Source organism: Conger conger, chromosome 15 (assembly GCF_963514075.1).
Source record: "Conger conger chromosome 15, fConCon1.1, whole genome shotgun sequence".
Classification (NCBI taxonomy): domain Eukaryota; kingdom Metazoa; phylum Chordata; class Actinopteri; order Anguilliformes; family Congridae; genus Conger; species Conger conger.
Window position 1 is genome coordinate 10,616,299 of NC_083774.1, and position 72,089 is coordinate 10,688,387.

At 40.8% G+C, this 72,089-nt stretch overlaps 3 protein-coding genes and 1 long non-coding RNA gene across 5 annotated transcripts in view; 3 read left to right on the forward strand and 1 right to left on the reverse strand.

Moving 5' to 3' along the window:
* The first annotated feature begins 1,159 nt into the window (after window positions 1-1,159).
* On the forward strand, window positions 1,160-15,741 carry LOC133111685 (72 kDa type IV collagenase-like). Its single transcript, XM_061222219.1, has 13 exons — window positions 1,160-1,470; window positions 2,006-2,232; window positions 3,031-3,179; window positions 4,368-4,496; window positions 5,314-5,487; window positions 7,368-7,541; window positions 8,345-8,518; window positions 8,794-8,949; window positions 9,384-9,513; window positions 12,782-12,918; window positions 13,206-13,365; window positions 13,794-13,903; window positions 14,872-15,741. Exons 1-13 carry the CDS (start codon window positions 1,318-1,320, stop codon window positions 14,973-14,975), a joined length of 1,977 nt encoding a protein of 658 aa, XP_061078203.1. The 5' UTR covers window positions 1,160-1,317; the 3' UTR covers window positions 14,976-15,741.
* Window positions 15,742-24,592: 8,851 nt separating this feature from the next.
* Window positions 24,593-47,414, forward strand: LOC133111944 (sodium-dependent noradrenaline transporter-like). Its single transcript, XM_061222588.1, has 15 exons — window positions 24,593-24,715; window positions 25,397-25,845; window positions 26,982-27,113; window positions 28,712-28,949; window positions 35,117-35,255; window positions 35,812-35,946; window positions 36,676-36,779; window positions 37,957-38,081; window positions 38,831-38,943; window positions 39,720-39,848; window positions 40,865-40,964; window positions 41,686-41,786; window positions 43,106-43,273; window positions 43,847-43,918; window positions 44,693-47,414. The coding sequence occupies exons 2-15, from the start codon at window positions 25,545-25,547 to the stop codon at window positions 44,714-44,716; spliced, it is 1,881 nt and encodes a 626-aa protein (XP_061078572.1). The 5' UTR covers window positions 24,593-24,715; window positions 25,397-25,544; the 3' UTR covers window positions 44,717-47,414.
* Window positions 47,415-68,118: 20,704 nt separating this feature from the next.
* The window catches only part of LOC133111317 (uncharacterized), a 4,870-nt gene continuing 899 nt past the window's right edge, over window positions 68,119-72,089 (reverse strand). The window contains exons 1-3 of one of the 2 annotated variants that reach the window (XR_009704982.1): window positions 70,507-72,089; window positions 68,969-69,126; window positions 68,119-68,471 (exon numbers count right to left, since the gene is read on the reverse strand). The exon at window positions 70,507-72,089 is cut by the window's right edge and continues 899 nt beyond it. This is a non-coding gene — a long non-coding RNA (uncharacterized LOC133111317). Of the gene's footprint in view, window positions 68,472-68,968; window positions 69,185-70,506 lie in introns of both variants that reach the window. The other variant, XR_009704981.1, reaches the window with a different exon arrangement.
* The window catches only part of slc12a4 (solute carrier family 12 member 4), a 31,638-nt gene continuing 28,154 nt past the window's right edge, over window positions 68,606-72,089 (forward strand). The window contains exon 1 of the mRNA XM_061221520.1: window positions 68,606-68,803. Coding sequence (XP_061077504.1) covers window positions 68,677-68,803 — 127 coding nt within the window. The 5' untranslated portion in view covers window positions 68,606-68,676. The remainder of the gene's footprint in view (window positions 68,804-72,089) is intronic.

A 72,089-nucleotide genomic window follows, 5' to 3' on the forward strand; every position in this document is an offset into this window, starting at 1 on the left:
GGCCATTTAATTTTAGATTAATGTAAACGAAATTCCTTCAGAAACAGACATGAACGCTTGATGAAGTCTGATTTTGCATTCTACAAGTCTACATTAAACTGTGGTTACTCAAGGCCTTGGACTGAGAAAACACTTGGCCTATGCTTACGGGCAAAAACAAACATTTTAATTAAAAATGTTGTGTCGCTTTAAAACGAGTACTGCTTACAAACACTAGCTAGTCCTCTTACATACATGGATTTAAAATGTGCTCCATACACCCATGACAACATAAACGGGGGCGGCCTGTAGCAATGTAGGTAAATGACTGGGACACGCAAGGTCGGTGGTTCTAATCCCTGGTGTAGCCAGCATAAGATCCACACAGCCGTTGGGCCCTTGAGCAAGGCCCTTAACCCTGCATTGCTCCAGGGGAGGATTGTCTCCTGCTTAGTCTAATCAACTGTATGTCGCTCTGGATAGGAGCGTCTGCTAAATGCCAATAATGTAATGTAATAAACAACAGGCCTAAATATTATTCTACTTGGGAGTATAGAGTAGCCGACGGCCTTTGTGGTCAACAAGCGGACTAAGAACAATCCTGCGCACTTTATGGTCTTACCATATTTATTTTTAACCTAAAAACAGGGTATTTTTTTTAATCGACAAAACGAAAAAACAAATTATGAAGAAATGATACAGTCCAGTTTCTACAGTGAGGTCTGAGCTGAGCCCCACCTGCTGCTGCAGTTTCTGGAATCACAGAATCTGAGTCTCAGTAGGCCTATGCCATGCGCAGTATATCCTTTTTTTTTTTAAAAATTTAGAACGTAGTTGAATAGAATGAAAGCAATTTTATACACTTCTAAGATGTACTATTGACGTAATTTAGCTTAGTCTCCCAAAAGCTAAATTTGCACAATAGCAATAAGCACCAATAAAATGTATTCAATGATATGTATCGAAAAGATGTGTTATTTATTATGTTTTCATCTTTATTTACAAAATAGAATCCTCTTCTGAAACAGCACCCTGTTTAGAATGTGCGTGCTTCCTGCAATTCGTAATGAGCAGTTAATTGGTTCGCAGCAAGTTTTTTTTTTTTTTTGTCTGCTGAGATTTATTTATTTATTTATCTGGAGGCTACGCAGTCTGTGTTTTGTGCACATTCTCTGAAAGCAACGTCGACGAACTGCAAGAGCAAGCAGATTCTGGTCCATCTCGCACGGAGGCATGATGTGTAGATAAGAAACGAGGAACGGCAGCAAACAGGCTGCCTAGGAACTACACTCCGCGCAGCGACCGCTTATCGTCACTGTCACATTTAGCTGGGCAACAATGAAGTCCTATTCATTGTTCTGCGCTCGACAGTTTCTACTGAAAGTATTTTTGCTACAGTTTATGCTTTCTCAGCGAACTCTAGCTGCACCTTCGCCAATAATCAAGTTTCCAGGGGACGATACCCCCCAAACGGACAAAGAAATAGCGCTGGTAGGTTATTTCTCCTAACATGTGTGCTGTAGCAATGGCTAGAGGTTGTTAATACTAGAAGTGTAAAGTAGATTGAGATCTGTAAAGCTGTGAATTGTAGTTCTTCTGTATTATTCCCGTTCCAGTTCCCTATGATTGTTAAGTACTTACTGCATTGTATTTAAGGTATAGTAATGTGAGTTTGCAATCTCAGAAGCTGCCACTATACATTTCTATAGGAAATTCAAAATAACTGTACATGGTGATCTTACCGATTAGAACCGCTTCAGCACAAAGTAAAAACGCCACTGAAACGCGCGAAAGGTTTTCGAATTATTACAAAACAAAAAAAACCGAATTTGTTGTACAGTTAATGATAGCAGACAAAAAGACGAATTCGGCGAGTGTTTGTACTTTTTTGGGGCGAATTGAAAAGGGGGAGTTCTGTTTACGGTGTGTGCCTGTTGGGGGGGTGGGGGTCGTCTAAGTTGGATCTGCACTCCATCTTGTTGGTTTCTTCATACATAAACTCTACAATGTTTTTCTCTCTTAAAAGCATTATCTGAACAAATTCTATGGATGTCCACAAGAGAGTTGCAACCTCATGGTACTTAAAGACACCCTGAAGAAGATGCAGAAGTTTTTTTCACTGCAAGAAACTGGAGAGGTTGATAAGCAAACAGTGGAACTTATGAAGAAATCCCGTTGTGGGGTTCCAGACATGGCTAATTATAGCTTTTTCCCAAAGAAACCAAAGTGGGAGAAAAATGAAATAACATACAGGTAGGCACCGTTTGAGAGGACATATTTTGTCAAGTGTTGATTTTAATTCTGAAACACATAGATACTCTTACCTCCAGGGTCCTATGGACCAGCACTTTATTGCAGGACAAATATCCCACTTCTGGCACTCAACACATGGCTATTAAATGTAACTGTAACCAATGGCAGACCAGGAAATCACAGTACCAATTACAGTTCTTTGTATTTAGGCCAAAGCCATCACAACCACTGCCACAATTATTTTAAAAGTATTCCCAATAGTATAACAAGAAAAAACTGTTTGAACTGTAAAATAAATATATATTTATGTTTTTTTTTTAAATGCATAGCAAATAAAACACACAAAGGCCAACCAAAACATCAGCCTGGTGATGTTTTGGTTGGCCTTTGTGGAGAATGGCATGACAGGGCAGTGACCCGTGCCCAAACATTTCAAGGGAACGACTCACAGAAACAAACCCACTTCCTGAGATTTCCATTAGTCTGGCCTCCAGCTATTTCCTCGACTCTTTGCCAGCGGGTTACCCAAAAGTGCATGCTATGCAGACATGAGTTGGCTTGTATAAATATGTCTTGGATTCTTGTATGAAATGTTTTCAGTTCTATTACTACTGTACCAATTGCTGTTTATGTAGGATAAACACTGAAATAACTTTGGTATACTGTACGTGACACACCTTGGATTCAAAGTTCTTGTCAATATACACCATTAATTGAAGATACAGGCTGACATACATCATAGTCATGAAATGCATAATACACATGATCTTTTTGAAACTGCGCCATTCTACTCTGCAGGATTTTGGGGTATTCTCCTGATCTAGACGAGGGAACCATAGACGATGCTTTTTTCCGGGCCTTCAAAGTGTGGAGCGAGGTCACCCCGCTCACCTTCTCCCGCGTCATGGATGGAGAGGCGGATATCATGATTAACTTTGGCCGCAACGGTATTGAATTCCACACCTTCTTCCTTCTCCCATATCACAAACCCGTTTGTTGAACCCCAGTGTCGGTTCGATCAGAAACGTAAAAACAGCAGGAGTGCTGGAGGAGACCTGGACCACCATTCCTCATGCCTGCTGATTCATTATTCTGTTTCTGCTGTGTCAGACACCCAGAAACACTCTGCTCACAGAAAATCTTAAGAAAGAATCTGCTGGACTCATGGTTGATTGCCAAGAATAATATGATTTTTATAAACAACATAATTTCTTACAGCTGAGGTGTAGCGTACTGTAGATTGTTGGGGTGAAGAAATACTGTAACCCAGACATTTTATAATTTTGTTTGAGAATTTCTGTGGTAGTTCAGACCTCAGTTGACCATGCTCAAGGAAAGCATTTGACCTGTCCCTAGACATGAAAGGAAGAACTATAAAACTGCAATGAAGAACAAGGGCTGGGAGCTCTGTAATGTGATAAATATAAATTGCAGTGATGTGCTGGTGATTTGATAAAGATCTGTTCATTGTTATTTTACTATGTGTAACCCAATGCCTTGAGTGAAGTACGCTCATGGATGTATTTATTACAGGTTGGCTTTACTGGCTTTAGTCCCATGAATTCCTTCCATTCCAGCAACGTGGATCGTAAAGGATTTCAAGGTCATGCCAAGGTGCATTCTGGCAGATTCACCTCCAGTGCTAGTCTCTGGAGCATTAGTGAACCCCATGGTTCTGAATCAAAAAAGACTGAGAGTTGATCGGCCGTAGTATAACCCAAGGAGGTAAAGTTTCAGTTGGCTTGTCCACCCTCTCATCACATGAGACTCCTCTGGTTACAATTGATTAGTATGTGTTTTTACAGCATTCCTGTACGTGTTCAAAACTACCATTTACAATTAGTGTGATTTTAGAGCAATTTACAACCAACATATGATTCTGACCTACTAACTTTTGTCATATTATTGTAGCTGGGTCTGTGCTGAAAACAAAGATATGAAACACTTTGGAACCACTGTATGTAAAGTTGATTAAAACGACAGAAATGTCAGAGCATGGCACAGTCACCAGTTTTCCTAATTTTTGCCTCAGACCCCAGCGGTTAGTCAGAGCCCTGTAGTCTGCAGGGGCACTGAGCTGTGATAAGAGGCAATGCATGTGGCAGGTGTGAATGCCGCTGTGACTTTGCCCTCAGAGCACGGCGATGGATACCCCTTCGATGGAAAAGACGGTCTCCTGGCCCACGCTTTCGCCCCTGGCCCAGGGATCGGGGGTGACTCTCACTTTGATGATGATGAGCAGTGGACACTCGGAGAGGGACAAGGTAGGGAAACTATTTGTTTTATTATCGTTGTAAAAAAAATATGCATGATTGTTTTTCTACAGTATATGGAGCATTTGGCAAGTGCTATTTGGACATACTTTAATTTGTGCATGCTTATTGCTGTCTTTTTGGAATGAGACATATGCACTATGCATAAAAACTTAAAAGATTTTATTGGGTGGAGGGGTAGTTGTTCCTTTTTATCAAGCAGAAATATGACAGCGGGCTCTCGATGTCCATGGTGGTGATGGTAGGATACTTTGTTTTAGTGATTATCCTAGCTGTGCCAAGCATATAATGTAGTGCTATTCCACATAATATGTAGTTTACATTCTCACTGACTTATTTGTGTGAAACAATTCTATAATGTGCTGGAATGATTTAGTCTGGTTATGCCTAGCAGTCAAGCAAACATAAATGTTATGAAGAGCTGCCTAGCTTTGCTCACATGGATTTTGTCAACATCAGATTAGTCAACATCCTGCATTCAGGAGATACACATCCGCATTTTTCCACATACTTCAAACAGTTTTAACAAAGGCTACATTACCTGAAAAAAGGTGATTTGTGGTAATTAAAGTAAAATACATATTAATCATTGTTTAAATTAATATAAGCTTTTTAAAATTAATACAGTATATCAATGAAAAGGTTAGTCTGAGGTCAGAAGATTGGAGCGTATTAAATGTTGATTGAACAGGATGAGTAACCTTTGCTCCATCCCTCTCTGTCAGTGGTGAAGGTAAAGTTTGGGAATGCAGACGGGGAGTTCTGTAAATTCCCCAAATGGGTAACCTTCATTCCGTCTCTCTGTCAGTGGTGAAGGTAAAGTTTGGGAATGCAGACGGGGAGTTCTGTAAATTCCCCTTCCTTTTCTTGGGGACGGAATACAAGAGCTGCACAGCCCAGGGTCGGGACGATGGCTTCCTGTGGTGCTCCACCACCTACAACTTCGACGAGGACAGGAAGTACGGCTTCTGCCCGCATGAATGTGAGTTATCCCGTGGTTGTAAAGAAGTCCAGGCCCGAGGCTTGGGTATGTGCCACTGGATGAGATCAGATAGCACCTTTCCCAGTTATGGGTTAAGGCTTTTAAAGTGCAATTAAAAATAAGCAAGGTCTAGGTACATGACTGGGACCCGCAAGGTTGGTGGTTTGATCCCCGGTGTGGCCACAATATGCACAGCCGTGGGGCCCTTGAGCAAGGCCCTTGCATTGCTCCAGGGGAGGATTGTCTCCGGCTTAGTCTAATCGACTGTACGTCACTCTGGATAAGAGCATGTGCCAAATGCCATTAATATAATGTAATGTAAAAGGTGTCTTTGAGTTTCATCTGCCCCAGCCACCCTGGTTTTTCCTGCTTACTTTCAAAGCCCCTTACCTGAAGTGAAGAAAAACATTTAAAAAAATAAAACCAAAACAATCTTTCATGAAATTAGATTAACATCAACCCAGTATTTGCCCAATGCTGGTATCCATATGAATGCCCCCTATTATGGAGAATGACTCAGAGCTGTTTACCCTCTACAGGGCAATCAAAGGCATTCATTTACTTCTGAGGCTGAAAACAAAGTGAGTGGACATTTTGTGATTCTTGCGATATTTCATTGAGGGGGTGCAGCCAGCAACCGCAGGCATTTCCTGAAAGAATCCGATCACAAAAAGGCCTCAGTTTGCTGGAGAAATGGGAAACATTTTTATCCCCGATGCACAGCTGAACCAGCCATTTGAACAAGGGTGACCAGATTCCCCGGAGGGCTGTGTACTGTACATAGTGCAAGGAGAACCTAAAATAATGGCAATTACAGTCAGAAAGCCCGTTGAAATATGATACGACTGCAACATGGAACATATCAAGATTTTCTCAAAATGTGTGGAGATGTGAATGGGGGCTGCAGTACAGGAAAAGGGGGCATCTGGTCTGCCTGTCTCAAAATGAACTCACAAGTATTCTCAATCCTGATTGACCTAAGAAAGCCTGTATTCTCGGCAGATATAGATAACATTGGCACATAAAGGAAACCAATATACTGTGCCATTAATAGAGACCCCTGCAGATTAAAGAGGCAAGGTACCATGTGACCGCTGACAGCTTGAGTTTTTCCTGAATTCTTTTTTACTGACTTTGTCCTGAAGATTTGAATGAAAATAAATCCTTTTTCTTGAAGCTGCTGGAGAGTTACGATATACAGTAAATGCATTCTGTAGTGAAATGATCGCTCACAAATCAAGACAGATGTCAGATAAGGATAAGTACGTAATCAGTGTTACATGGGAAAACACGAGTTCAAGGTTTCATCTTTGAAATAATCAGCTTGAAATAAAAGGGAAATATGTAAATACCAAAAACATAACGGCTTCTAAAATTTGCTCTTCAAAGTCAAACGACCCATGAGAAGGACAGATTTCTACCCTCAAGTTCCTGGAATCTAAATTAATTCCCAAAATGTAGGGTTCTTGTTTCGGGAGTATAATAATGAATAATTTGTGACAATAAGCAATGCTGTGTGTGACAAAATGAACAGCAACTGTGGGAACTGTTCAGTGACAGTAACAGAGTGGCCTGTAGTGTAGTGGTTAAGGTGCATGACTCAGACCCGCAAGGTCGCTAGTTCGATCCCCGGTGTAGCCACATTAAGATCCGCACAGCCGTTGGGTCCTTGAGCAAGGCCCTTAACCCTGCATTGCTCCAGGGGAGGATTGTCGCCTGCTTAGTCTAAAATCAACTGTAAGTGATTGGATAAGAGCGTCTGCCAAAGTGGCAATAATGCAATGTAATGTCAATGTAATATTATATCTGAATATTCAGTCGTTTTCTTAGCAGATGCACTCGATGCAAACTGAGGTACGGCGCGTTGTTTTGTGTCGCAGTGCTGTTTACCTTTGGAGGCAATGCAGACGGTGCTGCCTGCAAGTTTCCCTTCAACTTCCAAGGCGATTCGTACGACGGCTGCACCACCACAGGCCGCGATGATGGCTACCGCTGGTGCGCCACCACCGACGACTACGACCGCGACAAGACCTACGGCTTCTGCCCTGAGACCGGTAGGCTTTCAGGCAGCTGCCGATGGCTTCCTGCCATTGCTCATCTTGATCTGATTTCCTCCAGACCCTTCCAGTATAGAGCCTATGCTTACTGTCAGCAGTTTACTTAGTATCGAGTAGCCTATATAGTTAATGATAATATATGACGGTATTGCTGGAAATCATGAAGTCGTCTGGAAAAAAACTTGATAATGTTGAAAAATGCATGCTTTGGTTAATGTCTGTGTTCTGTGTCTGTTTTTCCAGCTAAATGTCCCAAGCGCACCACCAAGTTATTGACCCTAATAAGATGTCTGACTTAAACCTTTCCCTGAGGTCTATTTACTGGCAGAATAATCTCCTTAAATATAAATTAAAACTGAAGAGAGCAATATAGAAAGAACATAAACAGCTTAACTGAAATTGGGTCATTCTTATTGAAAATACCAAAGTGAAGACATCACTCTGTGCTCTCATTCTGAAGATCTGGATAACGCAATCCCCCAATGCATGATACTTGAATAAATTCTGAGAAAGAGGGCTCAATTCTTTCTTTTTTCTTTTTTTGTGGAAAAACTGTGAAAGAAATTATACCGTGTGTTTGGCCAGTGTTATTTTCCGTTATATAAGTGTCCGGGTAACAGGATGTGGAGCTTTCATCTGTTTCAAATAGGCTGAGAATCCAGTACGTTAACTAAGTGTGGTCCTAAAGTGATAAATGCTTATTTTATGGGACCAATACAATGCAGGAAGATTCCCTGGTCTGGTTATCTTGTGAAAAACAAAGTGGTATCTGTAAAAAATATGTATATTCTTCTGTGCAGCAATGTCGACGATCGGGGGAAATTCTGAAGGAGCGCCTTGCTCTTTCCCCTACACCTTCCTGGGTGATGTTTATGATGCCTGCACTACTTCTGGCCGCAGTGACGGGAAGATGTGGTGTGCCACCACAAAAAGCTACGACGATGACCGCAAATGGGGCTTCTGTCCAGCTGAAGGTCTGCCTGCACACTCACTAAGCCATGAACTCAGTTGACAGTATTTCTATTAAATGTAAAGATGACCACCTGTGTACATTCGTTATGTTCAACATAGTGCCAGCACCCAGTCCATTATGTTGTTTATTAAAGTGTAATTTGGTTTGTGAAGCCTTTTTGAGGTTGGGTTCGCATAGCAGTTGTGTGTTTATATGTGTGTGTGTGTGTGTGTGTGTGTGTGTGTGTGTGTGTGTGTTGATGCATGCACATGCATGTGTTCTTATTCTGGATTCCAGGCTACAGTCTGTTTCTGGTGGCTGCACATGAGTTTGGTCATGCTTTGGGGTTGGAACATTCCCAAGATACAAGTGCTTTGATGGCTCCAATCTATACCTTCACCAAGGAGCTCAGGCTCTCCAATGATGACATCACAGGCATTCAGGAGCTCTATGGTACAGCAAGGGTATATCTTTCACCATATACCGTACAATAGTAGAACACTGTATCACTGTATTAAGGAAAAATAGCATTGAGCTAGTAGTATTGTGCTGAATAAACAGTTTTTCTATCAGCATCTGACCTATTTAATCCTAGTTGGGGCTTAGCTTTTGTGTCTTTGTGCAAGATGACTTGCTTCCATTAACATCCAACAGGTACAGTATAACTAGATAATATGCTATGTACAGTATAATACATAGGCTTTGTAAGTTCATTTTTAAGTATCTCCATGCAAATAAGCAGATTACAGGATCTTACAGATGAGCTCACCTCACCACATCACTGTGAGAACTCCCAAAAAATGTTTTATCCAAGTCATGTATTTGTATGAAAGTGTCTGATGGTCTGCTTAAGCATACCAAGACAAAAGGCTTTCGCTGCGTTTCAGGTGGCCGAACAGACAGACCCCGGCCACCCCCGACCCAGGACCCAGTCACTCCCATGGATATCTGCAGTGAGAATATTGTCTTCGATGCTGTGGCCCAAATCAGAGGAGATACGTTCTTCTTCAAGGACAGGTAATGCAAGTAAAGCTTTTGGATTGCGTATACCAGGGATGAAAGGATGATCATGACGACAATTCATTGGTAGAATTCAGGGCCACTGTGTCTATGCAGCAGTGCTGCAGATGTGAGACAGACATTTCCATAGTCTCTGATTTTGGAAGAGCATAAAGTGTGCAGGACAGTGTAAATGTATTAACGTGTTTGTTCAAAATCGATTGAACTGATACAGTAATAATGTCTACATGCCACTACTGTGGGTTGCGTTGATGCACGGGAATGGTGCGCAACTAAACGTGTGTTTGCTGCAACTAAAGAATACACTGAGCGGGAAAAGTAAAAACTGATCTTGAATGTGCATGATGGCATTGTAAACCCGAAGTAATAATATTCAAGTTACAGAACTTACTTTTTCAGAATCATTGTAGAAATTATTTATGTGGAATTTGTACACATCTGAGTCACCACTGCTGTAAGGCCATATGAAATAACCTAAACCCTATTAACCTTTCTGAAGACGTTCTTATGTCATGTCTAAATATGACTGTGATTAGTAAGCCAAGATAAGGTGTTCACTGAAAAGAGTGGTCAAGCAATAGGGACAATTGTACAAATTATTTGTAGATTTACTTATGGTGAACACCTTCATTCAACACACATATTATGAGTTTGGTCATGGGAGATTGTTGTATCGGTCCTCTGGTTAAAGAAGAGCTCAGTGTTATTTTTATTTAATTTTCAGTGTTGCCTCCGCCTTCATTTCTCACACAGGCTAGCTCTGTGGTTGCAAATTTTATCTGACATCCAAATAAAACACCTTACTAAGCAGGCTAATGAAAGGGGCCCTCACACTATGTTCTGCCCCGCTTTGAAATTGGGGTTTGAGAAATTAGAAGCTGAAGGTAGCACCCAGAAACTGTTGAACTAAGGTTTGTTTGCACTTAGCTATGGACTGAAACCTATTTTTATCTCTTGTATATCTAATGTACCAGGCAACAGTGTTACAAAAGTTATATATCAATGGTTTTATTATGCATCAGACTGCAGACATCCCTACAGTCTGTTAAAAGCAACAGATACACTTTCTCCATTCATTCTCCATAGCATACATATCAAATGGATTCACATTTTGCTTGTGCATTCTGTGTGTCATGTTTACTCTATCAATTTACTTTAATAAGTTATAAATATATGTGTCCTGCTCTATCGAAATCAGTCATATTGACCCCTGATTTAGAGTTTTAAGAGAATGTAACCTTTCTAACGATACCAAAGGTATCTCTCTACTTCAGATATCAAGGGAGTCGAGTCCCGTTTCAAGTTTTGTTGGGAGGCTGGGAGACTACCAACACTGGGCTAAAAAAACTCCAGGGAGATAACTTATAAATCCTTTTTACTCTGAAAGCAAATACATTAACATTTAGCCACAAATGGAACTGATGTGGGTGTTTGTGACTGGTGAACAGTGACAAGCTGGCTAGCCTCCAGCTCCGGTGTTACTTTCACTTTGACATCTTAAAAACTATAGTTTTACTCTGAATTTGGCATTAAAACATGCAGATTATGAAAGCCAAGATATTGTTCTACAAAATGGAGATGAAAGCCTAAAAATATACTTTTTTACATAAACATCGATAATGTGAAATTGGCCATCGCCACTTACGACTGATTATGATAGAACAGGTCACATATTTCAGCACACTTGGCATACTATGTCTGAAATTAAGTCATACACTGAACACACTAAAAGCACCATAAGGTTTGGTCATGACCCTCTTACTTCAATGTCCCTCCTCTTTACAGGTTTCCGGCCTAAAAACTGCGGGCGTGTTAGCCCGATGCAATAATAATAATAATAATACTATCAATAATTAAGCAAACGGTTGTACCATATGATTGTTTTACTATAAATTGTATAATATAATGAGGCACATTATATTTTACCTTGAGTGACCACAAAAATGATAGTAATAAATGCCTTGATGGAGCAAAATCCCTTTCCCCATTTACCCGTACATTGAGTTTCAGATGCCGGATAATGTTTGTGGTTATCCAGCTGGTCCTGGACTCGCTGCTGATTAACACAGATGTTCTCGCAGTGGAGAAGGGCAGCTCTACGGGCTACCCCTGTTAATACACAAGACAAGACATAGGTTTAATCTCTTCCGGTTTGGTCAAAAGACAGTGACACACCCTCCTGTCTGTCTGGTGCCGGAGAAGAAAAGGTCTGTAGCATCAGAATCTCGAAAAGAGGCTCCATACCCCTGATGAAGGCCATGCGGATGAAAGTGTTTGGTATGAATGAAAAGAATTGGAGCATTTTTCTGTGTGATTTTAATCACATTTCAGAACAAAGGCCCTTCTGAGTGAAGTTTTCAGTGTACAGTGAGGCAGGATTCCTCTCAAATTCCTCTCCTGTTAGCCAACAGTGTTCTTTATTGCTTTATTGTATAAGGCTTGTGATGTCCATATCAGCTTTAATAGTGTTCAAGAGCAAAAAATAATTATATTTCCAGAAAAGAATTTTAGTGTTAGTGTGGTAAAGATGTAATTAGATGGGTCATTAGAATGAGGGCACAAATCCCAGACAGGGCACCTCTGTTGTACCCTTGAGCAAATTGCTGAAGTTAAAACACTTTGGTTAGTACTCAGCTATGTGAATTCAGAATGTGTAAAAGGGCAAGTCGTTTCTGTCTCCCTGGGCCTTGAGGCTAGGCGTGTGAGTAATGCGCTGTAACATTTAACTTACTCTCCTTTCACCCTCTCCTCCCCTGGCCTCTAGCTGATCAAAAGAACATCATGAAATGAACAGGTCTTTCCAGAGGCTAGAGTGCAGCCTTCAAATTCTGGGTGGAGTGTCTGAGATATTATACCAGTCTCTTAATATATAAATGATGCTGCTTTCTGTGTGAGAGATTGCAATATTGTTCTTCATGGTTCTCAAGTTTCATTAGTGAACTACTTGTCACATTATTTGTGTAACATTCATAATTTATGCATTTGTACTTGGATGGTCCTTTCATGTGAAAGAGCTTCCTCATTGTATTCCTCAGTACCGGCTTAAAACTGTGTTTTTAATTTTCCTCTCCTTAAAAGATTATGGCCTTCAAAAAATAGGTCAGTGGAAATCAGCAGAGAAATGTGTATTGTTTCACCAGGCGAGCGCAAGCCTGCGTTGCTGGCATACGCCACCATTCCCGCCTCAACAAGAAACAGATGTTTCTCCAAAGGAGGTCATCTCAGTCCTGCTGAGCGCTTTCTTCCTTCCCTCCCCTGTTTACAGATTCGTGTTTAGGTCATCCAACTTCAGGCCCAAGCCCACCGGACCCATGTTAGTAGCCACCTACTGGCGTGAGCTGCCAGGGAAGGTTGATGCCGCCTATGAGAGCCCGTTGGAGGAGAAGACTGTGTTCTTTGCAGGTAGAGTATCTAAGGGCAGTGAGTACTCACACATGAGTACTGTAAATAGCAAGCATAGTTAAATAAACAACCTTAGAACAGTACCACAAACCTATAATTATATCTACGTGAAGATCTTAGTTTTCAGAAAGTGCACAGTCTCATAGCGCACAGTAATTAAGCAGGGTATTGGCAATAAATGAGTTAAGGCCTGCCAGAGTAATCTATAGCAAACACAGTGTAAATAACATACGACTTGCAGAAATGTTGGATTCCTACTTTTTATTACAAAATGGTGTCCTCACCAGGGAAGGAGATGTGGATTTATTCCGCCAGCACGCTGGAGAGTGGCTATCCCCAGAGGATTTCCTCCATGGGCCTGCCTGATGATCTGGATCACATCGATGCTGCCTTATCATTTAGCAAGAGCCAGAAGACCTACTTGTTCTCTGGAGACAACTTCTGGAGGTGAATGTTCAGTATTTCAAAACTGCTACATGTTGGATGTTCTCAAAACGGATGTTCTCAAAATGAATGTTGAATTGCAGGCAGGTTCTAAGAACAGCTCAGCTTCTTCTAGTGTTTTTCAGTAATGTCTGTAAGAGGAAAACCCTCTCTGTTCTAAGTTGTTTATTTCTCTAAGGATGAAAGTGTAACCAGAGTTTAATAAAGCAGCCAGCTGGCGGGGGGAGGCATCTTGAACTGTGTAGACTGTCAAGCACAGGACACGGGCAGCGCGAGATATGACTGTACAGCTGGTTTCTCCGGGACTCTCGATGATTTATGCCAGAAGTGTATCTATATGCAAGTGACTTATAATCATTATGGCTGTGTATAAAGTAAATGTATTGCTGAGTTGTTTATTTTTTGATTCCATGTGTATCATACTCATTCAGGTATAATGAAGTTAAGAGGAAGATGGACCCTGGCTATCCCAAACTGATTGCAGATGCCTGGAACGGTGTCCCAGACGACTTAGATGCTTCTTTCAGTGTGAATGGAGATGGTAAGCTCCAGGCTGGGTGACTAATATGGTCTGTATATGCGAGTTTGCTGCTGTCTGCTGACTGGAGCACTGACTGGAGACATTCCTGGTGGTTATGGAGAAAGCAGACAACCCTTCATTATGTCTGGCACCTTTCCTCTAACAATAACAAAATACATCATTGCCCTGCAGCTGAGGGGTAGACTCAACTCAACCCCCCAACCCCCATTCGGTTTGTCTTCAGCAAAGTAAAACAGAAAAAAATACTTTGGAGATTCTTGGATAATTCATTTTGGGCACCATCGCAACTGCCAAAAGATTTAAATAACTTATTTTTCTACCTTATTTGTGCCACACACACACACACACACGCAGCAGGTACAGCACAGCACAGCTCTTTGACATACTATGAAAACCTCATTTAATAGAGCGTGTCTGTCTGTGCTCCTGTACAAAGATATCTCTGTCTGCTTCATAAGGAACTTGCTTGAAGCAGGCTGAGTCAGGGCTGCTTCACTGGCACTGTATGACTGAGTCTCTTTGCTGAAGAAGCAAATGGGCATCACAGCCCCCTCCAGACTCGACTACTTCACTGGTCCTGATAATGATGCCTTACTGGATCCTTAAGTCAGAGCTGGGAAGCATATGGTACTCAAAAATGGAAAGTATTATAGGCCAATGTGGTGGCAATGTGGAGAATTGAGTGGACAGCATCCATTTTCTTTGAATTCTTATCATATTCATATCATATTGTCAATTCTGACTAAAGATGTTGTGGGATTTATATTTGTTGTTTTGTCTGCATTCATTGATTGTAGCTTGGGATTTGTATTTGGTGTTGTGTCTGCATTCATTGATTGTAGCTTTGGATTTGCATTTGTTGTTTGTGTTGTCTGCATTCATTGATTGTAGCTTTGGATTTGCATTTGTTGTTTGTGTTGTCTGCATTCATTGATTGTAGTTTCTCATGATTTATTTACGTTTTGTAGGTTACAGCTACTTCTTCAAGGGGGACCACTATCTCAAGCTAGATGACAACACCCTGAAATTCATCAAATTTGGTTCTGTGAAAGCGGACTGGCTGGGTTGCTGAGCAACACCATTAAAGAGAAGGCGGTGGCAGCTCCCCCTGTCACCGCCCAGCCAGCCAATCACACGCGTATACTCGCACACCCGAGCGACTCCTCTTTCATTGGGCTGCTGTCTACGGTAAAAATCACCACAACTGTGGATCCAGGCTGGTCATGTCATACGCACTTACTCCCACATACCAGACTGATCACCCTAGCCGATGAGCGAAACCAGCCCTGAGCTGGTTTGCTTAGAGAATATAGTAAACTGGGTGAAATATACATGTTGTTTTTATATGACATAGTTGTGTAATATAGACAGATTAGTTGTAATGCATGTACAGATATACTGTTAGTAGTTACTGCTCACTATGCTGTGTAAGTCTCACACTCCCTGGGCATCAGGAATGTCCACACTGCACACAGACTCAGGTGGAGTTGGAGCACATTCATCAGGACTTTTTAGCACGTTTATTCCTTAATAAATGTGTTCTGAAGAAACATGACCAAGTGACTATTGTAAGCATTGCATTGCATCCGTTTCTCACGTCTTTCCAACAATACAAAATGGTTCATGGCACGGGTTTGCCTGGTTCTAATGTTTGTTGCATGACGAAGTCATGACAAGATGTGTCCAGAAAGTATTGTTTGTAATCGTTCATAATCGTTAATTATTATTTTTGTTTGTTTTTACTTTTGTATTTGATCATGAGTGTTTGTATTTTGTGCACTTTGTCATACATTTTTGAAAATAAAAATAAAAATGATCTGATTTTTTTTATATGAAAATCTTTGTCATTCATTTTTTTCATCTACTGTTTCATCAACTATAGTTTTTATTCCAGCGCTAATAGACATCATCATATTCTGCTGATGGACTTAAAAGACAAGCCCAAGCAAATTTCCACTGAAAAATAATGTTGAAAATTAGGTCAGTTTAGAACACATGACTATGGCAGAAATAAAGCGGCACATTCTGTACTCTGTCTTGACGTTGACGTTTTTGTGAAATAATGTTTCGACACGCACATATTGAGGAATGAAACTCTTTTATACACTTGGCTGTGTATCATTTCTCAGGACAGAGGATGCACACCCAAACCTAACAAGGAAACTACTTGAATAAAGTGCATTGCATAACATTCAATTTGAAGACACTCTCACTCCGAAAAAGTGGTTTTACAAAAAATAAAAACATGAATGTTACTCTCGAGACAAGAATGTGTCACAAATAAGTTTATAAAGTTTGCCCAACAGACCAACAATTAGTGCAATCACAAGAACTATTGTATGCTGTCCAGAATTTTGATTCTACAGCTTGGGATCACTGTAGGCAAAGAATATCCAAATGTACACTCACCAAACACTTTATTAGGAACATTTTTACTTTATCACATCTACTTACTCATGCAATTATCTAATCAGCCAATTGTGTGTCAGCAGTGCAATGCATACAATCATTTAAATATGGGTCAGGAGCTTCAGGTTAATGTTCACATCAACCATCTGAATGGGGGAAAAAAGTGATCTAAGTGACTTTGACCATGGAATGATTGTTGGTGGCAGACATGGTGGTTTGAGTATCTCAGAAACTGCTGATCTCCTGGGACTCCTCCGCACACTAGTCTCTAGTGTTTGCAAAGAATGGAGCAAAAAACAAAACAAAAAATCAAGTGAGCAGCAGTTCCGCAGACAGAAATGTCTTGTTAATGAGAGATGTCAGAGAAGAATTGCCAGACTGGTCAAAGCTGACAGGAAGGTGACAGTAATGCAAATAACCACACAATACAATTGGTATGCAGAAGAGCATCTTTGAACACACAACGCATCATAACTCTAAGTGGATATGCTACAGCAGTAGAAGTCTAAAAAAATAAGTCTAAAAAATACCTAATAAAGTGCTTGGTAAGTGTATATTGTACTCTATATGTATGGTCAATTGTGTCCTTTCTTGAAATACAATCGTATCAATTTCCTACATTACATTAGACCAGGGGTCTCCAATCTTATCCTAAAAGGGCCGGCGTGGGTGCAGGTTTTTGTTTTAACCCAGCAGTAACACACCTGATTATACTAATGAACTAATCGTGGTCTTTAATCAAGACCTAGATGAGTAGAATCAGCTGTCTTAGTCCTGTGCTAAAACAACAACCTGCACACACACCGGCCCTTTCTGGATAAGATTGGAGACCCCTGCATTAGACCATACCGAAATAAAGGCTGACATCTAGTGGTGTACGGTCAGTACTACAGTAACTCAAATTCCCAAACTTTTGGTTGTGAAAACACGAACAGTCATTAACATTTTTAACCCTCTCATTCTTCTCTAAACCAGGTTTTGCTTTAGTACCATGACAAATATGGAGGAATTAAGTAGACATAATGTTTATTTCTGTAAAAAAATGTTCTCATCGTTGACCAGTTAACACGGGCTTGTACTGCTGTTAATATTGAGTTTTAGGAGTATTTTCTGGTTCAGTTTATTGAAAGCAGCTTATAGTAGATATGAATTTCCTGGGCTTTCATGTGCCTTGACTTATGAAGGAGTGCTTATCTATTTTATGGTAAATTGCCTGGCCAAAATGAATAGCCAAAGGGGGGAGAATAAAATGAATTGATCTCCATATACATGTCTTCTTCTTCTTTCTGTAATTTTGAATCCCTTTGAAAGAAGGCTTAGAATTTCCAAAAAGTGCATTGAATGGCAGGCAGTATTCAGCACTAGCCAGAACACAATTCTGAATAATGAAAAATCAATACGAAAAATAGAAAGATAAATTGGTTAAAGACTGTTAAAGGTTAAAGGGTCTATGTGTAATGAGTGTGAAGTGTACTTCTATGCGTAAAGAGATCTTACTCTGAAATCAACCACATCATGAAAGCTGTGAATACACAACATTGTTTCATTTTATAAATAGCCACCAGGTGTCAGTATTTACCCACAAACAGAATGCCATTAATAAGCACATTCTATGAGCCTGTGTGACAGAGGGGGTTCTCATCACAATTCCATCTCTACACCAAGTCTGACTGGGACACACACTAGTAGGGCAACGCTGTACTCCCCCACCTCTTCCCCCATGGAATTGACTGCAGGGCCTCTGTACACATCAGCACACAGGTGTCATCTGGGAACTTAACTCCTGGAAACATCCAGCAAAGTAAGTAAGCTGTCCTCATACCTGAGCAAATAGGACAAAGTCTGCCAAGGACTATCTACGGCATGCTGTAGGTTAACTGTGCTGAATACTGTGATTTACAAAGTGTGTACAGTAATATTGGTCATGCAGGTTTACATTAAACATGTCCCTGCTGCCTGCTTTTAAGATGATTGGCACACATAATGTCTTTCATACCAAATTTTAATATCTAGATACTGTATATCAATACATTGATGCATCTGATAGCAGTGATATCTACAATGTCTGTTCTGCCAGATAGATTTGAGCCTCTTGTACATTTTGTAACATTACATAATTACAAATAAGCATAAAGAAAGTCAACAGTAGGGAAATATGCATGCCACACTGTTCCAAATAGACTGATTGACACAAGACAAATTGGACAATTTTAATCAGGCTCAAGAGGAGAAAGAATTTATTGGGAAACAAATTAAATTATTATAAATAGGATTATGTAAAGACTTCCACCGTAATTTCTTTTTTTACCCCTAAATATACAGTAGTAACCAGTAGCTTTGTTTTTTTACTTCCTGAGACTCAAGGTCTAAGCATCATTCTATACTGTATGTGATCATAATCATATGGTTTTCATAATAACATTAAAACAAATTCAAGCAAATAATATATAAGAAAAAGTGCATAGAAAAGAAGATTGGTCTTAATTTTACTTTGTCATGACATTCAGGCTTTTGCAAAATATCGTATGTACAACAGTATAAGATCATATTGAAAAATTCCTTCAGCATTGAAAAGGAGAGAACAAATGATGGAGTGGAAGGAAGTAGGTTAATTAAAGCCCTGCTGTGAGACAGACTGTGATCCCTACCTTCAGTTTGTTTTAACCTTTTCAAATGAGAAAAGTCCATTTCATTTTAATCAGAATTGATAAGGTTACAGGAAATCAATTAAGTTGGGTTGCTGTTTATTTCAGGGTTTTTTTAGTATTGCAGTATCCATTTCAGGACAGCCTGGAGTAAACCTGTCTGGTTAAATTGCACACAACCAGAGCCAGTAATCTCATTTTATTTCACTGCCAACAATAAGAAGCCAATGGCTCTCTGCCCAACATACCCTCTTAAAACAGATAAGAGGCTTCATCAGCAATTCATATAAAAAGGTCAGCGGCACCTAATTGATGTCCCACAATGCAACAACAATTGCATTGGCTCCACGTCGTGTTTTCCCGCTCAAGGCTGTGAGCAATAACATAATAATGACAATGCATACAATGCTCTTTTTTTTCCGAATACCCCACTAATGGCACGACACACACCCATTCTCACTCAAACAAACGAGAGCGGCCTTGGGGTAGGCCACAGCTCCCAGCCTTTCGGTAAGCGCGCTGGACCGTGTACGGCGTTTTTGTGAATTTCAGGAGCCCCCTATGGCTCCCCCACGGGACAGCTTCAGCAGGCAGTCCGTACCCACGCATGCAGGTGACACGTCCGTGCTGCGCTTCACACTATCATACCACAGACCCAGGGCTATCGCTGCAACAGCACTGCACTCTGTTCTGTGCACACAGCACGTCACCAACAGACCGCTCTGCACCAGTTATCAAACATATTTCTGTCTCTCTTTGCTCATGTTTCACCATTATTCACCTGAAAGCTCTTGATGGCACTGCTGATGACGGTAACAAAAATTATATACATTTTTTCAAAATACATTTATTTGAAGCCTTTCAGTCAGGGAGCCAGGTTTGTTTGCGCAAATTGACTTTGTCCTAACAGGCCTTGAATGGGGCGCCATTTTACATAGTCGTGATGAATATTTCTTGATGCAATGATGCAGTGAGGAGTCCAGGCCTACCAGACGGTCTATTACAGCATGATGTATGGTTGATCAGAAGGGTGAGGCCTGGCTTTTTCCGGGGCTTCCAGTCTGTTTTTGTCAGGAACAGATGCAGAGTTTCAGAGTTCAGAGCGAGCTCACACAGCACAAATACACCAACATCTCACAAAACTTGGGGCTCCTACACGTTGGGGTCCTCCATTGGTCTGAGAAACCAGTGCTGTTCTGCCCAAGGTGACCAGGGCCCAGCAGCAGGACTTCATTGACCTCTAGCGAAGGTAGAGCGGGCTTAAATCAGTAATGAAGGGTTCCTCAGATCGCTGGTCATCCCAGTGGCACCTTCGAGGTCAAAGTGATACCAGTTATTTTCATTGAGCGATACATCATATTGCCTCATTTTCGCCACTGGCTGTCCTGAAGGTCCAGGGACTGGGAGCAAAACCGGGTCACTTTTCGAGTTGACCAAACCAGGCAGACCAGCCCAGTCAGACCAGCCCGACACACAGAGGCTAATATTGACACTACAAGGACCAGAGGCGAATATCGGCACTACAGTAACCAGAGGCTAATATCGGCACTACAGTGAACAGAGGCTAATATCGGCACTACAGTGACCAGAGGCGAATATCGGCACTACAGTGACCAGAGGCTAATATCGACACTACAGTGACCACAGGCTAATATCGGCACTACAGTGACCAGAGGCTAATATCGGCACTACAGTGACCACAGGCTAATATCACCACTACAGTGACCACAGGATAATATCGGCACTACAGTGACCAGAGGATAATATCGGCACTACAGTGACCAGAGGATAATATCGGCACTACAGTGACCAGAGGCTAATATCGGCACTACAGTGACCAGACAATAATATCGGCACTACAGTGACCAGAGGCTAATATCGACACTACAGTGACCAGAGGCTAATATCAGCACTACAGTGACCAGAGGCTAATATCGGCACTAGTGACCAGAGGCTAATATCGACACTACAGTGACCAGAGGCTAATATCGGCACTACAGTGACCAGAGGCTAATATCAGCACTACAGTGACCAGAGGCTAATATCGGCACTACAGTGACCAGAGGCTAATATCGACACTACAGTGACCAGAGGCTAATATCGGCACTACAGTGACCAGAGGATAATATCGGCACTACAGTGACCAGAGGATAATATCGGCACTACAGTGACCACAGGCTAATACCGGCACTACAGTGACCAGAGGCTAATATCGACACTACAGTAACCACAGGCTAATACCGGCACTACAGTAACCACAGGCTAATATCGGCACTACAGTGACCAGAGGCTAATATCGGCACTAGTGACCAGAGGCTAATATCGACACTACAGTGACCAGACAATAATATCGGCACTACAGTGACCAGAGGCTAATATCGACACTACAGTGACCAGAGGCTAATATCAGCACTACAGTGACCAGAGGCTAATATCGGCACTAGTGACCAGAGGCTAATATCGACACTACAGTGACCAGAGGCTAATATCGGCACTACAGTGACCAGAGGCTAATATCAGCACTACAGTGACCAGAGGCTATTATCGGCACTACAGTGACCAGAGGATAATATCGGCACTACAGTGACCAGAGGATAATATCGGCACTACAGTGACCACAGGCTAATACCGGCACTACAGTGACCACAGGCTAATATCGCACTGTAGTGACCAGAGGATAATATCGGCACTACAGTGACCAGCGGATAATATAATATAATAAAAGACAGATAAAGACTCTGATTGTTCATCCTTTGTATGCTACAGCTTGTATTATATACAGTGCAGTCCATAAGTATTTGGACAGTGTTAGGGAAATTGCCCTTTTTACATATCACAGGTGAGCATCATCTGATGAAACAGATCCACAGTTAAATACCAATATACATGAGTTTAACTTTTGTATTTATTTGCAAAGAAATAACTGAAAGTGAGAGAGCTTACCGGCTCTCTGATTTGAATCAGACATAGTAAGACTCTCAAACACACTTTTCCACAAGGGCGGCGACAAAAACAAGGAAGACATGATGGTGACAACCTAGGATTATTATTATTTAAACTCCTTGACCTTGCTGTAAGACCGGAATGTGCTAGCTACCCCCTTCTAGGAGAAGCAAAGACATTAATCGCACAGGCTGTCCATCTGTTTGAGAGAGAAACAGAGGAAAGCACTTAATTCAGCATACATGGTCTAATTAGTAATAAAGATTATAAATCAAAGGTTATTTTCAATCACGTGATTGTCTTTAAGTGAACACACATTGTCAATTAAGAATCAATTATGAAAATTACCCTTAGAACAGAGATACAATTTATTTTTGGTTTTGTACTTCATCACCTTTCAGTTGAAATGATGCAATGACTATGAGGTTAGAGCGCAGATTGTCAGCTCTATTCTGAGGGTATTTACATCCATGTTGAGTGATCTGTAGGAATTACAGCTTTTTTATATGTAACCCCTCAATCTTAGTGGACCATAAGTAATTGGACAAATGAACAATCTTAAATAAAGTCATGACATGTACAGTACTACTTGGTTGCAAATATTTTGTGTGCCATTACAGCCATACACATACACACAGATATATATGTCATACACATCACCAGATGCTGGGCATCTTCCCTGGTGGTGCTCTGCCAGCCACCATCATCATCAGACTGCAGCCATCATCAGATTCTACTTCTTTCAGGGGCCTTTTGCCTTCAGTTCAGCAAGTTAAACCAATGTTCAGCTGGATATAGGTTGGGTGATTGGCTTGGCCACCCAAGAACATTCCAGTATCGGGCCCCTGTTTAGCAGTATGTTTGGGCTCATTGTCCTGCTGCAAGGTGAAGTGGCATCCAATGGGTTTGAAGCATTGGTTGGATCTGAGCAGATAAGATGATTCTGTATACTTCAAAATTCATCCCGCTTCCACTGTCAGCAGTCACCAATAAAGAGAAGAGAGCTAGTCCCAGTAGCCCAAACCCTCAACCCTCTGGGGTTATGCTGGTCTTCTCAGTTGAGCAAGGAATTTTGTCTATGAATATGTATGTCATTCTTCTTAAAAAACAATATTCCATATGTCAAGTCAAAGATTTCTGCATCAAATAATGTTCTTAACCAAGAAACCTTGGCAACAGATGGACACACTCTTATAGGCTAATTCCATTATTAACAGTTGTGTATACTGAGGAGCTACAGAATTACAGTAATATAAACATGCAGAATTACAGTAATATTCCTTTGAGGGCTAGAAAAGAGGACTTCCGAGGAACCATTCGTCAGTGAACTGGATTGTATCTAACAATGCGACACATATGTGGCAGTTTTATAGGTTAAATGGAAATGGTAACCTGTCAAATGGACCGGTGACATAAGACAGAAATCTAATCGGATACAGAAAGGTAGATTTCCTCTTACTCCTAACCATAGTGACCCTTTTAAACTGTTGTGAAACAGTTTTCATGTCTCATTAAACTCATCTCTCAGGATCAACATCTGGTCAAATGTGAAAAGGGCGCTGGGTCAGCAGGAATGCAGTGTTCATTGGATGCCATGGCCCTGCCCATCTCTACCAAAAGGAAGTCTCAGCCAAGTGTATGGGGAAAACGTCCTGATGTACTTAAACATAATGTATATTGGTGAGGGCAATTTATTCGGTTACACTGTTACTCAAGTCGTCTCCTGGGGTCGGAGGTTTGGTATTTTCTGGGGGCAAATAAAATCTTAAAGTAGTAATCTGGGTACGACACCAGTCCATGGGAAGGGGCTTTACCCAAATCTTTTAATCTTGTTAAATGATTCTGAGGGACACAACAATAGATAGAATTTAAAAATCATTTTGCATAATGGGATCGGGGTGAGACCTTTAAGATTAGTTTAACCAGGTCAAGACCCTGAAAATGGTGGTGAATATTGTGCATCAAAAACTTGTTCAGATTTCACGTGACGTCACTTTTATCGCATGTATCAACCAATTCCAAGAACATCCGTATTATGGCTGTCTATAAATAGACAATAGGCCGCTTTAAACCGATATTGGCATTAATGGTATCAACCGATCAAACATATCTAATAGAAATCGTAGCCTGTGGCTAAAGCTGATGGTGGATTCGATTACACGTAGTGAACCGTGCTTTTATTGCCTCTTAGAAAACTGTAACTTAATATATTTAGAACAAGATACACCACATAGATCAAGTATATAATAAACTATTTTCTACTCTCTACGAAATATCTTATGTGACCCAACTGAAAAATCTGCTGAATTTGTTCGCAAGCCTTTTTATTGCACTCTTGTCTTTTATTCCGAAATCGACAAGATTTAATCTCCAATTGCGCATCTCCCACGCGCACAGCGTATTCACACACAGGTTTTATAGGTTACTCACTATGCAACCATAGAAGTCATTAATGTGTTAAGCCAAGTGTGACTGTAAAAATCTATGAATGGGGGTGGTTTTTATATTGGTGACATCTTCGAGGCAGCGACAATATGAGCGAGTGTGTGTGCGCGTGTGTGTGCGAGAGAGAGAGAGAGAGAGAGAGAGAGAGAGAGAGAGAGAGAGAGAGAGAGAGAGAGAGAGAGAGAGATGCGCAACTACACAACATCACGTGTAAATAAAGGAGCTCCATTTAAAAGCTCAAAATTCACATCGCCTTACGCTCCTTAGAAGGCGAGTGATCTTGAAGTTTCTCCAGAATGGACAGTTACTTCTCAGATGCATCAAGACGGCAGAGGCAGAAGGTCATGGAGTCTTACATTCAGCTGTTCTAGTATGGGCTGTTCCTTTCTGTAATCGCCTGCGTCCTGGTAGCGCGCACAAATATCGATGACTAATATTGGCAGTGTGAGCGTATCATCAGACGTTCAATGTATTTTGATAGAAGCTATGATTAAAGACAGCAAATCAAACATCAAGTTGCTCTAGCGCATAGCTACATCAGGCTAACATCTGAATTGATCCGAAAGTTGATCAGGACATTCTAATACTTATACTGTGCTATGTTACGACTTAACGGTTTACATTTAGCCGACACTATTTCATTTATTATATATGCTACTTAGTATCTTTAAAATGTAAATTATTTGTTTGCGATTGGAGATTGTCATTCACTGATTCGGGTTAACCAGTTGTTAACTTTATTATTTAATTAAATGAAGTAGCTAGCCGTGGTGAGATAACAGGTGTTCAGTGTGCCAGTGTGCAAGTGCAAAAGTTTGCACCTAATCTTGTATCATCAGTTTTTTTTTTTTTTTTTGTAATCATTCGCAGAATTGTCATGGATGCGTAAATGTAGCCAGAATATTGCTAAATTTGTTTAAATGCATGGTGCTATTTACATTAGAAAGAAATGCTGGTAAGTGGCTACTTGACATATATCGTTACATTTGAAATTAGATTTATTTGTTTATCTATTTATGTGTTTTTTTTAATTATTATTATTATTACTTAGCTGATGAGAGCGGTGGATACCTCTCCAGCTCGCGAGGAGAAACATTGCTTGGAAAGAGTCGGTGTTTCTTCGGCATTACCGCGAGCATCTTTGCCAAAACCTCGGGCTGTGCAAGCACGAGGCCGGTGGGCTTCAACTTGCCAAAAACATGAACATCCAAGTCTTACCAGATCACAAGCTTTCGTCCGTTGCCCCTCTGAAACCGTACGACAATGCGGAAAAGAACGAAGTGGAATTAGTTCTGGCGAAGGACCGGAACGGGGCCCAGTGTATAAACTCCTCAATCGTCCCGTCCCCAAGCTCCCACGCTTGCCCTCCCGTCTCCAGTGAGGGCGAGGAGAGAGAAACTTGGGGCAAGAAAATAGACTTTCTCCTATCAGTCATTGGATTCGCAGTGGACTTGGCCAACGTTTGGCGGTTCCCTTATCTATGTTACAAAAATGGAGGAGGTAGGTGTATCTTAAAACATGTTCAAAAATAAAAAAAATACTTAATGTGTTGCATAAAAAAGTAACGTCCTACATTTTAGAGAGGACAATATTACTCTTAATTTCTTTTTTCTTTTTTTTCACATTTCCATGAAATGTTTACAGAATGTGCTGTTTAAATATGGTGCACTGTGCCACATTAAATAGTATGCCACGGAGAGAGCCAATGCCAGTAGTGTTGATCAGAAAAAAGATGCCTCATTTCAAAATGAGTATATGGACACCCTCTGTTGATTTTAACCAACTTCTGTTGTAGAACATTGCAGTTTGATATAGACAGTAGCACTTAAGACATTAAAGTCAAGTTTGTCAGTTTGTTCCATGAATTTGAGAAATAAAGTTTTGTAATTTAATAAAATGGAAAGTATTTTGCTCCATCCCTTGAAAGTGGAAGCTCTGTCAAAGTTCACTTAACTACATGTATAGTTAATGAACAGTTTTGATACCTGCTATAGGTCTATTCTGGACATAATGCATATCTCTAATACTGCACAAACAAAACAACTGAACCCTATTTAAACACAAACTGGTCTTTTTCTTTGCTTCAACAATATTGAAAAATAGCCCAAAGCTAAGGCAGAAAACAATATTGTTTATTTGATATAAAGACCATTTCTCCATTAAATAAATACATGAATGCTACATGCCCTCTAATACGTACCTTTTACACGCAAAAAAGGTACATATGAATTTTTAAACCCATGGCTGGGCTAAAGTTTCATGTACTGTACCAATACTGTATGTATTGCACCTATACTGTAGGTTACCACAGGTTACAACTCCTGTACCTTTTTAGGCACTTTTTCATATTTCTTTTTTTGAGGGTGACAGGAGTACAGGATGAATTATGCAGAGCCAAAACTATATCAGAAAAAAATACATATTATCGGCAACTGCAGTAGTGAATGACCCAGTCCAAATAAAAGATGGTCAATGGACCAAGCCTTGAATTTTAAGATCTCCAGCATATGCTACATATGAGTGAGTGTTTTATTTAAGTTATGGTGCTGTTATGAAATATCCCTGCACCTGTGTGAAACTTTGAAAGAGAACAAAGCTGCATTGTGGTGAAAAAAAACATGTTTTTGCCATCGCAGGTGCCTTTTTGATTCCCTACATTCTATTTTTGGTGATCGCTGGGATGCCTCTCTTTTACATGGAGCTGGCCCTGGGTCAGTACAACAGAGAAGGAGCTGCCACTGTGTGGAAGATCTGCCCTGTTTTTAAAGGTAAGGCATCAAACATTCTACCTTCAATGGGGCCAGACATTGGCCAGGCATTGAGGGACATCAAAAGTTATATTTATCAAAATATGTTGACAAAATAAAAGACATACCATATTTATTTCTTAAGTATTTTTCATAAAACCTCTAGCCACTGTGCTATACAGCAGCTTTTAGAGGCTAAGAAACAGTTTGAGGTGAAGATGCACACCTGACACTAACAGGATGTTCAGAACAGGATGTATTACAGAATACAAATAACTAGAGGCAACTAAACCCTGTGGATACTGTGTGTGACTAGTCCAATACACGGGGTCCTAATTTTGCAACAAACGCGCAAATAGTTGCGACCAGCTCACAGGCAGTAAGAGCAGTCATCTGGCAGTCAGAGGGTTGCCGGTTCAATCCCGCCCTAGGTGTGTCGAAGTGTCCCCGAGCAAGACACCTAACCCCCAATTTCTCCTGATGAGCTAGATTACCTTGCATGGCAGCCAATCGCCGTCGGTGTGTGAGGGAACGGGTGAATGTGAAGCATCAATTGTACAGCACTTTGGATAAAGGGTCTATATAAATGCAGGGGCGACATGACTCAGGCAGTAAGAGCAGTCGTCTGGCAGTCGGTGGGTTGCCGGTTCGATCCCCCGCCCGGGCTGTGTCGAAGTGTCCCTGAGCAAGACACCTAACCCCCAAATGCTCCTGATGAGCTCGTTGGCGCCTTGCATGGCAGCCAATCGCCGTTGGTGTGTGAGTGTGTGTATGAATGGGTGAATGAGAAGCATCAATTGTACAGCGCTTTGGATAAAGGCACTATATAAATGCCAACCAAATGCAAACATTTGCCATTTAGTGCAAACTCACAGCAGTGGTGAATAAAGAGATGGTAGCATACCTGCATGACACCTCCCATTTACTGTTTTCAAGCTAATTTAGCTGAGCTGTTTAAATTGCTCTGAAAGGCAAATGCTTGGTAGAATAATATGGTAATAGAAAAAGAACAGCAGGCAGTTTGGGAAGTGAAAATGGATGTGACAGGATGCAGTGTCACCAAGGTTAAAACCATGTCATAGTCTTTTCTCCTTGAAGAACACACTGGATGATACTGTATATTACTTTTCTGCCATGTCTGCAGTAAATGTTTTCCTGTTATTGGGGCTAATGCTGGATAATGGCAATTCTGGAGAATTCTACGTAAGTGATGACATCAACATAATAGAATAAGACAAAAAAAATAACTGTTTCAGTAAGAATCATAATGGGCTTGGATAATTTGAATAAGTTGGCTCTACTACATAAAATCTATGCAAAGCTGAAGCAATTCTTATGAGATGTCTGAGACTGGTGGGTGGTACATTTACACTGACATCACTCATGCCACTCTTATCTTATTTCGGAGCAACCTGTAGCGTAGTGGTTCATGTACATGACTGGGACCCTGGTGTAGCAGCAATAAGATCCGTTGGGCCCTTGAGCAAGGCCCTCAACCCTGCATTGCTCCAGGCGAGGATCATCTCCTGCTTTGTCTAATGAACTGTACGTCGCTCTGGATAAGAGCGTCTGCCAAATGCCATTCATGTAAAAATGTAATTTCTGTTTGTGTTTTACAGGTGTGGGCTACACCGTGATCATCATAGCGTTGTATGTGGGCTTCTACTACAATGTCATCATCGCCTGGTCCCTTTATTACCTGTTCTGCTCATTCACAAGTGAACTGCCCTGGCTCAAATGTGGCAACAGCTGGAACAGCATCAACTGCACTGACCCAAAGCTCCTCAGTGGCTCCTTCCTGGGGAACGGGACGTCATACTCCAAGTACAAGTTCACTCCGGCTGCAGAGTTTTACGAGTGAGTACTGACGGGCCGGTGCACACGTCTTTCTCTGACCTGCTTTACTACGGAGGGTACAAGGTGAACAAAGATATCACTCAGGAAAGATATCATGCAGGAAAGTTACATTATGAAGTATTGGAAATAACTTCAGTCCAATATGTATTCATTTACTTGAACCCTGAATATAAATGAATGCCAGTCCTGTGATTTCCCATGTCCAATCAAAGCCAAAGCCTAATGATAGAGATGCCTCTGCATCTCTAAAGCCATAGTACTGTCATCTAATGCAAGACGGTTGTTTTAAGTTTCTAGAACATTCATAGATTTCCTACAGAAGGAGGTGGTTATGGGAGGATGCAATGCTCATCCTCGTGAGTTCAAGATTTGATAATGGCAGAAACCTGTGCATCCGGTAGAGTCAGAAGTTATCCAGATCTTTATGGCCAAACCAGGGTCAAATGAATATTAATCTGTGATTATGAATGTGTAGGTCAATTCAATTACCTTTATTCCTTTTCCTAATATACATTAATATGACAGGATATCATACGCTTCGTGTTACTCTGACTGAGCATGGAAAGTTGGCTTATCACCTTTGATTTACTCCCAGCTCCCTGGCTTTCTTTGCCTCGAGAGAAAGTCTCACACAGACACTGTACATTCATTTCCACACTGTCTAAATGTTGCATAGACAGGCACGTTGGAGATTAGAAGCAGGAATGGCAGATCTCCCTGATTCACAGCTGTAAAATGTGCATGATAGAAAACAGGGAGTATTTTGGCTCATGGAATTGGGTCGTTGTCATCAAAATTTTGTTCAATGCATCCAAACTCCTATCGCTAGTTATGTGGCATGAGCATTGTTTCCCCGTTTGAAGTTGATAAGAAAACAACCATCTACACTTCAAAGATGGCTCATTTATCCAGCATCCATGCGAAGATCGGTTCTGTACCCTGGAGGAAGCTCGTAAAATGTTTGGGCCAATGAACGCCCTTATCATTCAGCTGATGTGCAAATTGTCTTGCACAAACAAACGTACTGAGGGTACGTCAGAGGGAGCCACTGGGATGATAAAAGCCCTTCTTCTCTGCTTTTTCCCTATGAAGTTGTCTGTGTTTATATTATTAATGTTGGTGCTGTTTCAAGAATTTCCTCTTAACCTTTTTTTCCTGGTAGATTTGAGCTTATTTTAAACTCACACTGTGAAACTAAAGCAAGGAGGCTCGCATTGTACTGTGCCGCTCCTCCCCACCTCTCTGCTGTCACAGTTAATAATGGTCAGAGCCACATTTTCCACACTGGCCTCTTCATCACGGAGAACCTGTTTGACAGAACCGAGCCTCTGATATAGCTATCGGCTCAAAAGGCCCGATGCATATCTCTGTATGGTACAGTAAAAGGCTATTACACATACTCACTTTCATTCACCTTATCGAAAATGCTTAAGCCCCCTTCGTTGCATCATGGCAATCCAGGATGGCTCCATGCACAAGATCATGTACGGTATCTACAGATGATTCTGTCCAGAGGACATTTTTATTTCCATTATAAACTATGGATGGACGTTAGGGCAGGGGAGGACCGTTAACCCCCTTCAGAGAATGATAGTGACAGGCTGCACCAGTAAATATTGTTATTCACTGCTGGGATAAGAAGCATTTGTACGATGGTGGTGCAGAGAGCAGATAGGCTACTCTACGAGTTATTCTCATAAATGAGTTACAGGTTTCTGAAGATCTGGTCTCACTGCGCCTAATTGCTTTTGACCACAGTACTTTCAAACAATAATAGGAACCTTCCCTGCTTCCCTTGTAAGTCCAAAGTACATTGAGCTTCTTCTACATTGAGTGCAAACTTTTAGCCTTGTATGAGAGCTCCATTATTACAAAATGGGTTTATAGCAAGCCGTGCTCTTGTCACTTTTATAAAGTGCAGGGAGGAAAATCCAGACCTCCACTGAGTTAATGGAATTTTTGGGGGGATGAAAGTTCAGAACGCACTGCTCCAGATATCTCCAATTTGACGAGATGAAGTTTACGGCTAAACCTGAGACATTGGTCAAAAAGCAGCATTCATTTCTTATCCACTTTAAACCTTTGTGGCATTCACTTAATGTGAATCCAATAAGAAAGCGTGAAAAAATCAAATTTAAGAAATAAGACCAAATACCACAAAAATGATGGAAGACAGCTTGGAATCACACGCTTCGGTCCTACAGTACCGCACACTGTTAAACTGTAGCCGTCCTTGTTTATTTAGACACAGGAGGTGTTTATAAGTCACTGACTTGGGCAGTCTCCCAGCACCTTTGGCCTTGATTTTGCAATGGACTTTGTTTCTCTCTGGTGGCATCGTGTTCACAAACAATAGCACATGGCCCCTCGTGGCTGTCAACACAGTGCTGGGGGATGTGGTTGTGGCTGTGAGACACACTTCATAACCCTGCCAGAATCACGGCATTCTCACAGAAGTGTCCATTATTGTCCTCACTCATGACTTCTGCCTTGCGACGTTGTTGGTTGAACATAGAAAAAACCGCATGCCAGTGAAGGCTGGAGTGTAATTATGTTATTAGCAAAGATTCTGTACTGTAAGTATTGGATGAGCTGAAGGAGCTTATGAGTTAACGCATGAATCAGATGTGGTCCAATAATAGTGATCCAAATAATATGCTATAATTTGTGGTGTTAGACTATGAATTATCTAACTCTGTGTTCTGATTATGTGAGATCCCTGTTGACTGTAACAAGGCCCAAGTGTCATGTCAATTCATTCAGTTTTACGCATTTTATTTCAGAACAAAGGGTTTAGCATCGTCAGACTCTCTGTTAGCACAGCTGCATAAAACATAATTTTCATTTAACAATCATGAGAGTCCAAAAACTAAATTGAATTAGCTATTGAAAGCCAGACTAAACACTGCAATGCAGGTGTGCACATATGTGTATGTGTGTTATTTGTTCTACTTATGACAATGAATAATCATATTTAACTAGTTACTGTATATACAGTAATTTTAGTATCATATGGTATTATTAATTTGTGCAATACATATAAGTCAACAGAATAAGATAAGATGTATAAATACCTTTAATTAACTTGATACCTTTATTTAGCTCAGTTTTACCCATGGGCTTTCACCATGATACTGACATACATTATGGTATGGGCAATAAAGGAGTCCTCAGGAAAATATTTGCTGAGGAGAAAATATTTTAAAAAATATTTTGTTTGCATTTTAGATTAGAGTATTCTAATATAAATCTGGTTTACTTGAATCAATTGATTGGTCAACACTGAATGAATCATTTTCACTGTATATTTTTATGCATTTACATTGTGCATGTCTAGTGTAGATCCATAGCAGACATCATCCTGTTTTAGACATGCCTTAATGCCTGATTCATAGCTATTTTACTATTTTTGACTATTTTCGGCAGCCTTGAGATTACATTTTCTGGAAATGTCTTGCTCAGAATGTCTGGCTCAAGTACAGGAACTTCTGATGAAATTGACAGCAGGGTTGATAAGAGCATTAGAAGTTGCTATGCAGGGACAAACTTTATTGTAGGGTCAGTAGTGAGGCACCAGACGTCAGATAATCTGGAAAGCACAATGCCATATCATTGGCCTTGTGTATTTACATTGCATGTCTATCAACGCTGCTCCATCTGAAACAACATTCCCTCGATCTATCTTTCCTAACTCTGAATCTATTATCAGCACTGGAATGAATGCATTCTAAATGGTTCCCTGAACAGCCTTAAATTTCCACTGGGATTTTTGATGTTAAAAAGTAATTTATTTATTCAAGTTTATGAGCCAGGAGCATTGTGTAACCTGTTTATCAAGTCCAGATGTAATCTGGCAGTTCGTGATCATCACAAGAGGTCACTAATCATATTATGCTAGTCACTCAAATACAAGCAGAAATTGAGGAAAAATGTTAGAAAGGCAACTTAACAGTTTAACTTTACATTTACATTTTTACATTTTTGTTATTTGGCAGACGCCAAAGCGACTTACAAGTGCATAGGTTCTACCACAAGTCAAAGCATCACATCCAGAACTAGGAATGCTGTTCTAAACATATAGTCGTCATCATAAGTGCAATCTTTAGGAGGGAGGACTAAGGTAGAGTTTGAAAAGGTGTGTTTTGAGTCTGCGTCGAAATAGGAGGAGGGATTCTGCTGCTGGTAGGCAAGTCATTCCACCACTGAGGAACCAAAACGGAAAAGTTGTCTCGTCCAAACTCTCAAATAATGTGAACCATCTGGACAACTGTGTAGTTGTCTTTTTTGACAAAAAGGTCAGGTGCAGGTGATGATCTGAAGAGGGACCGGGATCGCATTAATGGTGCTGGTTCAACATCACTTTGGAGTATTAACATTTCACAGGAACAAATCTGCATTAATTAACAGGAGTCTATCATTAGGCTTTGGCTTTGATTGGACATGGGAAATCACAGGACTGGCATTCATTTATATTCATACACGCTTTCCTTTAGTTAAAGGGACTAAAATCCACACCAATAACCTCAGTTACACTCTTGTTGACAGGATTGGTACTGCATTTACTGTAATAAATTCAATAAACTGATTTGCGGTTACAGAAGATACAACAGTTATTAATTATAATCCTGAGCTGCCTTAATCAGAAGCCACTGTGACCTGGCAGTCGTCTCTGTTTAAGTTCTGTTGGAGTTTTTGTCCATGCAGACTAAAAATAACCATTGGGTCAGAATACTTTTTGCCTCAATTAACATCAACAGCAGTGAGAATACAATGAGCATGAGATCAGAAAAAAGAGCACTTCTATTTGGATTCAAGTATGTTGTCTTATATTTAGATTTGAAATCTTATTTCTTGAACGTTTTTTAAATAAGATGTAATGACTGTCATTGAGTAGAAAGTTTTACTCATTTAATAATTTGCCATTTCATAATGGGATAAGACAATTTAACTTGTCAAGCAAAAAGTAACTTGGAACAAGCTAATGTTTTCTACTTGAAAAGATTATGTGTCATTACACTTGTTAAAGGAAAACACCAACATTTTTGGGAAGGTGTATTTCTTCACTTTGAAGGAGGTAGGCGACTGACTCCGATAGGCTACAAGTCTTTATGCTAAGCTAACAGGTTATGCTATCATGGAAACTGAGCCAGTGAGTGCACAAAAAGGTCTGGGTAAGTCAGAAAAACGGTATATTTCCCAAAATGTAGGTGTTTTTCTTTATGACAGACACTTGTCAATGAACCTTTGAACACACATAAAGCCCCAGAGAACCCTGGTGGGGTCTGTTTTGATCAGTTTCTTCCCAGGGCTGAAGAATTACAGAGAGAGTGAGGGGTCACACACTGTGATAAAGACCTTCCTTCTCTCCTTATTGCCCATTTCCCTGAATTATACACTGCAAGATACAAGCGCATAACATAAGCATATAAACCTTACACAGTTACAGATTTACTCCTAAGGCATTCAAAATATTATTGTGCATTTTCCATTTCATCTCTGGCCAAGAGGACAGATTATTTTGATAAATATTGTGGTGAATATTGACGCAGTGTTGATGCAGGGCTACAGTAATCTGTTGAGTGTTATTTGATGTCTGCACTGTGGGGCCTGCCTGAAGTCCTTCTGCAGCCATTTATAAGACTCTGCTGATGCTTATATGAAATGCCACATGTCAGAGCTATTCCACTTTCCATTGAGTCAAACCAACAACAGGTTATTTTGTATTGGTCAGGTTGGTCAGTGGTCATGTGTGTGTCTAAATAAGGGGTTAATGTATTTCTGTGTCTAATGTACTATATGTACCACATTCCATCGCCCTATGCCTCATATATTTGTATTATCTTGGACAAGCTTCCATTGGAAATGTACTACTATAACACCTAACGCTGCACAGTAAATAATCTATAAATAAACATTATACATGGTACAGTTAAATGGGACCATCAGCCATGTATATTGGTTCCTGAGTACCCCATAAGGGGATTTTCAATAGAATACAGCAGGCAACCCTTCCAAATTATAAAAATATATTTTCAAGCCTGGAATTTAGCAGCCGTCTTCGAGTGAGTTTTATGTCACACTTCTGACCACACTCGGTGGTCAGAAGAGACAACAGCAGAATGATTTAAGATGGCTGACATGCTAACCAGTGTGTCCCCCTGTCCCAGGCGCGGCGTTCTGCACCTCCACGAAAGTAAAGGCATCCAGGACCTGGGCCTGCCCCGCTGGCAGCTGGTTCTCTGCCTGATAGTGGTGGTGTTCATACTCTACTTCAGCCTGTGGAAGGGGGTCAAGTCCTCAGGCAAGGTACGACGAGGAGGCTGGCCTGGGTGGTAGTGCGTCTCGGGAATCACCCGCCACACGCATGCATGCACACGAGGGCTAACGCACGTTCACACCAACATCGCTCACAGGCATGCTGTGTAGCTCGCCCACACACACACACCGCACACCGCACACCACACACGCAAGCAGTCACACAAGCTCTAACACGTTCACACCAACATCACTCACAGGCGTGCGGTGTAGCTCACCTACACACAAACACCACACACCCGCCACATACATGCATGCAGGCACACGAGCGCAAAAACACGTTCACACCAACATCACTCACAGGCATGCTGTGTAGCTTGCCCACACACACGCACCACACACGCATGCAGGCACAGGAGTGCTAACACACATTCACACCAACATCACTCACAGGCATGTTGTGTAGCTCACCCACAAACAAGCACACGCAAGCAGTCACAGGTGTTAGGACTGAGTTAGGCGGAACGGGTGGAAATGGTCAGTGGTGGAAGTAGAGGTCTAACAGTATGTCTCTGTGATTGTGTCCTTCTGATCTCTGTGTGTGTAGGTGGTGTACATCACTGCCACCATGCCCTACGTGGTGCTGTTTGTGCTTCTGATTCGGGGCATCACACTCCCCGGTGCCATGGACGGCATCAGAGCCTACCTCCACATCGACTTCAAGCAGCTCAACAATCCCACGGTGCGACATGTCTGTCAGCAGTTCGTTTAAACATGTTTGACCTAATCTGCTACAATGCAAGTACTACCCTTTCTGATTACACTAAAGATTAGGCTGGGATTCTCATATAATCAGATAATAAGTTTGCTCATGCAGATAATCTTTATTTAATATGAATCATATTATTCCCACAGTCAATGTCAATGAATATACAGGTTTTTGTTATATGCCTATAATTAATCATTACAATTAGATACCATGTTTAGGTAAGGAAAAAATATGCATTGCAAGCAAGAAAGTATACATTGTGAAAATGAAAAATCTGAAGGACAACCTGACCGAACATGGCCGTCGAAATGAAAAGATAAGTCAAAGTGTAACTAACAAGCTGCAGTTGTAGGTCTTGCTCATCAGCAACAGCAGGCAGGAGTCAAATAGCATAATCATCAGAGAATAACCCACTGAAAAGTATCATCTACTGAAGAGAAATGGATCTGATTGTCAGAATTTATCACAAAAATTACACAGCAGCGGTATTATAGAAAAGTCCTGGAGTGGTAAGCCACAAATTGTAATGTACATTTTCAGTAGAGAAGACCAGATCTGCAAGCTCTCAGCTTCAGATCTAGTAATTCAGAATGTAATTTAAAAGAAAAAAGTATACATTCTAAAAATGAAAAATCTGAAGGACAACCTGACCGAACATGGCCATTGAAATGAAAAGTGTAACTAACAACCTGTTTTTTTCAGGTCTGGATTGATGCAGCAACTCAGATATTCTATTCCCTGGGTGCAGGATTTGGAGTTTTGATTGCGTTTGCCAGCTATAATAAATTTGACAATAACTGCTACAGGTAAGACTGAACTGAATTAGCGCATTTTTAACACCATTACTGTGGGCATGACTGCCAATGCACAGGACCCGAGCAATTACAGTGAGTTTTATAAGTTATTTTTTAATATGCACATGGAGTTTAGACGTTAAATGACCTCACTCGTTGAGACAGTGGTAAATGTCTGAACTTTTGGCAGTGTTATTCATGGCAGCTGAAGGTGCTCCAAAAACACAAGTTTTGTTCTCCAAAACTGAAATTACACCTCTTTTTTTTTTTTTCTTTCATGTGTAGACATTTTTCTGACTTTTCCTTTCATGTAGAAAACCTCAGACACTCTTTGCTGGCGACACAACAGTTTATTCCGGATAAAGTGAGACAATGACTTGCGTCTCACTGGCCAGTTAAATCCTCGTGAGGCCTCACGGCTACCATTGTGTTCTAATCCTCACTGCTTATCTGCAAACCAGTCAAAGAGCTGAGAATCAACAGAGCCAATGCTTATTAATGAGTGCTCTTAAAATCCAGTAATTCCTTCAAAAAGGAATATGCATATATTTTTTGTATACAGAATAGATGAATAGATGTAGTGCTGCTTGGCCATTAATGCTTGGCATTACCCAGGATTGCCTGGAGAATACTGCAAGGGCAGGGGGGTCCTGGCCTGTAGCGTAGTGGTTAAGGTAAATGACTGGGACACGCAAGGTCGGTGGTTCGATCCCCGTTGTAGCCGCAATAAGATCCGCACAGCCGTTGGGCCCTTGAGCAAGGTCCTCAACCCTGCATTGCTCCAGGGGAGGATTGTCTCCTGCTTAGTCTAATCAACTGTATGTCGCCCTATAAGAACATCTGCCAAAATGCCTTTAATGTAATGTAATGAGTCCTTCAAACTGAAAGGGTCAATTAAAACATATGCATAGTATAGATGGGCACACGCAGGTTAATGACGAGCGTATTAGGCTGCGTTGTTGCTGTTAGTGTTGCAAGACAAAAACAACATATCAATCAATTCATCTTTTATTTTCCTAAATCTATTTTACAGAACGGAAGTATAAACACAAACCATAATACATCATATAATCGGGCATCTTCCGTGCAAATAATCACTACATCTTGAATGTTTTGCCTTTCATGTTGAATGGCATGGTAGAAGGGCGCATTAGGGAGGACTGAGTCTGAGGTCTGTCTTGTCTTGTAGGGATGCTCTCCTGACTACCACCGTTAACTGTGTGACGAGTTTCTTCTCTGGGTTTGCCATCTTCTCTGTGCTGGGATACATGGCCTTCAAACATGGAGTGAACATTGAGGATGTAGCCACTGAGGGTGGGTTCCAGCAAGCCCTTTGTTATTCAGTGTTTTGTTACACGCCATACTCGGGATATTCCTTTAATGTTGTGATAGAGGTTTGCTCAGAAGAGCAATTCATAATAAAATAACTGGTAACTCTGAAATTTGGAGGGGTAATTTCAAATTGCAACACAATTGCCACGTCCTGCGGGCCACAGTGTCTGCAGGCATTGCTTCAACCGTGCGCTACACCACCTGATCTCACTAATTATTTTACCTGCTTGGTTCATATAATAAGCTAATAAGTTGGGGTGTTTTTTAAAGTGTAGCGCATGGTTGAAGGAAATGTCGACAGACACTATGGCCCGCAGGACGTGGAGTTGAGCAGCGCTGTACTCCAAGGAAGGGTAAAAGAAAGACGTTGCAAAACTGCGGTTTTAAGGAGAATGTCACTTAACCCAAAATGTTGGCCAAAAACACAAGGCCATTTCAGTTCCCAGAAAGGATTTACAGAGACATAAGGAAGTAAATGTCCTTTTTCTTTTTTCTACTCTTTATATTTTCTATATATTATATATGCTCTCACCTGTCTTTCCTTCTCCAGTCCATTCTTCCCTCTCTTCTAATCATTGTCTTCTTCTCCTCTTCTGACTTTAGTGATGCAGAAGAATCAAGGCTCTCCACTTTTTCATTCTGAAAACAGCATTCTTTTCATGTCACTAGGCCTGATAATAAATGCTCTCATATGTCTTTGATCTGGTGTCTTTTAATGCGTGTGGATGTAGGGGCAGGCCTGGTGTTCATCATCTACCCTGAAGCCATCTCCACTCTCCCAGGCTCCACCTTCTGGGCCATTGTCTTCTTCATCATGCTCCTGACTCTGGGCATCGACAGCTCTGTGAGAATTACACTGCTTTTCTCTTCATTTCAGCATCTTAGTTTACAGCTTATGGCTGTTGCCACGTAATGTCTTATCGATTTAAACTTCTCGTAATATTTTATCAATGTATGTTGCTTTGTACCAGTACCTATATGTGTCAAGCGATGAAACCCGAAACAAAAGATTCAAGACAATGGTCATGAAAATGGTGTTAAATATTTATATGTATGGTCATAAAAATAGGCTAGTTATTGAATAAAAAACAGCTCTTACTATAGAACTGTATATAGATACCCATGGTAATTCACAGAGCTCTGGATTTTCTTTTTTTCCTTTTTGAATTTCCCCCAGGACTTTTTGGAATCGCATTTAGGCGAGCAGCTATGGACTGTAGATGAAACGAGAAAAATGAAATTTTCTCAAATGAGGAAAAAGTTTCAAAAGTCTGAACAGGGTTTCTTAATAATACACTACTCTAATTGTATTATTGGATTTTTACCAATAAAAAAATAATATTTTATTCCTATTTTTCTAATATCATTCTTAAAGTGATACTGCAATATCTGACCTGTTCTAAACTAATAGAATTACACTCAGAAGATTATTTTGAAGCATTACATTTAAAGCACAAGGTATCCTTCAGTGGACACCCTCATTTTCCATTCATTGCGCTCAACCGAATATCTCTCCAGCTTGCTCTCTTAGTCCAGTGAGCTCCTTGAGTCTGTCTCCTATCTCCTGTCCTGTCCTGTCCTCTCCTGTGCTTTTCCTGATTTTGCCCCGCCTCGTTTCAGATGGGCGGTATGGAGGCAGTCATCACAGGCCTCACGGATGACTTCAAGATCCTGAAGAGGAACAGAAAGCTGTTCACGTTCGCCACTGCGTTCGGAACATTCCTGATGGCCTTGTTTTGCATCACAAACGTGAGTCACCGGATCGCACGCGTTCAAGACCCCTCTGCGTTCGAGCTAAAAGCGGGCTTAAACTGCCAAACCGCTCGGCTTCTAGAGTGCACAGACAATGTCCAGTGTTAATTCAACTCTAACAGAGTACATATAGTTAAGAGTTGAATGTTTCACTGTGTGCAGATGAGGGAATGGGTGCCTGAATGGCCTCTTCGCAGATTGTAATGAATTGTTGAGGAAGAAAAAGCCCGCAGGCCATTCACATGGTGTAAATCATATGATCAGAGAAAGTGAGTGCTTGCACAGAATAAACAGTGCAGGAACGCAGTAGCTCGAGGTGGTAGGACAACTTGTTGCTAACAGGGACTGGTTTATAACACTAACACTGATTATGTTAGACATGATAAATGAAGGAGAAAGCAGTCTTGCACACGGTGAAGATTAATGTGCCTTCAGATAGAACATCGCTGCAGGGGCTTAGTTTTTACTTGAACTCAAAGTTCAGGGTCATGAAAAGAATATTAGTGACCAATATCAGTGAGCCCCCAATAGATTACAGGTTTGCTTTTCAAGGACTTAATTTAAGTTAAAATTCAGCTCTCACATGTCTGGACTCCCTATCTTTACAAAAAAAGGAAACTGAAAATACTCTGGCCAATACTACTGAGGAGTAATGCCTTCTTATTTTGTTCATATTACCGTTAAGAAAGAGTCAAGTTAAATATGGCAGGTGTCTCGACAGGATGCCTTACAACAAAATAATGTTGACTCATTACAAATAATGAAATTTGTAAATAATGAAATAATAAGCTTTCAATGACAATTTGTCTGGATTAATTATTTATTAACAACTGTTTTACTGGCTCGATGTTAAGAGATACTCTGTCTGTTGAAATGTAAAACATCCGGTCAAGGGTGATGATTAAGCCAACTTGTAGAGTCTCTTTCCAGCAATTATGCCATAACATACAGTACACAGGCTTTGAGATGCCTTTTGTGTTTTAAGCTCTGCTCTATTGGCTTTGGTCCTGTAGGGTGGGATCTATGTTCTGACCCTGCTGGACACCTACGCTGCAGGAACATCCATTCTGTTTGGGGTTTTGGTCGAGGCCATAGGAGTGTCCTGGTTTTATGGTAAGTTCTTGTCATCCATTTTGGCACGCTCGCTAACTGAAGAAGACAGGAATTCTGCGGCTTTTGACCCCTTTTAGAGCGTTAGTGCTTAATCCTTTCACGTTTAACCTGGTTACTTTCCTGTCAGTGCATTGAAGTTGCACAGTAATCTCCCCAGTGCATACATTGCCCTGGGCCTCTTCCCAGCTCAGTCCATGTTGTGGGTCCTGAGTGAACACAATGGGAGGACGGACCTTGTGGCTAATGTGAACGACCGCAGGCTACGAGCTCGTAAGCCCCGGCTTCCCCTCTGCCCTCGGCTGGGGCTTCGGCAGGCACACAGCCCTGGTTCCCCTCCCGCAGAGCCCCGCAGCGCCGGCTGACATTTCTGCTGCAGCCCTCCCCTCCGCCCGTGCCTCGGCAAGCCCCTGTTACCCTCTCCTCTCTACGTTTATACTCTCTGACAGAAAGAGGTTCTCTCGCAGAGGGGGAAAAAGCACACACATTTCTGCCTCAATCACAAGCTCTGCCAGTTGATGTACTGTAATACACCTCGGAACGGAAAAAGCAGCGATTTGAAACCGCATCAACGTACCCAGGTTACTTGTTTAAATGAACGTCTGGATTGGGTTTATCGTGTTGTTCTTTGGATATTCTGGGATCGTGTGTGTGTTTACCAGGGGACATCACTCTGTTGTATCTGCACGTTGGGGCTCGTACTAGCTGTGTGTCTGCCCTCCAGGTGTGGACCGATTCAGTGAGGATATCGAGCGAATGATGGGCTTTAAGCCCGGTCTCTACTGGAGGCTGTGCTGGAAGTTTGTCAGCCCCGCCTTTCTGCTGGTAAGATTTTTGAGTGGGGGTATTATTTTTACAGCTGTCCTCACCGGCTTCCTGTGTGAACCAGTGGCAGCTTATGTATACTGTGTTGCCCATGTAGCCCTCACTACAGCCTAGCCACTGCCTGACTAAACACTAAACGGGGCCCAGTTCCTGAAATAAGGAGGGCCAGGACCCTGTTCCACAAATCACAAGTCTTTGAGAGTTGAGATCTGCTAGTTTTGCACCATATGTGGACAGTCTGGACAATCAGCAGCAATTGATCAGTTAATTGTTCAGTTAATTAGGAAAAAAAAAAACGGACTGGATGTGGATTCAAGGGCCAGATTTGAGTATCCCTGACATAGAATATCACATGCTCTTAAACACCAAAACATGTTAGCCTTTGACCTTACAAATGATGTAAGGTGGGTGGGTTTGATTTTATGCTAGTGTTAGTGGAAGTAAGGAGATGGTAGCAGTCTGGGTTTAATTCATGTTAAAGCAGCAGGTGTTAATACTACACTGTCAGTGTATTTTCAGATGATTCCAAAGGTTGTCTGTGAGCAGTACTGTAGTCAACCAGTGCTTCAACTCTGAAAGTAAATACTGTACAGAACACCTTTAAATAGGCCACCTTTGAAAAAGAGATCTCACTGAGCTCTGACCTGGATAAATAAAAGACAAATAAATAAAAATAAGAATGTTGGGAGAGTGTATTAATACCTTTTCTTAACCAATTTTATTCTGCTATAGCAATGGGCGTCATTCAAGAACATTTTCATGTTCTTATCATAAATAACTGTACTGTCCTCTCAGGTCCTCTTTGCACTTGTTCTTGTGTTTAATTTGCACTTTGTTGTACGTCGCTCTGGATAAGAATGTCTGCTAAATGCCATGTAATGTAATGTAATGTAATGTAATGTAATAAATGTCTCTTAATACAAGAAATACTAGGGAATCGAGAGTATTTCACATGATTTCCAGGTACAATGCCGATTCACGTCAGAAAGGTATTATGAAGCAAACACACGTGTTTGTTTTTCTTTTTTTTTGATTCTGCTTTATCAATATTTGTGGCAGTGTAATGATGTTGTAAAACCTCTGACATTTACTTTGAAGTTAACAAACGTCATCCACATACAGTACATTCTGTTCTGCGAGGTCAAGTGGAGGCAGAATTGGAGGCCAGCTAAAATAAGCAGTGTGTAAATCAATGTATAAATATTTTGAGAGTCATTGTTCAGGTTCAGAGTAAAACAATGGTGCTGTATTTTTGCACTGTGATGAAACGCACATATTCTTAAGTATTTTGATGAAATAATCTGTTTCTGTCCTTTCAGTTTGTGGTAATCGCCAGCATTGTGACATCCACTGGGGCCAGGTATGATGACTACGTCTTTCCTCGATGGTCCAATGTGGTTGGCTGGGGAATAGCACTGTCTTCTATGCTTTTTGTACCATTCTATGCCATCTACAAGTTCACCAGTGCCCCAGGAACACTGAAAGAGGTCAGTAAACATGCTTTTGCATTGTCATGGGCATTACAGGGTTGTTGGTGTAAAATAAAGGGAAAAAATTATATATTAGCGGTCATAATGAACCATGTCCATGATGCTTTGAGTTCAGGTAGAAAGTCTTACTCTCCAGTGTCAAAACCCAAGATGGGCTTGCATCATGCTGCACAGAAGAATTTTGGTGTGGCATATTCAAACATTTTTACTAGTCTTCCCTTGTCTCCAGTGACATGTATTGTACAGTAAACAGGTCTGTACAAATATAGGTTGGGGGCTACATTAAACTTTTTTAATGTAAGGCCAAAAATGAAAGAACGTTGTCAAACCATTTAACCTTTTCACTCTGGACTGATACAGTCATTTTGTGAGTGCAGAGTGAAAAAGTTAAATGGTTTGATAATACTTGCCTGTAGGACTGAATGCTAGCCATGAAAGAAACTTAGAGCAATATATTGCAAGAGCTATTTACGGTAACAGTGTGCCTCACAAGGTGTGCATACATATCCTCCAGGATATGATTGGTACTGTGGAGAAAAATAATGGCCGTTGTGATGCTCTACATTTCAGAAGATAGCTTACTGCATCACCCCTGAGCACGAACATCACCTTGTGGCTGAAGGCAATGTCCGGCAGTTCAAGGTAAGTCCAGGTATCCCATTTATAGCAATATTACATGACATTACAGGCATTTAGCAGACACTCTTACCCAGAGGAATGTACAGTGAAGTGCAAATCAAACCCAGGGACAAGTGCCATGAGGACCCTAGAGGAAAGTACAGTTCCGAGTCCTGGCATAATCACACAGATACAACTTGAAGCCTTGAAGAGTACATCAACTAGCATACCACAGTTGGCAGCTAGAATACCCCAAGTACAAGAATAACTATACATAAGTGCTATTATAATCTATGGCATACACAAGGCGAATCATGGTAGTGAGGTAGGGAGGGAAAGGTGCAGCCTGAAGAGATGAGTCTGTCTGACAAACATTAGTTAAAGGTACAATAGGTAATTTCGGACTTCTAACGGTCAAGAGCTGAATTGCAGCAACAAACACGCTCAAACCACAACACTGTTTATCCCACCCCTTCTCTATGTTGAAACGCCATTGGCTGTGGCAATTAGAACCAATTTTCAACCGATGAGGTTGAATTATTGTACAGCTATACAATGTTTTGGTACAGAGTGCCGGCCCGTCAACTGCATATTTTGAAACCTGAATTTAAGGACTATAAACAAAACTATAGGCAGAGGGTGATTCAACATGTCAGTGAGCCTTTTTCAATGATAGGAAGGGATTTACAATGGTCTTTTTTTTTACAATGTTTTAACACAAAATCTTACCTAATGTACCTTTAAACTAAATGTGCTATATAGCTGTGGCCTGTAATTGTAATTGTAATGTTATTGCAGCTGAAGCACTGGCTGGCCATCTGAAGCAGAGAGACCTCCCTGTTACAGGAGAAAGTCAGCTACAGCACACACCAGCCTGACTCTTAGTACCCAGGGCCAGTGGTATTCCCCGGAGAGATCGGACAGGGTGATGCCTGATCTCTGCATTTTGAATGATGTGCTATCTGTGCTGTCTATTTGTCTGTTTGGACATTTTTTCTTGCTTATTTTTTTGTAAACATTCTAAAATATTTTGTTTTGTCCTTTTTACTTTTTTTAAAAATGCATTTCTCAAACCTTGTTATTTTAAACGGAGATACAGCTAGCTAAACATATTATATTTATATATTGCAGCTATATATTTACAGCTAGCTAGCTAGCAAGGAAGCTTCACCATTTCAGGTCAAGAGAGTGAGAATATGTAACTCCTGTCCCCAAACTTTTTTTTGTCATTCAACTTTATTGAAGTAGAGGTTAGCGTTGTCCTCCAAAATATAATTGACAAGGGCAAATCACCATCTGAATTTCAGGAAGTTTAGAGAGAAAGAAGCCCGAAAAGTGTCCGATGAGTATGATCCAAGTACCATCACATTGCCAGCATGGTATAGTCACAGACCCTTCTCTCCTGGCATGAGTACAAATTCAACTTAATTTTGTGCTATTGGTCTTAATTCAGAAGGGAAGTAGCATATGTGTATACACACACAGACAGGTGTATAATATGCATAAATGCTCAAAGACAACCCGGAGTCCCAGTGGGTAAGACCTCAGGGTGGATGTTGGTATTTACAGTAGTATGGGGGAAGTATTTGGGTGGCCCTGTACAGTGACAGGCAGACAGGATACCTCACTCTCACTTCCCTGCCCGAAATCTCCCTCCCAGGGATCCCAGCATTTACTGTCTACTTGTATATCCCAGTAATCATGGTGGTTGCTGTCTGGCAGGGAGCGGCACCCAGCAGCTAATCAGCTCATATGGCTTCTAAACATTGGCACAGTCATATCTGTCAATACATTGTCAATATGCCTTCCTGTTGAACACTGATGTGCATATGTACATCACTGCCCCCGTGCCCCCTTTTGAAATAGCTTCTTTTTTTCTTTTTTCTTTTTTTGAAAGGAGAACAAGTCAAGTGTGTCAGTGCCTTATCAAACGGAACACTAAAACCCATCCCAACTGTTCATAGCTTTGCTGTCTCTTTTTATTGAGCAATTCGGAAAGATTGCTTTTGTGGTGGTTCAGGCATTATTTGTTGCAGACTGTTTGGAAGTCTCTCCTGAGGCAGCTGGAGGTTCATTTCTTTTGGGCTGAACTTCTCGTCTTCTTGTTTAAAGTGACAGGTCTGATCTGCAACCCAACAGCTGCTCTTATTAGCAAATGCAAATCAGCGGCTATATTCAGGCGCGTTCTCTTTCATTTTACCAAGAGCTGCGTGACTTTCTGTAAAGATACATGTAAAGGCAACGGAATTATTATTATTATTTTTTTAAGTGAAGTGATGATGCTAGCTTTAAAAAAAAATTGGACATTGGGGTACCTTGGGTCCATTATACTGTACCTACAACTGTCAGCCATTTGTGAATGAAAACTGTTCTTATTGATAGGATTTATAGTATATGAAAGATTGCGGGTTACACCCTGACATAAACTATTTACCCAGTGCAATGTTACACATTGCATAGAGTTGGCAGAGTATCATACTTACAGTGTGCTTTTCTTAGAGTGTATCAGTTCATTTGACTTCACTCCAAAATCAACACAAGATCAGTCTATGTTTTGTGTGCTGCTGTTTTTATATATATTGTGACTACTTGCAAAACTTCATAAGTTTCATGGAATTGTTGCATTCATAAGTGTCTGATAAGGTCCAAATGAATTCAATAACGTCACAACTATTATCCTTCTACTTCAAATCTGAAGATTCCAAACAGAAAACACATTTTTGGCAAAACCACATGCGTAATAAACGTTTTTTCAGTTTATTGCCATTGTTTATTTCAGTTCCATGTTCAACATTTATTGCCACATAATTACATTGTCTGCACTGCCTTGATTTGTTCTCAGTTTTCTTCCAAAGACTGTATGTGTGTGTGTATGCGTGTATCTATGTATGTTAATGGGGACTAGAACTATTTTTATAATTCTACATCTCAGTCACAAATTATGCCTACCATATATGTAATCCAAAAGGTATATGAATTACATAATCAGTCAAACTTTTTTTGTTCGATTTCTTACATTTCTATTCAGAAGCAGTTTGGCCTGTTCAGTAGTCAACAAAATGTACTTGCTGAGTACAATTCTATGGGACCTAGTTCCTTTTTTATTTATTAAAATGATGTTGTTTTCTAAAATATAGCCTCCAAATAGACAGTAAATAAACAAATCACACATGTAAGAAATACAAATATATTTGTGTTATAAATATAAATATATTCTTTTGTTATGTATAATCTTATATTTATCAAATTGTTTATAACAGAATGTGAATGTAAAATATTTTCAGCATAGCTACTGACTGTTATATCATGCTGTTTGATGTACAAATGTTTTAAAAATGTATGCTTCACTGTAATCTGGGGCAACTTTGCCACATGAATGTTCATAAATAACATGGAATCACCGAACACTGTTTACAGGATACTATGTACAAGATAATGCCCTTCTGAACATGACAGACTGTAAAGATAATTAACTCAAAATGATAACATAAGTAAAATAAAACACCAGTGGATACACCCAGTGATTTTGTGAAGAATTCTTGTTCCCCAGAGAATGTGTTCCATTCTCAATGCATCCGAGACGTACGGTGGCTTCAGAAAGTATTCAGACCCCTCCACTTTTTGCACATTTAAAAAGCAGAAATCTAACATTTACATAAGTATTCAGACCCTTTGCTGTGGCACTCTAAATTGTGGTTAATCACATCCTGTTTGCTTTAATGGTTTTGCAAGAGCATGACAAAACAATTACTTTAATAACTAGCAAAATATTAGACTGGTATTTAGTTATGCTGGTATTTTATGGAGTTACGAGTATTAATTCAGTTTCCAATTTGATAACGATTGCATGACAAACTGTGCAATGTTATTGGAAACCAGCAAATGCCGCAGTTCGACATCAGACTTCTTATTTCGTATTTTTCTTTTTAATCAATTTTCATTTTTTAATCCAAGGCGGTCCGCCTTAACTATAGACCACTGCGGAAATATAAAACTGATGTTCATATAAAACTATGAACTAGCAATTGTTTCGTGCAGAAATGTCCTAAATGTTTAATTAAAGTATTTTTAAACAGGGCCCCAGACCTTCCTCAAAGGGTCACTTCATGGTAAATGTAAAACAGAATGTATCAAAGAAACTCAATGTCTGTATGCATAACCACCAATGCCAGAATTAAGTCAATATTTGTGGTTTCCTTTAGGCCTACCTGTTTTGCCATATCACACCATACAAAGAAATAATACTGAATCACTTATTCACTTATTCACATGTGTAAATACTTAAACCCCTTATATAGATTGCTAAACTACTGAATTGTGTCACTAGGCAAACTTTTTGAATCGTAAAAAACAGCCAGTTCGTTAATGCTCTTGTGTAGGAGCCTGGGGCCTCTGTCCTCATAGCCTGCTGTGAGGACTGCAGAACAGGGTGATGTGAGAAGACATATGATGAGCTACAACTAAAACCAAATTAAATAAGGAATAAACAATGTGGCTCCAGGATCAACTCTCATATGGACACCAGCTGTTGTGCTGCTCAAAATATATAGCGTGCTAACACCACAAGAATGTTCTTTGATAAGACTTCCCTCAGTGACTCTTCACAAGTTCAAGCATTCAAACAGGAAGTAGCCGTGCACACTTCCCTCAGAGAGGCGCATATTCACAGAAGACCAAATGGCAAATAGTGCCAACTCTTAGCAGACTGAATATGTGAACGTAGGACTGCTACTATTTCTGCGCCACCATACAACCTTTCCCTTGATTTTATCGATCACCAGACCTGCCCCTCATCGCGACCCCCCGCCCCCCCCCCACCCTCATCCCCCTCTCCCGGCCTTCATCATAGACAATTGATTTTTCTCCTCTCTTTTCGCTGAGTGAGGGCTTCTAATTCCCCGGCCTGTCAGGCGCGTTCTGCTGTCTGTCACTTTCTTTATTGGCCGTAATCTCCCCGCACACCCTGCCACACACAGCCCCTTTATGGCAGCTTTTTGTGCTGTTGTTGTTTACCATTACGCATCTCCCTCCATATTCCGCTTTTACATAGCGCTTACTGGGTCACTTTGCTGATCTGCTAATGATGCCAAGAACACCAGAGTGTTCGCCAGCATAGGGAGTCAAAGGACCTCCATGCGTGATGATGCATGAACAAACAGAATAATTATACTTGCATTTACTTTCATACACATTGTAAAAGAGTGGATTCCACAAACATGGACGAAAGCAGTGTGGTCACACAGGAGTGGATACGGGTAATGGAGTCTCCTAATAACCTGAAAGACATTTCACCTGGGGAAAGTGTTATCAGATTGAGACTTTTTTTTGCTGAGGGCCAGAGAATAATATTGTACTCACAAAACTGAAAATGCACTTCCCACAGCACCCCAGACATTTAGCTGGCACTGAGCACGCCACAGAAAAGCAAGGTGAAGGAGAACTAACGCAATGCGAGCATTTATGCACTGGCAGAACAAGTGCGCCTGAGGGAGCCAATATTGCAACAATAAAAATACATTTCTTGGAGCCTCTGATACTGTACATCTATGGAACAGAAGAGCACAATGATGGCACGGATGATGGAGCCATCCGCAAGACATTATTTTAGATATGATTGCAAATCTGAGTGAATGTTACCCCAATGTTCAAGCTCGATGAAACAGAAAATACCCATAATGCCTCAAACCACCACAGCTGGCTGCTCTCTGGCATTAACGGTGCTGTTGTTTTGTTTGCTGACCTGAACTATTGACTGAACGCAGACAGATTGTCAGTGTTAAATGCAAGGTATCATAAAATTATTCCAAATGGCATTCCTAACTACATACATCACTGGGAGCCAGAGGAGGCTGTTGCCCAGAATGCCTCAGAAACACAAACAAGTTTTACACAAGAGCGTGACAAGTAGGGTGTCAGTAATCACGCTGCCCTGGTTTTCCCATCTTTAACCTCTCGGAAAGGAGGACTGAATGAACTGAATCTCATGTGATAGACAGTTGTGATCCGAATGGCATTACAGAACATGGCCTCATTGTGGCAGAAGCCCCTTACAGCACTCAAGTGCCCCGTGAAGTGATTTGAATGACATTCAGACTCAAATTGAAAGCCGGAGGTCAACGTGAAATATTCCTCGTCCTGCCTGCAATTTTATTTTCCGTAGTTGAATTAGCGAAGAAAATTATTTGTGCTGACAGCTGGTGGTTTAACCCTTCCCCGCCCAGAATCTAGTGAAAACAACACGCTGTATCACATTTTTGTGAATTAGCTCTCGACAATGACGGAATCTTGGAGCCATTGTGGAATTTTATATTAAGCACATGCAAGAGAAATTAAAGTTTTATATAATGTGCATTAAAGGGTCCCATGTGTAAAGCACAAGAAAGCAAGTCAAATGGCAAAAACTACAAAGACAAAACAAACTGATGAAGTTCATCAGTGTTACCACACATGAAATATGAGTGTGAACTCGGTAGTGCTCAACTGTTTAACAATTCTCCTATTGTTGCAAAAGATCATTTTTATTCAGTATTTTTGTGTTTATGCAATTGGCATTGAGCAGTGTGCACATAAAACAAATATCCCAGTAACCTCATTGTGGGTATGAACTGCAATTCAACCACAACATTAGACCACAGCATTTTTCCTGGTTCACAGAGAATGATTTTGTAAAAATCAATACGCATCATAACTGATATTACATTCGACTGAGAGTTATTGTTTAATATGGGGGGTACTGTATTTGTTTCAGGAAAAAGCACACATACACCAGGCCAGAAATGGCAAATGAAGGTACATCACAACCTGAGAACGGCCCTGAAAGACTGCTCCAGGCTTCAGTGGAAAACCTGCAGGATCAACGCCTTTGCTTCTTATCAGCTGTCCTGTGAAACCTCGCAATAACTTCCTGTTAGCTCAGCCTTCTCAACATGAAGCGTATCTCACATGTGCATTACAGGCTAATGATTCACAGAAGCCAAAAGCTTATTCATTATAGTTTTTTACAGCTGCAGACCCTTCAAGAAGGTGCAGACACGTTGTTACCGTGCGCCTCTCAGAAACCCCGGAGAGCTGAGCGGGGTCCGTTCCTCGTGTGCTCTTTGTGCGCATCAGAAGAAAACCATACTGTTTGCTCTCTAACAGAACCTCTCAGTGCTCACTTTAGTTCACAGAGTTTTGGCTTTATCAAACTATTTTATTTATTTGAGCAACACAGATCAAGATATGTCCAGACTCAAATTCTCAAAGAGTTTATATAAATGTATTGTCGTTTATGAACTTGTTTAATGTGATTATATACTCGACACCATCAAGAAACATTGTCATGAATGTTACTAATAATGGCCATTTGGATTTGTTACTGACAGAAAAGAAATCCTTGCCCAGGCACCCTCAGTCTAGACCTCACTGTGTTCACTTGTGTCCAGTGTTCACTTGTGTTGATCTCCCACTTGCCCCTGTCATTTCACATTTACTGGTTCACTCAACATTCTTTTGCATCTTAATGCAGTAAAAAGATTAAAACCATAAACATTCAACAATGTTGTCAGGCTAATAGGACTAGCTGGGAGCCCTGACAGATGGCTAATTGTAGCCTCTGATAATGTGACTGAGAAAAGAAAAGAAAAGAAAAGAAAAGAAAAGAAAAGAAAAGAAAAGAAAAAAAAAAACTTTTGAGGCTTACCTCTTCATATCAATGGCTTGTTTTCAGCTCATAATCCAATTATGGCCGGAGAATCCATGTAACCACACAGATCTGTCCTTCTGAAATCTGTCCTTTGTTTCGGTGAACCGGACCTCCATGTGAAGCTGTGGCCAGAACAGAAGAGTTGTTGTTATTATAAAGTTAATGTTGACGTCATCTGTGCTGATTAATACAGCATAAATACAGGATTCATTCATATATCATCAAAACACATCTCCGGACATTTCCTAGAACAGTGATTCTCCAACTCAGTGCTGGGGTAGCAGTGGGTACGCTAGATTTCCCAGTATTTTATGTGTATATTGTGATTCTGATTATGGCACTTAATTCTTGCTATGGCAATTTTTGACACTGAAGCAAACCCTGTAAACATGAAAAGCACAAAATAAATAAAGATTAACAGCTTGTTACAATTCTGGAATCGCAATTGCGGTTGGAACAAAAACCAGCACACACAGTGGTAGCTCAGGTCCGATTTTGAGAAGCACTGTCCTAGATTGCACAACCCATCCTTCATGTTGCATAAGTGAATACACCTTTGCCAAGAAACGTTATATGGAGCCTATTACGCTTGGTAAGTACATCAATCTTTTGCCAACAGAACAGATTTGATTTTTCAATTTGGCTCTGGAGACTGTGGATAGTCTTTAAAATGTTTTGGTCAAATAACCTTTTCTTTGTTGATTTTGAGGTATGAGATCAGTGTCTCAGCTTCCTGTGGGGAGATACTAGGTTGTCAGCCAAAATGTCTCGGCACATGATTCCACTGGCCGCCACAACAGCCAAGTGCCAGTAACCAGCGCCAGGAGATATAAAATGTAATAACATCAAATATTCTCCAAAATATCTTGCAGTAGGTATGACGTCCAATTCAACACATGCATCGATCTTCCAACGTCAAACCCACCACTGGTGTTTGTGGCGTTGGCCGAAAACTCAACTTGGTCTCAACTGCCGTTCCAAAGTGGAACTGGGTGCTATAGCCAGATGAGACCAGAATTGAGCTTCTTTTTGGACATATTTTTTTTTTTGCTCATCTTTATCAAGGGTGCCAAAAAGTCTGCAGTGCACAGCATCTGGAAAAGCAATATTCTTTCAGTTCAGTGGGATGTCAGCTAATGGAAGCCTTCGGCCCAATTCTTCAGCTCCCTTTGAAACATGTATGTTCAGGCTACGCCATGATTTCTGACCATGCTTAGCTAAAACTCTGATGGTAGTCTTTGATAAACATGGAGAAGACCGTCAAAATTAAATTACTGCCATCAATTACAGTAAGAAGATTAATTTAATGGCATCACAAGGACAAATCTGCTACAGTGCGCAACTTCCACAGGGTTAGGCAAATAAAAACAAGCCTCTGAGATACTCCCCCAGCTCACTGCAGGGGTTGACTGGACTAATATCAGCTGTGCGTCACAACAAGGCTGCTCCTCCCAAAGCACAAGTATTTGGGACAGAGGAAGTCAGCCTTCAATGGTATTATTAATTCAGGAAATATATATTAGGTTGTTTTTCTTTTTGAGGAAAACAGAATGAAGAATGATATTTTTGCACTATATGTTCCAGCGCAGACCAGTTGGCCACTGCAAGAGATGACATGGTCTGATAATGAATCTCATTGTTTCTGTTGCTTGATGCATATCAATGTCCCATTCTCCTTCCACAGCTCCAGGCCAAACATGTTATGCGTGGAAAAGTGCTGATCCACAGGAAGAACTTGGGACAGTGTCATACCGTGATTGTAAAAGTGTCAATAAGCTGATGGATAGCAGACTCTCTTGAACCACTAAGATGTCTATCAAATAAACAGCTGATGTGTGGCATGTGTGTGAAACAACAAAAGAAAACTATTTAATCAGTAATCAGTAATCAATTTAATGTGACAAATACTCCCCCATTCTTCCTTGTAAGGTTCATCCATTGGTACGTCTTATTATGCTCAGAAAAACAGCATAACGAGACAGTGTTGAGCTTTTTCCTATTGAGTAAACAGCACGTCATATCAGGCTGCACAGGCAGTTACTACAACAGATAAAAAGCCTTCATAAGACATGACCTTCTTGGCAGTATAGGCAGGAAATGTTTTTCCTACTTCAAGATGAGCACTTGACGCAAAAGAGGCAGGCCAGCTGAGAAAGAGAAACGTTCCATACAGGCCACTCCAAAAGACTGCTGTTAGGGACTTTCTAGGCTACACCTCACAGCAACCCGCTAACATCATGAGCAAAAAGTGGTCAACAAGAAAATCCAGTAAAAAGAGAAAACAGCATTGTCTCATTGCCATCGCAGATCTGTGGCTTGCATATTTCTATTCATTTTTATCTTAACATAATAATGCCACTGATTATTATGACATTTGGACAAGACAGTTATTTCTTTATTTGGTATTTTTATCCTCCCCGTCTCCAAACCTCCACCTCACGCTCATGACTACTGTCTGTTCTGGCTCCACGGTGGTGGAACGAACTCCCCGTTGAGGTCAGAACTGTAGAATCTCTCCCCACCTTCAAGCGCAAACTGAAGACGCACCTCTTCAAGCAGCACCTCTCCCCATCCCTCCCTACCTCCCTGTGAACCTTAATGGTTGTCATTGTGATTTACGTTGTGTTTCGGTATTTTTTAGTTGGCTAGGTAAGCAGTATTTGGATAGTTAAGTTTGGTCACTTTTGCTTTGTTGTTTGTTTATTTGTTGTTAAAAAAAAATAGGCCCTGGTCCTTATCTTTGTTGTAGGGGTAGCAATTGAAATTGTACTTCCCTCTAGGGTCTTTCAGCGCACTTATCCCTGGTTATGGGTATGCACTTTGTTGTACGTCGCTCTGGATAAGAGCGTCTGCCAAATGCCAATAATGTAATGTAATGTACTATATATGTAAATGATGCAATGAGCTAAATAAATGGTGAGCTTGGCGAGTGCCCGGCATTTTTACTATAATAGTGGATTCGAATTTGGGTAAAATTGCACCATCCTTAGCAGTCAATATTAGTACTAAAAGTTCAATATTGACAAGTAGTGTGGCGGCAGGGATCTGGGGAGGTTTGAACTTAAGTCCCCAAGGGAAAAGGCTACAAAGCATAATGCATTCAGAATCCGTGTGATATTTTTTCAATATGACTGTGAAATTGATCGACACTGCGACGCACTAAGTTGACCAGGACACTCAAACCACATTCTTACCACATACACGCAAAACACGCCATACACTTCCACGCTTGCACTCCGATATGAATAAATAAAGCCGTATCCTTTTACAGTGTGTCTCGCAAAGTCATCTGGGGAAAAACAAGTGCTTGGGAAACATTACGTTTGTGTCACGTATTTAAGTTGCAGAGATGGGATTCGCTGTTTCAGGAAGGCGCAGTCCAACAGAATCAATCTCTGTGCTTTAAATGCAACAGGGTGTGTGTGTGTGTGTGTGTGTGTGTGTGTGTGTGTGTGTGTGTGTAAAAATGTTAACTAGACTTGAACGTAACGATATTGATGAAATTGGTTTGTAATAACTGGTGTATAATTACCCCGTTTTTTTCCGGGTTGATTGTTTGCATTTCCCTCCGTCTCTATAGCCGGAAGGTGGGTTTGCGCCGACATCTTAAAGGGGAAGTGCGCGTTTCACTGCCACTTTAAATCACCATGGGAAAACGCTGATGGTGAGGTCACCTCTCGGAAATTCTCGGAAAACTGAAATTATTTGTTTAAACCACACATTGGTACTATAGAGCCATGGGGTTGACTGGCTTTCATTCTTATTCATTCTTACAATATGTTAAGTAGTTAACTTACCTTACCTGGATTTTGGGTCTGAAATGGTTGATCATTTTAAGGTGACAACAAAAATCAACAGACCCTGAGATATGCTCAGCTCCTGCAATAATAACTAAATAAACATCCTGTTTCAAGAGCATTACAGAAAACAATCAACCCAAGAATTGTTTCCCTGACCATATCAGCCAATCATACATTAAATTAGATTGTTGTATTACATAAACTCTGAAATGGAAGTGGCGACCACAACACCAAAAACATTTCCTGTATGTGTGTATCTACGACAACATCTGTGACAACACTGCAAACATCAAACAAGCAGAATGTGACAGCGAGTATCTGGATGTCCAATTTGGTGTTGATCTATTCTGTGTGATGGCAATCTTGCCATTGCCTCAAGCTGAAGGGCATAAAAATAAACAGGGGCTAAAGCGAGCGTTTGTTGTCCTGACTGGGGTTGAGATCCCCATCTCCTCTAATCCTGTTTAGACTAGTTTGTGGTCTTCTGTGATATATCAGATCGGGAACTTGTAATTGATGTTACCCTGTACATCTGTATCACTTTTCCTGGCGTTTCAGATGACCAAATCTGTCTTTCAAAGTCACAGAGAAAAGTAGTGACACACAGCCGTGAATACTTTGACTGACAACCCTGTTAAATATGTCAAACATATATACAGTACAGGACTGTGCAAATATGACACATGTAAAATGAAGAAAGGATAATTAAATTAAATGTCTCAAGTATAAGAGCATGACTATAAAGAGAAGTAAACAGTCAAGAACGAAATAAAATCAATATGCTGTGACCATCCTTAGCCTTTAAAACTGTATCAGTTATCATCGGTAAACTGCCCTGCAGTTCTTTTAAGAAAATTGTGGGTAGGTTGTTCTAGGCATATTGGAGACCTGGAGTGGAATATGGCCGCCTGTGGTACGATATATTTCTGGTAACGACAAACACATCACAGGGTCGTTAGTCGATAGTTCTATTTACTGATGCACATTTTCTCAGATTAATCTAATTCTCATTCCCAACCTACATACACTCAATGAGCACCTTATTAGGTATTTATTTTTATATTTAATTTAATATTTAATATTTAAGACCACAGAACTGCTGCTCACTGGATGTTTTTTGTTTTTCTCATCATTCTCTGCCATTCTCTAGAGACTGTTGAGCGTTAAAATCCCAGGAGATCAGCAATTTATGTGATCTGTCTGTCAAATCACTCTGTCTAGCGCCAACAATCATTCCATGGTCAAAGTAACTTCAATCACATTTCTTCCCAATTCTGAAATTTGGTATGAAAAACAACTAAAACCTCTTGACCATGTCTGCATGCTTTTATGCATGTAGTTGCTGCCACATGAATGGCTGATTAAATATTTGCATTAGCAAGCTGGTGTACAGGTCTACCTAATAAAGTGCTCACTGAGTGTATATTATACAGACAACATACAGACATTAAACAAAACAAAAAAATTCCCCAAAAAGCACACACTTTTCCACTTCTCAAGCAGACCTTACCAGTAATATTTCAATGGCACCAAGAATGTACATGGCTCCAGCAAAGGTCGTACCCAGGTAAAAGCAGAGCCCCACCGCTCCCCCAAACTCATGAAATATGCTCCACCAGCTGGGAAAACAGCCACATCAAAGTCTGCAATGAGTCTCCCACATGCGCTCAAGTGGATTCTACAGAGTCATCAACTGCACAACTGAGTTGCACAAGCCTTGATCTGCATTTAGTCAACGTGTCATAAACTTTTACTTCCCAAGAAAACGAATGTTTTATTTTTCCATTGTTTGTTTTACTGCACGCTGCCTCAAAGCCTTTTAAGTGCTTTTGTATTTGGTAAGTTAATTCCCAAATATTGAGATAACATTCATCATCATCAACAAGCTGTCCCAAAATGGAATTTCTTTGCTATAAAACATTCTTTAAACAGAGTTTAATAGGCTTAATGCTCCCTATATCATTAATGTTTCACAAATTAAAATATTCCTTTTTACATTTCTATTAGAATCTCAGAAGTGCAGTTACCAGGGACAACACCATTCGTTGCAATGGCACTCATGGATATGGCTGTAAGCATCGTCTGCAAAATCAAGGCAGAAAAAAATCATATAAACACTCCAATAAAATCTCACCATATAGTTTGCTATCAAAAACTGTTTTCAAAATATGGTCATAATGTTTATGGTCAAAATTCAGTTGTTTTCCTCATCAACATTATGACCTTCTTACATAAAGTATGCAAGTGAAAATACAACTGTAGGCACAATTGCCTTTTATCTCAAACATTTATTCAATACTGTAGGTTGAAGCTACAGTAGAAGCACATCTTCATTTTTGTCTATAATAGCCATCTGCAGGTACCCTTTTAGTTATAAAATGTGTCTAGAAAACCTGCTTCTGTTTAATAGTACAGTATATCCCTGAAACTAATGATGCAGAGCCTGGTCCCACATGCAGTTTGGACTACAGCAGAAAGCTATAAGCTGGTCAACCAGCTCGTGCTCGTAGCTTGTCTGAGCTGATGTCAAGCCGGGAGCTGGTCTGAACTGGTCAACCAGCTAAACCATGTCGAGCTGGGAGCTGGTCTGAACTGGTCAACCAGCTAAACCATGTCGAGCTGGGAGCTGGTCTGAACTGGTCAATCAGCTAAACCATGTCGAGCTGGGAGCAGGTCTGAACTGGTCAATCAGCTAAATCATGTCAAGCCGGGAGCTGGTCTGAACTGGTCAATCAGCTAAACCGTGTCAAGCTGGGAGCAGGTCTGAACTGGTCAACCAGCTAAACCATGTCGAGCTGGGAGCTGGTCTGAACTGGTCAATCAGCTAAACCATGTCAAGCTGGGAGCAGGTCTGAACTGGTCAAACAGCTACCTGCTGTTTTAGAACCTAGCATGAGCTGTTTCTTTCAGCTGAGCTTACACACGAGCAGCACATCAGGACAATCAGGAGGGACTGAACGATGCCAGCCATGCCCACAATCCAGGTGAGACGTAGGAACAGGATGACGCCAAAGATGTTCTGCAGACAGGGCAGGTAGACACCCATCAGGGTGCCCATACTGGGAGACTGCAGACACACAGGACAAAATGGCGGACATGATGGCACAAAAGTCTGTTGCACTTCTCCCTCTTACAAAGGCCACATAGTACAGTACTCCTATGCACAGTCTGGCTGGAGCTATTTCTGCTAATGTGAGTCTGATGCTGCTGTTATTATAAAAGGGTAGTTTTGATGATGCGTATTTGTGTTCTAGTTTTGTATTGCACAATATCCGGACTACAAGATTCCACACCATCAGAAATTTGTAAAGAAGACACACACAAAATGGTGGGCATGATGGCACAAAGGTCTGTGGCACTTCTCTCGCTAACAATGGCCACTTTGTACAGTACTCCTATGCACAGTCTGACTGGAGCCATTTCTGGTAATGTGAGTTTGCTGTTACTGACCTTGTTTAAACAGGGTTGCCACAGACTTTGGTTAAAGATTAATTCAATGATTTATGTCAATATTTGCATTACAGATACAAAATATGTTTGCAGTAAACAAATTGTTTTTTTTTGGTGACATATTATATTCTAAAGAGCTATCTAATAAAGTTATATACTCAAGCACTGAATTGTTCTACTGGTTTAAAAGTCATCAATCGTGATATGTTTTAAAAGTGTTACTAACTGTTTTTACAATGAAATGCACTGTATTTATTTCCAATTATATTAGATATTTAATGATGTGATGAGAATTACATTCTTCAGTGAAAAATAATCACTGTACAGTTTGACTTTGTCATTATTAGATACCATAGGCAGACAACCAATAGAATGGTGTTTCAATGGGGTTCATTTTTAAAAGTTTGCATGGCCAATTGTTTCCGTTATTGCAGAATCGCCCATGTGCAAAATATTTAGATTTGTTTTGAAAATATATTTCAATTGTTAAGGGTTTACAGATACACTTCAGCCATGCATTTGAACATATGAACATGTAATTTCAAACCCAACTACTTAAATATTTAATTTCAAACACAACCTTAACCCAGAGTGCTGACAACTGTAAGAACACTTCATATTACACACGCAGCACTTCATTTCCCTAACTACACTTCATATACTGTAACAATTTAAATTTGTGTTTGTTGTGAAACTGTTAGGTTTGATTATAGTAGTTGAACAACCAAGAGTGAAAATGCATGATGTTCTTCTGCAGAATAATTTATAAAGGTCATATTAGAACAAGACTAAATTACATTGAACTAATAGGAAGAGGAATAAATTAAAGTGATTTCAAGGACTAATTTCAAGGTTCACTACCCTTTTACCACCTACAGTGATACAAATCTGGTATTTTAAAATGATTGGTTAACTTACATGTATAGCACCAGATTCTTCAAGCCTTGGGGAAAATATGACTTTGTTTTTCTGCGGAAACATTTGCAGCGGAACATCCATAGCCTTATCTTTCAAATGATTCACCCTCTTACTCTGCATCTGGGACAAAGAGTTTTCTGTAATGTAGCAGTGGCAACAAAAGCAGCAAAAAAGAACACTCTTAAATCAGAGGCGTTGGGTTTTACAATAATGAGCAGACACTTAAGCTCACGCTCAATTCAAAACTGTACAAAAACCTGAACAAGCGCATCAGATCAAATGACATAATAAAGACGAAGCCATGGAAGAGCACACATCAACCAGAAAAGTAGAACACCCTTAAAGAAAACAGACTTCTGAGGCCTCAGGAGTGACACGTGGTAGAACTGCTCTGCCATTTCATTGAGGAACACTACAAAACAAAAATATTTCCAAAACATAAAGAAAATAGTTCAACCAAACTAATTTTACAATAAAGTTGGCTCCATTAAGTCCTGCGGGACATAGGCATTATTCCTGCTTAATTTATTAATTAATTAATTTGGTTGTCAAGCAGAAAGGTACCGAATGCATCAAAAGGACATCTATAACAAGATGGATGGGAATTTAGAGGATGAAGAAATAGCATCAGAATCATACATCCACTCTGGTGGCATGGAAGACCTTCTTCTCAAACAGGACTTGCATCAACGCAGTGTCTTTAGCAATTATACTGTAAATGTGTTACAAAAAAAAAGAGTCAAACGGGCACACAGTTTAAGTAAGTGTGCTGCCATTTAACCCTTGTGCGGCTGACATATTTTTGTTACTCAGGACCTTTTCGCAGGTCTGGTGGACCCATACCATTATTGGGGTCTTAAAACAATACAGTCATAACAATTTATGTAAAAATACTTCACAGATGTTGACCTTATCTTAATTACAAGCAATATAGACCATAACATATAGCATATATGGTTAATATGTGCCATTTACCACTGCTAAATCACATTCATTAGTATTCGTTTTTTGTGATGAAATGTGATTTTGGTCAAACAAATCAATAATAATCAAAACTGGGAGGAATAAATCATGTTTTTCTTCAACAAATATAAAGGAGAGAAGGCTGTCTTCAATATTGGTGTTTATTAATTTAAATAAATTTGAAATTAGGATACAGAACACAAATTTAACAATGAACACGAACACATGCCCACAATAAGGCGGAAAACAGCAAAGCTTTCTGGGGCCCAGCCACAAGGAGGGGGCAAATGCAGTCCAGTCATAAAAAACTGGAGGGCCCTTTCACTGGACTTTAGTTCAGAGACCCAGTCATTACTCAAACAGCCCTGATTGAACACAATATCTACACACCACACGAGGGGCACAGTCTGACAGTGTGGATCTAAATCTAAATCTAATAATCTAAAGGAGAAAGTACACATGCACGCAGGCAAGCATGCATGCATGCATGCATGCATGCATGCACGCACTCACATAAACACACACACACACAATAGTCCAAGATAGGTGGAAGACCAGGTAAAGGTACACAGCAAACCTTATACTTATAAAACATATAAACCTCATACTTATAACCTTCGGGTCCAGTGGCCCCGAATAGCCTGTATGTAATGGGTGCACAGAGTGTACTCAATGAAAATTAGTTCATTTACATGTTCTTCACAGAAAATGAGCCAAGGGTTATGAGTCAAAGGTTGAAAAAAATATTTGTTGTATCATTTTTATTTTAGTAAACATTGAAAACGGGTCCCACAGACCCGAACCTCTTTAGAGGGTTATGGTATGGAAAGTCTCTATCCACCCGGAAGGGAAAACATTTTGAACCTTTCAACAAAAGATAGTTCAGCCAATAGTTGAACAAATCATAAAAATTTTCATTGGCAGCATTTTATATAAGAGAAAGGTAGGCTCATGCCATATTGTATTTAACAGGACTAGTACAGTATGCTAGACGGCTCAGAAAGTCAAGTCACGGACTTCAACTGAAATGACCTAAATAAAACTTTACATCTGATTTGGCTTAATATACAATGTTTATGTGTCAGTAAAAATGTTACATTCCTTCAGCTGTAGTTTTGTTAACACTTTCAATATTTGCACAAAATCAAAATAGGTGTAACATTTTGCTTTAAATGCATTCGTGATCACAAATGCAGTTTTGCAGTTAACAAGATGTTAAATATTGGATATTGGAGCATCATATGAGTTGCTCAAATAGCTGTGGTTTGGCTATAGCAATTTACAGCGGGGGACGATGAAAAAAAATCTTGGATGCCTTGCAGAACAGGGTCTGCTTTCAGATTTATGTTCTTACATCATTACCAAGGAGACCGACCCCCTGAAAAACACACTGAGCCCAGGGTGGAGAATGGCATTATCAGGTCCTGTCCCTGCTCATTTGGATGTATCCGTTGCATTCCTGCTCTGCCCTGTTCTCAGCACTGGGAGCAGTGGGGATGGACTTTGAAGCATCCTCAGGATAATGGTAATCAGATTGTGTTGTGTGTAATTGGCCTCTCTGTCAGAAATCTGGAATCAATGTCATAGTTAAGCAAGAGAAGGACAAGGATCTTTCACTCCCAAAGGATGAATATTTTCCCAGAACAGCTAATCCACTAATAAAAGCTTATTTCTGAAGGATAGAAATGGGTCCAATAAGGAAGGAAAAAGGGACCAAGGTTTCCCAGGGTCATTATGGAAATTGGTGACAAACCAGCATTTTATCAACATGAAGAAGAACTTTTCCTTTTTCAGGTAAATAAGATGTATGCAGAGATGGAAAGTCCAGGGGTCAGAAAGTGAAAGTCCTGCCATGAGTTTCTTCCACCCATGAAGCCAGCTGATTTCACTAATTAGTTCTGCTTCCTGGCAGAAGAGCTGTGCTAATTAGCTAATTCTGGAACAAATGCTGCAGAGGACTTTTACTTTCTGAACCTGGGTTTTCCACCTCTGCATGTAAGTGACTGTTTCCTTGCTTATTAACGAAAAAAAACTCACAAATTTACATAAACAATCAAATATAGTAAGCAAACTGTTCTTTAATACTATCACATTTGTCCATAGGGCCAATGTTCATTTCATTTAAAAATGAATTGGCATAAAAAGCATCACAGAAGAACCACAATGCAGAATGAAATACACTGCAAGATAAATATTACTGAGCAAATAGATACTTTGACCTTACGTTTCCTTTTACCTGTGGCTTGAACCTCCCGATGGAAATATCCCATGGAGAATGGTCTCAGTCAGCAAACACTGGGTAAATACTGCCCTCAGGTGGCAAACAAGAAGAACTACACCCTTTTCCCCGTGAAATTAGAACTGAACCACTGATCCAATCCATTTTTGCACGAGTTATCTCAAGAAATAAAATAAAGTAAAACATATTTTACACAAAAAATTCACTATGTATGATTATAATTGTATATGTTACATAATAAAGCAGCTGATGTGCTGTGCAAACTCCAGAAATCTTTCTGCTATTCAGAGACAGAGAAGCTGAAAAACTGTGGGAAGAGGTGTGGTAGTCTCTACAGCCATGTATAAAGATAAAATAAAAACAACTGACAGGTCGTAGAGCCTGAAACCTCCCAAACATTTAAGAGAATCGGAACATGATCTCAATATTTATGCCCAGATTTAAAATTCACCGTTTCAGTGAAGCTTAGTCTAACTACAGAGCTAAAGAAGTGTGCAGACATAGTGTATTATGCAAGCTTTACTTCTCAACAAACTGTCACCTCTCAACAGTTGTGAACCCTTTTCCGCAGGCAGACTCCTGGGGGGGTGAGGATGCTTCTTGCCTTTCTCATGCCTCCAGCTATGCTGCAGTAAACTCCTGGCAGGGGTGACATGTTGCATATTCTGTTCTTTGTTTCTTTGTTTTCCACTCCTAGCTCCTCCCTCCATAACTCTCTTTTTTTTGTTTCATTGTTGAGAGGAGGAAACTGGCCCCCTTTCCCGAGTCACCCCAAAGCCTGCTGTCTGCCAGTGAAGCTTGCTTTCTGCCCCTGAAGCCTGCTTTCTGCCCCCGTATGTCCACTGGCCCTCTTTCCTGAATCACCCTGATGCCCCTACTCCAGCCTGCCACCCCAACCCTGGACCACATGAAACTGAAAGATGTATTTGAGGCCTAGAGTTCATTTTTGCCATGGAATGGAATATTTTCAATTACAGAATGCATATGGGCTGCATATGGAAGAAATGAACCAAATCTCACCCCTCTCTAATGAATGTACAGACACCACATTTTTTAATATAGGCCAGAGAATGCTTATGTTATGGCGCTTTACCTGCAGGTGGTGCAATAGATCATGCAAAAGTGTGGTTCTGTGAAAGTTTTGTCGCATGCAGGATTCAGGAGCTATGCCTCACTTCATGTTTACACGTAGTTGCCACAAACTTTGTGAGAGCGGTACTGTTAATACATTTCTTCAGCCGCTACAGGGTCAAATTCCCCAAAATTATGACAATTAAACAATGTAGTTCAAAAAATACTTTTCAAAGAATTCAAAATGGCAGACAGAAAAAGTTAAAGAAAGCAAATAGATTATGACAGATGTACTATATTTATGATGAGTCAGACAATTATGCAAAAAGGAAATTCGTATTATCCAGCAAATGTCTCCAAGAGCTATAGGTCTGACTTTAAAAAGGTCACTGTGGCGCCCCCTATAGGTCAATCATGAAACATTGTAAAGACGAGTGCAGGGGCACGACTTGCACATAGATGGCAAGTTTCGGGCAGATTGGCCTGACACAGGAGTGTCAACGGCTGCTGAAATCTGATTGGCTTGTGGCGACCATGTTTTCTTCATCAATCAACCTAACCTTGTGGATTTTGGTCCAACCTTCGCCCCAGACAGAGCATGCCAAATGTGACTATGATCAGTCAAACCATAAAGGAGTTTTAAGCATTTTGAATTCAGGCACCATCTATAGGGCAAAAGTGTCTGGTCTTGCTCGATGGGGCTTTAGGCCAGGGTAAACTGTGAGCGTATTGTGACAAAAACTTTGTAAAATGCACTATATTAAACAAATTTCATTTATTGGATGATTGATTGATTGATTAAAAAATACTAATTCTGGGACAGCCCATGTCTAATTAGCATATTGCTCTGAATAGGTATGGTTTTGTGTACTGAAAATGACCAAAGTATACAGCTACAAAAACCATATATTTTCATTTAAAGCAGACATTTACAATTGCACATTTGCAAGTTTTGCTACACAGTACAGCTTCATGACCCCACCTTCCCTCAGAGTCTTTTTTTTTAAAGACAGAAAGAAAAGCCTTAAAGTGCCTTTGTTTAATTGATTACCATGCCAAACCATCAGGGGAAAATTTCCTGCCTCTACAAGCCTGTCATCTTCCCAACATCTCTGAAAAGCAAATGAACTCTGCCATGGCAAAGGGCAAACCGATTAAACAACATCTGCTCACTCTGTAGGCTCAGGCTGACGTTAGGCGGTGGTGCCTCGTCTTGCTCTGCTGGCTTGTAGCCCACATCCCTGAGGCAGGTTACCTTTCTGAGTTCACCAGGTGTTTTAATATTCTGCCAGAGGCACCTTCTATCACATCTTCCCAGTGTCTGTCTGTGATACCAGCAACTTACTGTAGCTAGTATTATAACTTCTTAATGCATTCTGCAGTGCGTTTCCCTTTAAATCTGTTCACACTGGAGGTTAGGCTTCAACACGCTGACCTGGGGGACACATAAAGTGTGCATATTCTCCCAGAATAACTGTGAGAGACCAAAAGGTAAACAGCGCAGGCTGCATGGGGAGCCCTTTCTCAAACAGATGTCATGATTGGAGCCACGTGTCGCACAGAACCCGGAGCAGTAGGAACAGGTCAGACACCAGGAGCCGCTGAAGGCTGACTGGAGCTCGATGTGGGACATTTCACACCATCCTCATTTTTCATGAAACCCTGGACATGCGGAGCCCGAGCTCGAAAGTAAACATTGCTTTCATGGAAAAGCTCAACCGAGATTCATTTGAGTGTTTCTGAAATAAGTCCTGCTTAGCTCAGAGGAATGGAGATTTTTTTGCACACAGTAGGTAGTACCTCCTTCACAGTAGGTAGTAAGGTAGTAAACACAGACTGCAGTGTTAAACAAGGGCTGGGCTGGCGTTAAGCACCTTCACATGGGTGTAACTGACTGTGCTGAGGGTCAATGCAATCTCCATCTGCTGCTCTATGGCCAGTAAACGGGTCACAGAAATCACCATTCTCTATCGCAACAAGACTGACCGGCTCCTGCTCCCTTGCACTCCCAAGAGGGTGAAGGAATGTTCTAGGCACAAATAGGCCCCACTGGCCCTAGAAGGGAAAAACAGTGAAGGAAAATGTTTTTTTTTGCTGTACATACACAGTCCCTTATAAGGGTTGTCCAATGGCCATACAGTACAGCCATACAGTAGCTCTGCAGTGTCATGTCGGCGATTATGGTTGCCTAGCTCCAGAGGAAATGGCAGACAAAGTTTTTATGATGGTACGAAGGGAATTGTCATAATTACCTTTTGAATGTTCCACCTACTCATTACGCAGTGACCTGTGTTGTGCGTCAGTTCAAACACTTCTTCCTCAATGATTCGCTGTGCGTGGGAGAAGACCTGGCAAGTGTGACTCCTGCTTGCTGAACCACACTTACCGTACACAGCGCCAGGAAGGGGTTTTTTTTACGCTTGCTGAACCACACTTACCGTACGCAGCGCCAGGAAGGGTTTTTTTACGATTCGACTCACATCCTGTGGGAACTGCCACGACTGCAATATGCACGAGAGAGAGATGCCTCTGTGTTTTACAACACTGAAGCAGCTTTATGACAGACAACTATTTGAAGAAATGGTGCTATTTTTTGTTTAAAAAAAGATTGTGATACTGTAATGCCTGATAAAGCATTCAGGACTTGAGCCACACCAGTGTGAACGTACTAGTTTATCAGGGGTAACACAGTGCCTGACAGTGGACATTAATGTAACTAAGATGTAGGGTTTGAATATTGCATCATATTTTAGAGGTACAAATTCCAGTCCAAATTACAGTTGTGATAGAAGCGTATCACATTTTCATGGAGTTTCAAGGAGACGGACACTGACATCTTGTGGTTGATAGCCTTATCACTCCACACTCATATACCATGATTCCTTTTTTCTTTTCTTTTTTACAGTACAGTGATAAGTATTATCTCAGGCATACAGCACTTTACCCATCAGTCAATCATCTGGTAATTAATAGCCAGGGAATGGCTATTAATTTTCCATGTGCAAGAATTCTGATAACTCTCCAATATTTACTTTATTTGTTTTTTGTTTTTGTTAAGTTGACAGGCCAGGGAAACCTAATATCTACTTCATATCCAGTATCAACAACTTCATATGCTGCCACAGAACAGGTAACTGGCCTAATTAAGCAAGCATTATTTGTTTTTAATCATTTTGAACAAGAATCAAGAAATAGATTTAGAAAACAAGAATTATACGGATGGTTTTCAAATTCAAATGAAATTCTATGCTAACTGTAACCTTAAAGATATGGATTAATTATTAATAATTTTTTCTGCAGTGTATTACAGTAAGCGCCATTTTGAATTAATCACATTTCATAATGCATTGTGGCTTTTCCCAGTGACGCAAACTGTTAATTAAGCAGCCTTTCAAAAGAATTGTCACTAAGTGCCTGCTTTAAAACTTAGCATCAGTTATTAATCTCAAAAGAAAAACACCCACCATATTGTCTGCCTAATGGAGGACACAAATGTAAATGAAGTACTGTGATGTAGTGTCCTGAAGACTTAAAGTTTGTGCTTGATTGCTCAAATGATTTTAATGAAGGACTGCAGGCTTGAAGCCCTTTGTTTTCTTTCAGTGTTCACCGGGAGGGCTACATTTAGTGTTACTGCTTCTCTGGGCACACTGTGTCCTTGAAATGGAAACATAATGGAGGATTACAAAAAAGCATATAACTTCAACACCCAATTTCCCTAAATGTGTGATGAGATAACTTTTGTTGAATAAATGCATTGTAAATGTGATAAACCAGTGTTTTTAGGCACAGCCTTTCAGGGTTAAAATATCTAATACACCTCATTAGCAACGACACAGCAAAAAACAAATGTTTTAGTCTTGTCATAAGACTTAAGTTCTTATTAGTAGAAAGTATAAGCTTGTTGAAAATATAAGTTATTATTCCATTGGCAATCTTAAAATGAGTCAAGCTGTCTTGGCATTATTTGCTTATTTTTTAGCCCAGAAAATATAAGTTTTTGCACTATAAGCTTAAATATATAAATAAGCTATATAATTGTATTTATTCTGTTCCTGTTCTTTGGTGAAAACATAAGTTCAAAATGTTATATTCATAATTGGAACAAAAGTTGTATCATTTTACTCATAATGCTTAAAAGAAAAAAACATTTTCCAGCACTTCTTATCAGGCTAAACAAGAGAAATATTACTCAAGTGTTTGTCAATAGCAAACTATTTAAAAATAGTCTATATACAGTTTAAGTGAAAGCAGTTTAAGATCAATAAGAGGTTTGCTAGAGATTTTTAAGGATAACAACTGGGAAAATAATCTCTATTAAGCTTCTGGAGAAAGTCCCAGCCAGCTTCAGTGCATAGTGTGTAAATTGAAGATGTAAAGAAGTCCTGTCTCCCTCATCGTCATTGGTCCTTCCCTTTGTGTGGTTCAGCAGCTGTGGCTTCAGGAGAGCTGCTGTGGACAGAAGCAGTCCCTATTCAGAGCAAGCCCAAGCAAATGACTGAATAGTGGGTGGAGCTGGGAAATATGGTAATTTCCTCTGGAGGAAGTGACCAAACTGTAGTGGAATGCACTGAGATTATTGGGAGTTCAGCTGGCTGCAGGAGGGAACGATAGCTGAGCAGGAGCGAGGGGGAGAAGACCCGAAACTCATGAAAACATGCCCCATTTCACTGTCGTACCAGTGGAGGATAACTCTCAATCAAACTATGACAGCCTGGAAGGAATTAACTGGGTGGACTACAGAGATACAGGCCAGGGATATACAGACACAGTGAGCTCTGATGGTAAGCTTGGAAAATAAACTTCTCAACTTTTTGTGCTCTGAAAACAGTTACAAAATAGGAGCTATGAGGAAAGCAAGTTGAGATAAGTTTTCATCTTTATTTAAAAAATTAAGAAACTATTTGGAGCGCATTGGGCAGAGTAATTCTAAACGTTCTGTACATTACCTTGTGGTTGTAGGGTACAGTAACCATGGAAATGTAAAGCCGGCAGTGCTCTTGACAGTTGTCGGGCAGTGTTAGAAGGCTGTTTTAGCGCTCTGTTCTGGGGGTACGGCAGGCCTGTGGGAAGTTGACGTACGTCGGCAGCAGGGAGCTACGACAAGCTGAAGCAGACAATGACGCCCATGAGTCCTTTCAGAAGTAAGCAGATGGCAGAGATGTCTGTAGTTACAAAGGCAGAACAACTGAGGTTAGGGAAGGGGGGCCAGGGGAGCGAGGGGGGGCTGTCAACACACTGCCTGACGCAAGAGGTAGTGGGAGCATTCCCGAAATCAGACAGGCGCCAAGTGTTCTCGCCCACAAAAGCTGATCTTCCTTTATGCGCAAGAAAGTGTCTCTATTTTTCTGAAAGGAAGCTACAGCACGCTGGCAGATGAACTGGAAAGTAACAGTTCTCCTGTTTCCCTTCCATGACGGAGGCAGAGCTGGAGCCACTCCCTAGGATAGGGATAATGGAAATGGTGAGAGTTTGTAGCTGAAGGGGAGGATTAGGTGGGATCGGTGCAGATTTGTAAGGGCTGGCATAGGAATCCGGCAAACACAGTCTAACCCAGGGGCTGAAAGAAGGGGGAAGCACAAGACTGTGCCCCCACCAGCCCCCCACCACACACACACACACACAGACCCACAAACCCTTTACAATAGTGCCCAGCCTACCATTCATGTGCTCTGGCAAATGAATCAGAGTGGGAGTTCACAGCGGTGAATTATGTTCACGCAGTGGACTAGGAATGTTCTCGCCTAAAAACAACTTGGACAGGTCTTAGTGAAGTATCTGGTCTCTCTGCCTGGTTCTAAGAATCTTCTTTCGCCGTAAGGATATAATGGATATGTAGGGGCTCAGCGACATGACCTGCAGCGTGAACCGCTGTTTAACGATGCGGTGCTGACACGCTGGCCACATTCAGAGTGGATGCTTCAGACTGAGGCATCTGGCCCCTTAACCGCTCCCAGTGACAGTGTATGTGAAACACCAACAAGTTTTCCCCACCTCATATGTATCCTTGTAAAATAAACATTATACAACTTAAATATTATGCTTAGGTAATACACAAGTTTTCCATGAGTGGGAATTCATGAATTAGATTTCCAGTACGTGGCCTTAAACGACCTGTCTTGTGTACAATGTACAATGCAAAAGGCTGAATGGCTGTTGCGTAAGGCATTGTTCTTGTCCTGGCATTACAATTTACTTTTGACTTAATTTAACTACTTCTGCCAAAGCTGTGAAAGCAGGAACAGTGCTGTGAGTTTGGACACACGGTGGAGCCTTTTCAGGCTCCGGGAGAGAGAGACAGCAGTAAAGATGTTGACATTTCTGGTGCTGAGTCTAACTACAGGATAGCTTGTGTTTGTGTTTGCGGGAAAGGAGGCTTCTGGGCAAACTCAGACACTCAGGGCATTTCCATGGTGGGAGGGGTGTGTGTCTGTGTGTGTAAGTGTGAGCGTGGGAGGGGTCGGAGAGGGGGGGTCACAGTACCAACCTTGTTCCAGTCTCTGAGTTCTGCTTCTCCCTCCTGATCTACACAGAGTGGCAATTGTGCAGGTTCAGCACTCTAAAGCATACAGTGCAGGCCAATACCGGCATTCACAGCAATAGAGTCCACATCACTGAGAGTGCATATTTCATTATCTGCTATACTACTTGCTTTTCATACATCTTTAGTGGTACTGTATATGTTAAGAAGTGACCGATACATCAACTTTGCACACATTTACTATGAATGTTGTTTCATCTTTAAATTACATTTATAGTATACACTATGCAAATCACAATTGTTGTGTGATATTAAGTAAATGCAGGAATTCATATAGTTTTTATTCTTACAATGCGATTGTGTAGCTGCTGCTACAAAGAACGGCACCCTTTGATTTGCATACACCTGGTATATAAGCTTACACTTGTACAGTATATATGAATACTGTTAAAAAAAGGGGTACAATACCTTAATCATGGGGTTGTTCCTCACCTGGGGTAGGGGCCTGTGAGTTTCTGGTCAGGAGCCGACCGTCCGAACCACCAGAACATGCAGTTCATTGGGTTGATGCTCTGAAACTGGGGGCCCTGCTGAATGGTTCATTCTAACAAGGGTCTGGATCAGTGTGTGAATGGTCCCCACACTCTGTCTTATCTGGTCAGGCTTTGAATCTGCTCAGTCATTTGTGGCACTGCTTGCAGCCAAGCATGGTAATACACAACCAGTGCTATGGCATTTTTTAGCTTACCACTACTGGTCAAACAGTCTCTCATGAGCGGTGCACCTGTTCAACAGCACATTACGTGTGTCCCTCCCAACTCATATTTGTGTGCGCCCAGCTTGTACAATGCAGTGCGATAAGAAGTGGTGGCTGACATCACGTCTTAGGGGTACAGAGTAAGCTATGCAGAAAGCTTACTCTGTACAGTATAAAACCACAGATGTATTTGTGCCTTTTATAACAGGTAGTAAGAGATACAAACTGAAACACAGAGAAAGAGTCTTATACTTTTGTTTGTGATTTGTGAGGCACTGCCTGAACACACACACACATTTATAGACACACGCACACAAGCAATGCCTCACAAAGTACAAGCCACCTAAGTGTACATGGCCTTTAAATACAAATGGAACATAAGCAGACCTTCTGAAGAGCACCCCAGCTCCATACAAGCATACAAGATCCAATTCATGAAAGTTTGAAAGCTGTAATTTTCTTTTATGTTTTTATGGCCTTAATTTTGCTTTGAGAGCCACACCCGATTTCAATCATTTGCGCAGCCCTTGTTTTTTAGCTTTCGCTTCTATTGCTGTCATTTCTAGCTCATTAACCCACATCAAAGCCAGCCCCACAGGTCCCACACCCAGCAGGCTGGCATTCCACCGTTTCATTTCAGCGTGTCTCTGGGCCAGGTCCCATTACGGCTGCAGATGAGGAATGGCTGCTCCAATGCATCTTCTGCAGAGAGCCTTCCTCGAACAATAGCACACCAGTGAGCTTGGTCCATGTTCAACTGAATGATAAACTGGTGAACAATACATTAAAAACAATAGACTTTTGTAATGGTAATGCATTGGTTTCAGAGTCC

Coding starts and splice junctions, on each gene's coding strand:
- LOC133111685 (XM_061222219.1), top strand. CDS start 1,318: ATGAAGTCCTATTCATTGTTCTGCGCTCGACAGTTTCTACTGAAAGTA. Junction 1,471..2,005: donor CGGACAAAGAAATAGCGCTG/GTAGGTTATTTC, acceptor CTCTCTTAAAAG/CATTATCTGAACAAATTCTA. Junction 13,904..14,871: donor TTTCAGTGTGAATGGAGATG/GTAAGCTCCAGG, acceptor TACGTTTTGTAG/GTTACAGCTACTTCTTCAAG.
- LOC133111944 (XM_061222588.1), top strand. CDS start 25,545: ATGAACATCCAAGTCTTACCAGATCACAAGCTTTCGTCCGTTGCCCCT. Junction 27,114..28,711: donor GATCTGCCCTGTTTTTAAAG/GTAAGGCATCAA, acceptor TGTGTTTTACAG/GTGTGGGCTACACCGTGATC. Junction 39,849..40,864: donor CCTTGTTTTGCATCACAAAC/GTGAGTCACCGG, acceptor TTGGTCCTGTAG/GGTGGGATCTATGTTCTGAC.